Source organism: Molossus molossus, unplaced genomic scaffold, assembly GCF_014108415.1.
Source record: "Molossus molossus isolate mMolMol1 unplaced genomic scaffold, mMolMol1.p scaffold_m16_p_4, whole genome shotgun sequence".
Taxonomy (NCBI): domain Eukaryota; kingdom Metazoa; phylum Chordata; class Mammalia; order Chiroptera; family Molossidae; genus Molossus; species Molossus molossus.
Window position 1 is genome coordinate 86,097,020 of NW_023425377.1, and position 60,948 is coordinate 86,157,967.

The window sequence follows — 60,948 nt, forward strand, 5'->3', positions numbered from 1 at the left end:
GGCCCTTGGATGAGGAAGGGGAGAGGGAACCAGGCTGGGAGGAGTAAGAGGGGCATATGAGATGCAGTCAGTGAAGTCCATAGCAGGAGGGACACTCGGAACTCGCCAACCCGCTGGAGACAATGCATGGACTTTCAGGTGCCTGGACTCATTTTCAAGTCTGGCCTCCAGTGCTCAGGAACTTGAGGAACTCGCCCTCCTCATTTAGTTCATTCTTCCTGAACTAATGAAAATGTGGAGACTCCTTTTCACTTTTCTTTCCCACGAGCTCATAGATTGAGACACGAACTGTTTTATTTTAAATTGATTTTAATGTTTAAATGTCAGACATACTCAAAGAAAATTTAGGAATACTTGAAAGGCAAAACAGGGGTTAAGAAAGATTTCATTATATAAACTAGATATTAAATGGAATGGAAAAAAGAACTAAGACTCGGGAATCTAGATTCCAGACCTACTGTGGAGCATACCAGCTTTGCCACCTCAGACAAGTGTCTTAACCTCTCTGGGTCTCAGAGTTTCCGTTTGTATGAGGATGGTAACACTTCCTCTCTCTCCCTCTAGCGATGTTGTTTCTTTGAGAAAATGGGATGTGAGAGTGTTCTGTAATCTAGAAATGACTATAAAATATGAGGGGGTGTGCCAAAAACTCTGGTCCTCGGGGCCTGAAGCACCAGGAAGCGTTTGTGGTCTGTAAGAGCATAGCTTCACTTTGCAACACTGATTGGTTGTTTGTGTGGGGTTTTTTTGTCCTCAGGTGAGGACATTTTTCCATTTTTGTTCAGATAGAGTGGGAGGGAGAGATGGAGAGAGAGAGAGAGAGAGAGAGAGAGAGAGAGAGAGAGAGAGAGAGAGAGAGAGAGAGAGAAACATCGACGTGAAAGCGACACATCGAGTGGCTGCCTCCCAACGACCTGAACCAGGGTCGGGAGGAATCGCAACTGAAGTAGGTGCCCTTGACCGGAATCAAACCCGCGACTCATCATTGGTCCGCGGGGCCTATGCTCTAACCGCTGAGCAAAACCGCTAGGGCCGAATGGTGTTTTTTAAAGCAAGACAATTGAAAAACGTTGCTGTCTTCTCTCCTCAAGACTGCGGGCGGGTATCTGCTGAGCACTTCCAGTGATTCAGAGCTCCGTTCCTGATGCGAAGAGGCGAGGGTCCCTAAGCTCCCCGCCACCTCCCAAAGAATTCCCGGTGTGCAAGGCAAGCAGCTCAAGGAAGGGTAGATCTATGTAGCCTTGCAGCTTAATTCGTTCTCCATTTTTTCACCAACGGGGACCAGCCTCGCTCCGCACTTTGGCTCTTCGTACACCCCCGGCGGGGAGTTGAGCCCCGGGCTGGGTGGGCCAAGCAAGTGAGCACTAAGGGTCGCAGAGGGAGGAGGAATCGGGCCAATGGTGCCCAGGCGTGGCGCAGGGATTCGAAGTCCGTGGGGAAAGGGTCAGGAGCCGGGATACGTTCAGCGCGGGTCATTTAGCTTGTCTATCGAGCCCTTCCGCACAAGTACGCCGAGAAGCATCTGTGTCTCGGAAGGAATTAGTTACACAGGACGCAAGGAATTAGTTACACAGGTCGAGGGATGACTTCTGTAGTCCCTTCTGTGGGACTCTCTCCCGGGGGTTTCTTGTTCCTGATTGTAAGACTTTTGGGTTCACGTGTTTTTAAGGCGACTTTTGTTTTCGGGTAGGGTGGGAGCTGAGGCTGATTTTCGCAAGATACCCAACAACCTCCCCAACTGGAACTTGAGATTGTGGCACCTTCGTGGGTCTCACCAGGAAACCCGAGGGAGACCCTTACTGGTGTCATTGTAAATTCCAGCGTCCACTGTTTATTAACATTTTTCCCCCAGGAAACTGGAGTTCAGATTCTTCTGTACACCCTGTCCAGCCTACAGCTGCGTCTCTGCTAGGGTATGGACTGGCTCAAGTCCCAGGGGCCTTAATGGAGTAAGGAAACACAATTTATTCTTGTGTCCTGGAGAGAATTTTTTAAGCTTACAGTGCATCTAAGTGATTCTTATTTGTCTAAAAATTTCACGACTTGACTACTCTTCACTAGACTCGGGCCCTTATTAAAAAGAGGTCAAAGACTTTCACAGTATTAAATTTTCCTTGTGGAGTATGGGAAAGAAAAGCAGAAAGAGGACGTGAGTGGGATTGGGCCACATCCCAGACCAGCAGCCTAGGAACATCTCCTTAAAAATAGCCTCCTAAGACTTCGAACCTCAGAGCACCCCCTCCCGCCTCCCAGCGGCCTCCTGAACAAGGGAGAAGCCTGGGAACCTGCTGATAAACCTCCTCCAGGCCAGCGGGCCAGCGAGGCCTTGAAATGCTCCCCGCTCCTGGCAACGCGCGGCGGCCAAGGAGGCTCCCGCCTCCCCAAGGGAGGGAGGAGGCCAGCGAAGGAAGGAAGAAGAGAACGAGGGAAAATGAAACACCCCAAAAGAGTAGGCTGCTCGCCAAACACCCTCTGGGCTGTCCTTGAGCTGAGCCCTTTGGGGAGGAAATAGGGAAACTGGAACTGGAGAAAAAACTCACAGGAAAGACACACATTTCTCTGTCCCAGGTCGCCTTGGTAGAACCAACGAGTCTTTTAAGGCTCCCAGGCTTCAGCCCACCAGAAGAGCGCCAGCCGAAAGTGTGGGTAAAGCTCTGTCCAGTGCCTGGTCAGGATCGAGGTGGGGGCTGTGAATCCGGGGTTCCTCACAAGCAATAGCTTAGAAAAAGCAGGCTCTTTAATCAGGGGTTTCATAACCAGGCCACACAGAGAAGGGCCTGCTATTGCCCCCATCACTGTACAGTGGGGGAGACTAAAATTCCAAGAGACTGGGGGAGCGGGGAGGGGAAAGTGAAAGGAGGCTCGCTGAAGGTCATCCAGCTAAAGCGAACCTCAGCAACCGCGCTCTCGCTCCTTGGTCCACCCTGCCCGACTGCAAGATCTCGTGGGAGCGGCCTTTGTCCTTGGTTTGGGTGAGGACGCTCAGATGGCCGCTCCTCCAGATGCTCAGCCCCAAGCTCATGGCTTGTGGCTAAAAAAAAAAAAAAAAAAAAGTTCGCTGCCTAATTCCCAGGGTCTGCCCCTTTCGCCCTCTGAGGATGGTGTTCGGCAGGCATATCTGAGACTTTGGGCATCGCTGGAACCACAAATCCCCACGGAGGAGAGAAAGAGGCCGGGGCAGCTACCCGCTCGTCCAAGCCCAGAATTTCAACTCTCCAGAACGCTCTCGTAGGCCGCAGACGCAGAGATTTGGCTTCGAGCCTCTCTCGCTCACCCAATGGGGATGAGGGGACCCTTATCAAACAGCGCAGGGGGCGCGTATCCTTCTCCGCAGCATTTGAAAGTATGCAGGTCGGCATGTCCTCGTGAAACTGCCTTTCCCCAAATCCATCCTCTGGGATCCCTAGGATCTCCTCCCTCTTAAATTCTTAGGTTTGGGATCTGCAACGCCAGATTTTGCAGAGGCGCTGGCGAGGAGTTGAGGGAGCTGGAGAAAGGGTCCTAGGGCCGCCGCCCTCAGCTTCCGAGGCGCGAAGGGGCCCAGGTCCGCAGCGGCCTGGGGTGCGGCATCGGTGCGTCCGCCCGAGAGCAGATCTTCCGCCGCTCCGCCCGGGAGACCCAGCAGGAGAGATCCGGCTCCTCTGGACCTCCGCACCTTTAGCTCGGGGAAGAGAGTTCCCCGCGCAGCCGCGCTCAGTCCTTCCTCTGGGATTTTCCTAAGAATCCCCAAGAGTTGGCTACGATCCCTCTGGGGGTTTCCTTTCAATCAGCCCCCACGTCCTAGCTTCGTCCTCAGATCCGGGGTTACTCTCGCACAGGCCGGGAATCCACGACCATTACCAACTGCGGAAGCGGGTGTCACTCCTACCCTTCCTTCGGAGCTGCACAGGTTTCACAAAGGGTGGTATAATCTGGTATGAGAAGCCTGCGCTAGGGAGAGAAAAAAAAGTGTAACCGAAAGCGTGAGAGCCACCGGCCGGCTGTTATCTGAAGCTGAAGGCTGCGGTAATCGATGGGTTATTTTTACGCGGTAATAGGGCCCTGTGATTGCTCTATTAACCTTTAGACCTGTCTGAGGGACTCTCCGGCTCACAGCTCCGCTGTGCTGGGGCCTCTAGGCACTGACGCCTACTCCAAACCTGGGCTTGCCACCTTTCCTGCCCCGGCTTGAGGGAGGAGGCTGAGGCTGCACTCTGACACCTCTTGGCGATGTCCCGCTGGACTGCCGAGCTCCCCAGGCCCCCAAGTGCCTGGGATTAGTTGCACTGAAAACAGAAAGATCTGAAAGGAGAGGCCGCAGGAGATGGGAAGCGTCACCAGGCAGGGGTGCACATTTTGCATAAATACATAAAACTGAGGGCTGGAGCCAGCGCCCTGCAACCTGGGAAGCTGCTGAGAAGGCGAAAAGGAGGTTTCGGTCTCCGAGCTCTGATTTGAGGGGCTAGTCCCAGGTTTGGTGTTTCTTCCACCTATCCAGAGTCCCGGGCCAGGAGAATCCCCACAACCCACTACCCTCTGGAGACCTGTATCCGGCCGGGCACTCCTGGTGACCCAGGGCCCTACACCGGATAGGGGGTCACCTTCCCTTCTATCAGTTGTGCCTCTCCCCCACCGCGTCCAGGACTGCAGCAAACTCCCGACCACCAGGAGGCAGGGTGCAGGAGGGTGAGAGAGAGGGTGTCACTAATAAAGCTGCCTCTGGGCAAAACTGCAAACCGAATCGACCTCTGACAGGGCTGTGGGTGAAGCCCCGCGCCCTGGCGGCAGCACTTTCGCATTTTCCGAGGAGTTCTCTGCGCCTGGACTTTGCCTGCTGGGGTAGTTTTTAGAACTGCCCTGCAGCCTGACGCCCAGTGGAGGTGCTGCAGCCTGCCGCACCCCCGCCCCCGCCCTTGCACGTGACTCCCACGGGCCAGTCAGCGGCGACCAGCGGGAGTGCAGGGGCGAGGGGACCCAGGCGGCGAGCTAGGGGACTCGGAGGCGGCTGGCACAGTGGCTGCGAGAGGCTCCGCCGCCGCCAAAGCTCCTGGGCCCAGGAGATTGCTCGCCGGCCGTCCTGGAAGCTCCAGTCCCCGCAGGTAGGGCTTTTTTTCTTCTCAGACCTTGCCCTTTCCCGCCAACCGCGACACTCGGACTCCTTCGCGCTGGTTCGCCTGGGAATAGAGAGATAACTAGTAGGGGGAAAGGAGACGTTGGTCACTCCTCTTCCTCCAAATAAGCCAAAACCTGCTCCACCTTTGGCTTACCACCTTCTTTAAAACAAAGTAAGATTTGGGGAGGAAAGCGGAGAGGGATCTTCGAAGTTTCTTTTGAGTTGTTTTGGTGTGAACTTGAACGTTTTTAATTCCGCCCCGCGTGCAGATTCTCCAGCCGTTGTTTGCACCTCGCAGACTAGGGTCTGGGTGGTGCTGATGGCCGTATGGAGTCACCCTGACCGACAGACCCGGGGCAGGCCACACGGCAGCTCGAACGCAAAGGGTCTCAGACGGAAGAGTGTCGCCCATTGGCGATTCCGGGGACACAGAGTGGCGGGGGGGGGGGGGGGGGCAGAGGCCCTGGGGAGGCGCTCTGAAGTCCCAGCTATTGAGCTCCCAGATTTTCTATGCTCTTCTGACCAGCCTCCTCGCCTTACAGACTGGGGTGCTAGAAGCTAAATGCCCCCCCCCCCCCCCAGGCAACCGTACTCACCCACAGCGCTTCTAGGTGACACTAACTGAGGGCTGGAACCCGAGCGGAGAACAGTGATGTCCCTCTGCTGGCCAGTTTGCGGCCGGGATCCACGATTTTACGTCGCTTGGCTTTGGGCTGCGGGGTGGGAGCGGAGGTCATCCAAGGGAGAGAAGAATGTCCCAGGGGTGAGCTGCCACCACGTTGAGGTAACGAGGGACCTTTCGGTTGGGAGAAGAGAGTAGTGAGGGGCCCAAGCCCAGAGGGGAATCGGGCAGCAAGGCTGGCGCCTCGGGGGAGATTGGGGAAGAGCCTCAGGGAAGTCTTTCCTACGTTTCTCAGAAATGGAATGAGCAGCGGGGAGCAGGTTTCAGTCTGTTCAAGACAGGAAGGTTTTGTTGAGGGTGACGAGGGTTGCCCTCCACACTTCTGAGCGCGTTCGTGGGTGACAGTTTTCTGCGCAGCAGGCCCAAAGCGAAGGCGCGAGTTGAGTGACTTGCAAATGGACGCGAACCTTCTGGCACTCTGGATCCTCAGGCTCGCAGAAATAGATCGGAAAAGGGCTGTGGACTAAATCACGAAGATAGAAAGCATTTCCTGTCTGGCCTGTGAAATGGGGGTGAACTGGGATACGTGATCATAAGTAGAAGGAAAATTGGGGCGCAGGCCCGGGCCCCACAGAGAGGCCAGATCTCTGCCTTTCTCTGGAACTTGCCGGGCTCCCTCCGCGGTCGCCTGGATCAGGACTCAAAGGCAGGCAAGCAAGAGTAATTTTAAGGAAATAGTTAATGTCTTGTTTTTTGTTTGTTTGTTTGTTTTTTCAGGACGCTATAGAGGGGTATTTGCTCCACTTTTTATTGTCCAGTAATCCAACTCTGAGGTAATGCATCAGCCATTTTAAAAGGCAGAGAATGGAAGAAAGACAAATGTTAGATTTGTGACATTTTTAGCTTTGACATTTTAAAGCTTGTAAGTTAGCATCTATATGTATGTTTGAAGTTGGATTACAAAATTATAAACCTTCCATTCTTGCAGTTAGGTGAGAAAAAACTCACGACATTATGTTTCAGAACAGTCGAAGTTGAGTATTACAGAAAATATAATGAAATAGGTCAACTATTTGATTTAAAAGTTAAATAGTGAATATTTTATTAAGGTAAACCTGTGTATTTACTTATTGAAACCCAGAAATTCCTATGAGGTGTTAGTTTTTTGCCTTCAATTTCAAAGAGGAAAGTTGGTGATCTCAGGGCAAAGTTTCTGTATCCACCCTCTAACCAAACTTGTGACTGGAAGGAAATGTGCACCAAACTAATAATTTATTGTATAGTTTAGAAAGCAAATAATAAATATTTAGAAGTCAGCAAGTGACTCTATATTAATTCCATTATCATTATTAGCGATGTTGCAAAAATGGTTAAAAGCACTTAAAAATTGTCATTTCCACAATTTTTTTTTTTACAAATAATAAAGATAACCATTTATCTGTACTATTAACATTTGCAGCACTTTTTTATGGTACATTAGAAATCTGTGATAATAATAATAGACAACAATTATGTAGAACTTTTTTGTGTTTGTTATGTTTTATATAGACCCTGCTGTAAGAGGCTTTACATACATTGATTTAGAATTCTTACTATGACTCTGGAAGGTACATACTGTTAATATTTACATTTTTGCAGATGAAGAAACTGAGGCACTGAGAAGTTAAGTAATGCGTCTAAAGTCATTCATTCAGTAAATAGTAGAGCCTGGATTTAGTAGATAGTTCAGTTAATATCTTTGTAAGTTTAGTATTGCAATGGCAAAAAACAAACCAACCACTGTAAGGAGTAGCTGCCTCTTCTTAAGTAGAAAAGTGGGATTATAGTGGACGGCCTCAAACCCCTGCAGCCCTACAGATCCCCTACCCTCATCACCTTTAATTGCACTTTGATTTTCGACGTTTCAAAACTTTTTCCGATGCTTCATTTCCCTGTTTTGTAAAATGAGGAAAGACACTATTACTTAGTGGAGTTGTGAAGAAAAGAACCTGGAACAGATCAAGTGCTTCAGAATGTGGAACTCTTATTTTATCAGAAAAAGTACCTGGTAAAATCAAAACACAGGATGCGAGGATATAATCAAGTCCTACAAACTGTTTTTTGCTGGTCTCATTGGTGTTCTGATTCCAGACATGGGTGGACCAATGATTGTATGTGAAAAGCCCATTCAATGAATTGGGATGGTCCAGTGGTTAGTTCTGTAAAGTGACCTTGTACATTCCTCTCAATTTCCTGGTCTTAATATCCAAACTGCAAAGTCTCTAGAATATAACTATTTGCAAGAAACTTATATCCTGTTTGTCTTGATGTCCACATGGTATAGTGTGTGGATAAGAGGTTTCACAATTCTTTTCACTGAGATGTAGCAGACACTGCTCATTTATAGAATTTAGATTCTACTTCTAGTTGAAAAAGAAGATGACAAACAAAAATTTCTTAGGTCGCTGAGTTTTATAAAGTTTGTCTTTGTCTTCCATGGGCAATGTAAAGTTCCTTCATGGCCAGGTATGCTTAGGAATAGGTGGGGAAACCAAGAAGATAAGTGAAAATTGGGCGGGGCACGCCACAGAAACCCCAAACTCTTGGACTGTAAAAGACTGACAATAATATGCATTAAAAATAGGGTAAAATAAAGTCCTTGCTGACAAGCAATATGAAAATGTTGGCTTAAATCACAACCAATAATTTTATGTCCAATAATTGGGAAGTCCGCATCTCCAAGGGACCCCTCCCCGAAGGGTCAGCCAGACCTCACGGCCTCTGAAAAACAAAGACGGAAACTTCCCTTGGAACCGCGTGGCTTCCAAAGCTGGGCCTGAGAATGGCGATTGCGTTTGCAATGCGGGAGGAAGAGCCAAGCCTAGGGGAAGTGAGCTCTGAAAGCTCAGGATGAACTTACCTCCCTATTTTTCTTTCCTCCTTTAGGACGGTGGCTGCAGCGAGGAGGAAAGGAGCCAGCCCGGCCCTCGGCTTTGGAGCCAGCTTACTGCACCCTGCGCCCGAGGCCACGGTGTCCTGGAGACTGTGAGCAGCGACAGCTCCCGACGTGACCCGAAGGCCCGTTTTCCACACCGCGCCGGGCCCTACCCTGCATCTTCTGCCGCCCCTAGGCGCTCGGGATCTCCAGACCCTGGGGTGGATTTGGCCCCTCCTCCACCATCTCCGGGAACAACCAAAAATTTAATTTGGAATTTTCCTGAGTAAACAAGTCTTTTGCTCAATGATGGATTTAATACGTATATATTTTTGAAGGATTTAAAAAAAACTTTTGATTTTTGATCTTCGTTTTTGTGACAGTCCCTCACCTGTACATTTTTGTTTTTGTGATTATTATTTTTCTTTCCACTCATTGCTCCTTGACTCGCGAGTGAGAGGACTCAGGCTGAGAGCTCGCAGAGACAATGTACCAGAGTCTGGCCATGGCCGCCAACCACGGCCCCCCTCCGGGGGCCTACGAGGCGGGCGGCCCGGGTGCCTTCATGCACAGTGCGGGCGCTGCATCCTCGCCTGTCTACGTGCCCACGCCACGGGTGCCCTCCTCGGTGCTGGGCCTGTCCTACCTCCAGGGCGGAGGCGGGGGCGCTGCGTCCGGAGCCTCCTCCAGCGGCAGCTCAGGTGCGGCCCCGTCGGGTGCTGGACCAGGGACCCAGCAGGGCAGCCCGGTTTGGAGCCAGGCTGGAGCCGAGGGAGCCGCCTACACCCCGCCGCCCGTGTCGCCGCGCTTCTCCTTCCCGGGCACCACCGGGTCCCTGGCAGCTGCCGCCGCCGCCGCCGCGGCCCGGGAAGCCGCGGCCTACAGCAGTGGCGGCGGGGCGGCGGGCGCGGGCCTGCCGGGCCGCGAGCAGTACGGGCGTGCGGGCTTCGCAGGCTCCTACTCCAGCCCCTACCCGGCCTACATGGCCGACGTGGGCGCGTCTTGGGCCGCCGCTGCCGCCGCCTCCGCGGGTCCCTTCGACAGTCCAGTCCTGCACAGCCTGCCCGGCCGCGCCAATCCTGCCGCTCGACACCCCAATCTCGGTGAGTACTGAGCGCGAGTACCGGGGCCGGATGGGGACCGGAACAGAGGCTCCCCAGAGCCCTGTTTGGGGGCATTAATTTTCACGGGGGGTGGGGGGTGGCAGGGGCGGAGGGGGTTATGCGTGGCTTTCCAAGGAAAACATACCAACTAGGAAGGTAGAAGCTGGCGGCGCGGGAGATGGTGGTAGTGAAGGTCACAGCCCCAAAGAGCCCAAATTCTGTTAAGAGAGGGTCGGCCTGCCCTCTAGATCCCTTTCTGAAAGAAAAGATTGCAGGTGTCAGGTTCTGAATGAGTCCTGGGAGCAGCCCAGACGTCGGGGCTGGCCGGCCGCGCCGTGCGCCTGGGCAGCGCCCAGCAGTGTGCCTGCTGGAGGCCGACGGGCTCACCAGAGAGGAGCAATCCAGGGAGCCCTCGGTGCCCGGCTCTGGCGATCGCTGGGTTTCTGCCCCCATTTCCCCCCGGCCCTCCCTCAGCGTCCTCCACAGGGAACTGATTACATCAGCTTGGCAACCAAGATCTTCTGGGCCATTTGGCCGCCCAGTTGGAGGATCCCTCGGGGTGGCAGATGATTTTCCTGTCGGGGATTTCACACCGGGAACAAAGGAGGGACCGGAGCGGTGGAGATGGGTTGATCTGGGGCCGGCACCATGTGGGTGCCTCCGGGCCAGAGCGTATTGTCGCATTGTGCTCGTCTGCCAGGGGTGCATTAAATGTAGGCCTTGTCAGTGCCCAGGAATATGGGAAGCTCAAAGGGACTTCTTTATAATACCTGACTTGAACGAAGACTTTGCCGCAGCATCCACGTGTTTAACTTCCTCTTGTCCCAAGGGCTGGGGTTAGAAAACATAATCTAACCCCGATTTAATATTTCATTTGAATGTCACACCTGGGAAAGACGCCAGACGTGTGCCCCCTGCTCTGATTTACCGATGAACAAATTGAAGTCTGAGAAAGGGCCTAGGCGCTTTGGGTTGGGAGGGAAAAGGAAGTGGCAACTTCTAGTTAAAAATGCAAACGACCTCTGGTCCCGGATCGGGAGTGGATGGCGTTGGCTTTTGTGGGGGGAGGGGAAGCCCAGACTGAAGAAACAAAGTTAACATTTATTGACTACCTACTAAGTGCTAAATCCTTTCACATTTGTTCTCACTTTGAAGAGTAAAGCCTGTCCCTCCCAAGTTTCCAGTCTTGGGCTGGCTCAGAGTAGGATCCGGGCTTTGAAGAACTTTTAAATTATTCTCTGACCCTGGGTGGCCAAGGAAGGTCCCCAGGGGGATCCAGCCAAATACACATCACGGGTAAACTGATTAACCATGGAAGTGGCGCCGGGGCTGGGTTTGTGGCTCCTAGTTTCACCCTCCCCCTCCAGCGGGAGCCAGACGGCGCACCCCAGGGGAGGAGGGGGACCTCTGGTGCCTTTGGGGGGGACCTGAGATAGCGCGTGCGGCATCTCCATACAATGGAGGCTCGCGATGGATGTGTGGGTGGGGTGGGGTGCCCTGCATTCTTAGAACTCTTGAACTCTCTCAAGAACTTCTAGAACTTCTGTTTTAAAAGAGGTCTCCATAGCCTTGGCCGGGTAGTTCAGTTGGTTAGAGCCTCATCCTGATATGCTAAGGTTGTGGGTTCCATCCCTAGTCAGGGCACATACAAGAATCAACCAATGAAAGCATGAATAAGTGGAACAACAAATGGATGGAATGTTTCTCTCTCTCTCTCTTAAATCAATAAATAAAAAATAAAAATAAATAAAAGAGGTCCCCATAGTTCCACTTCTTTTAACTTGGAGATGAGGGTGGGGAGGTTGCTTCCTAACCCCTATAATCCTGGAGTGAGAATTTGGTGTTTGGTTAGAGAAAAAAAGAGAAGGTCAAAAGCCAAAGATGGACGATACTTCCTGGTCATCAAAGTTACAACTGCAACCATGTAGGAAAAAAAAATACTGTGTGAGTGCAGGCAGTGAGTATTTAAATTCTAAAATGTAACCCATACCACACAGGAGGAAATTGAATAAGTAATGTTTCCCAAATTCCTGTGTCAACAGATGGCAAGGAGTGCTGTCTTGCTAAGACCTGTGGCCTGTCTTCCCAGCCCTCTGCTCTGTCCCACCACCTCCGGAAGTCCCACCTGAAGACAACCCTTAGGTCTGGCCTAACAGCTGGATTTTCTCTTCTGCATGTAGCCAAGAGTTTTAAATGGGCCAGTCATGAAAGGTCCCATGTTATCTTTGTGAGGCAAGTTGAATTTGTTGGCATTTACAACTTCAGGTGGCACTTACATAAAAGCAAGTTAGGCTAAAAGCAGTGCATGTGAATGGGGTTTTATATGTTCCTCCTGTCATGTGGGCTGTCCTGAAAATGCCTGGTAGCTTTCTCAAGGACCAATCCTGGCATATTAGCTGGCAGTGAGTGGTAGAAGGAAGATAATATAGAATTATCAATTTCATGATATTTTTTGAGAGCTTGCTGTGTAGAGTTGCCACCAGGCCCTAAGATGGCAATACAGTGTGGTGGTGTGACTCAGGCAAACGTAGATTCAATTGCAGGTGCCCCTGTGATCTCGGTTGGGCAAGTTACTTACCTCTCTTGGACTCCTCTCTCTCTCTCTCTCTCTCTCTCTCTCTCTCTCTCTCTCTCTCTCTCTTTTTATCCTTACCCGAGGACATTTTTCCATTTTTTGTTCAGGTAGAGTGGGGGGAGGGGAGAGAGAGAGAGAGAAACATTGACGTGAAAGGGATATATCAAGTGGCTGCCACGCACATGACCCAAATAGGGCCAGGGACAAACTGCAACCGAGGTACATGCCCTTAGCGGGAACCAAACCTGGGTCTCTGTGGACTGCAGGCCGACACTCTAACCGCTAAGCCAAACCGGCCAGGGCTCTCTTTTTAAAAAATTTTTTTTTCCTTTACTGATTTTAGAGAGAAAGGAATGGAGAGGGAGAAAGTGATAGAAACATCAATGAGAGAGAACATTGATTGGCCACCTCCTGCATGCCCCCCACTGGGGATTGGGCCCACAACCTGGGCATGTGCCCTGACCAGGAATTGAACCTGCAACCTCTTGGTGCATGGATTGATGCTCAACCACTGAGCCACAGCCGTGGGGCTCTTGTATTCCTCTCTTTTTCTTTAGAAAAGGGTAATGATAACTACCTTTAGTGTTGTCTTAAATTAGAAAACTAAGATAATGTTTATGAAGTACTTGGCTTTGGCCCCTCCTAAATGATGGCTATTTTATTAAATGGTCACACACTGTATGTAAAGTGACCAATTTTTCTGATTTGCTAAGGACTGAAGGATTTTCCAGGACTCGGGAATTTTAGTGCTAAACCTAGGACAGTTTCTAACAAATGAGGATGGTTGGTCACCCTAAACAGACATGAAAAATGGGTAAGTGACCCAGCAGCAGGCTATAGTAATGAGCTCAGAGCAAAGGGAGAAGAGAGAGGTTGTTCTTCTCTTTAGAAATCTGGAAGTCTTCACCTAAGTGATGCCATCTGCATTTGGCCTTAAAAGATGAATAGGAGTTTGCCAAGAAAAGCATTTGCAATTTAAAAAGAAAAGAAAAGTTATGCCCTCATTTACCATCACACGGTGTGCTACCATGAAATGATACAACACAGCTTGGCTTTTACTTAAACAATATATTTATCACCATAGGTTAAACCACACAGACTAACTCACCCTTCACTCAAAAACTGTTTGTAATTTTAATGAGAAATAAGAGAACGCCTTTGTTTTTCTACGAAGTATTATTAATCACCTTGGTATTAACAACAGTTAATATCTTGCCAGAGTTCTTATGTTCATTTTTTGTAATAAGGCAAAAATCAAAGTAATAAAAGCTAACAGGGACCTCGTAAAGCCCTGCACTTAGGTTGGAAGGAATTATCCTAAGTTGACTGAAATATATACGAACTTTATTAATTCATTCCAAGTTCAGTATGAGCCGTGACCCTAAAACAATAGTTAAAATCGTTAATTAGGCTGCACTAATGGAATTATGTGACCTTACTGAGGGCAGGTACAGAGTCTTACTCATATATAAGTGCCTGGCACATGCTGGGCACTTAGCAAATATTTGAGTAGAGATCTAGGAGGCGATTGTCTCAGCGCTCTGCCCAGGTCAAACTGCACACAATGGCCACTCAGGAGGCCAGCGGGCGAGCCTCAGGGAAGAGTGAGCAGGTGGGAGAGGGTTCTGGAAACTTTGGGAAACCACTGGAACTGTTTAGATTGGAGAAGTTACAGGGTGGATAAGAGAGGGTGAGAGTGACTATGTACGGTTATCTGAAAGGCAAAGTCTGTGGCCTTCTAACCTTGTGCTGCTCCAGGTGAGCAGGTATTAGGTTTGAGAGAACACTTTCTCACACTTGATTGTGGTTGTTGACGTGGAATGTGGGATATGGCTTGTCTTAATAATACATGCTTGGGCACTGAAAGTGCTTCAGGAGAGACTGCAATGCCAGCTGCCAGGGGAGCTGTGCGAGGAATTCTTGCGTTTCAAGGGCGCAGGTCTGTGTTTGTGTTCATGCGAAATGGCTCTAGCAGGATAATGTTGGTGTCTTCTTTTAAAAGATCCAATCATGCCCTGGCTGGTTTGGCTCAGCGGTTAGAGCATTGGCCTGTGGTCCGGAGAGACCCAGGTTCGGTTCCCGCTAAGGGCACGTACTTCGGTTGCAGTTTGTCCCCGGCCCTGGTTGGTCGTGCGGGTGGCAGCCACTCGATGTGTCCCTTTCACGTCGATGTTTCTCTCTCTCTCTCCCTCCCTCTCTATCTGTACAAAAAATGGAAAAATGCCCTCGGGTGAGGATAAAAAAAAAAAAAATAAATAAATAAATAAATAAAAAAAAAGATCCAATCACAGTGGTTACACAGCAGAGCAATTTGTCAAAACTGATGGAAATGTACTATTAAAATGGGAGTATTTTATTGCATGTACATTGCACCACAGTAAAGTTGATTTTTGTACCAATTAATGCTTGTAAATAGTTAAGGCTGGAGAGGAGACAATGGAAATCATATGTGAATATGCTTGAAGGAAATGGTGTTGTGGTAGATGTTGCTGGCAAAACCATGAAAATATATTTTGTTACAGAATAGCAGTTCTTTTGTGTAATGGAGAAACAAGCAGTTATAATATTTTCAAAGAATCTCAAAATTTTTGAACATTTTAAGGGTTGGTTAAAAAAATAGCAACACAGTGAAATACATGTATATCATTCAGTATTACCCAGATGGCATCTTTTTTGGGGGGGGTATGTGCCTCTAGCAGGAACCAAACCTGGGACTCTCTGGTCCACAGACCGATGCTCCAACCGCTAAGCCAAACCGGCCAGGGCTAGATGGTATCTTTATTTTTTATTTTATTTTTTTTATCCTCACCCGAGGACACTTTTCCATTTTTTGTACAGATAGAATGGGAGGGAGAGAGAGGAAGGGAGAGAGAGAGAGAGAAACATCGACGTGAAGGGACACATCGAGTGGCTGCCACCCGCATGACCAACCAGGGCCGGGGACAAACTGCAACCGAGGTACGTGCCCTTAGCGGGAACCGAACCCGGGTCTCTCCGGACCGCAGGCCGACGCTCTAACCACTGAGCCAAACTGGCCAGGGCTAGATGGTATCTTTAAAAGCTTTGCCTCATTCAAGGTATTCTAAGGGTTTATTTATCATGTGAGTCAGAGAAAAATTCTGAAGTGTTTTCTTGATCTTTTGAGGACTGCTTATCAATGAGGCCAGTTGCTTTCAGAGCCAATTCATTAGTATAGAGAACTCTCTGCGATCAACTCTTTTTTTAAGATCAACTCTTAAGTAGCATGTTTGGCTAGAGAATGATTTGTCAGTCTTTGAGAAAACCAAAGTTGTTTACCTTTCCGGTAACAGCCCTGAGCAGGTCAGTCAGAGTTGGGCTGGTCTGTGGTGCTCAGCTGAGAACCAATTAAACGGGGAAAGGTGTGTGGGGGTGGCCAGGGGTGTGTCACCACTTCTAGTGAGACTTGTCACCTGCCCAATTGTGTCCCATCAAAAGGTCAGGCCACGTTTGCTAGGCACTTTCTAAGCACTCAGGTGGAATGATGCATGCACAGGAGACAGTTCTAGATAACACTTTCTTCAGTATCCCTCCCCATTTTTTTTTTTAAACTTAAATTAGCTAAGAAAACAAACATACTCTGAGGTGTGGGGAAACAGGAACTCTGATACCTGTGGGTGGGAGTGTAAATTGGTACAACCAATTGGAGAGCCCTTGGTGATAGCCAACAAATTATAAAGTAGATAATATTGACCCAGAAATTTAACTTCTAGGAATTTATTTTATAAATAAAACTGGCACATATTAGTTGCAGTACTCTTTGTAATAACAAAATTGGAAATAACCTATATGTGTGTTATTCAGGGCTGATTGTATACATATGGCGCATGCAAACAACAGGATATCATGGAAGCATAAAAAACTAGGAAATTTGCTATGTAATGGTATGGAGTCCTCTCTAAGACATTGTAAGTGTGGAATGTGTGTGTGGCATGATATATGTGTAAAAAAATGTTATATGCCTTTGAAAAGACTTGATTTATCTCTGGAAATAGTTTTCACAAGGAATTTGTAACATTGATTGCCCATAGGAGGATAACAGTCCATGAGGGATAAGGATGGAAATGAATTTTCACCATCTATACCTTGGAAACTTTTGAATTTTTAAAACATCTTAACCATATTTAATAGTCATTTTTGTGTTTCTTTATTAATTTCTTAAATAACAAGAAAATATTTAAAATATAGGGAGGTTCAAGTTAAGTTTTATTTTATTTTACCCTCCATTAAAGTTTTTAAAGAGACCTACAGTATTCATGAATTGACTTCCTGAAAGTCTCTCCCCCACTGCTTTTAAATGGGATTCTATATCTAGTTTATGGATGCACAGGAAAAGTACTTTAAAGTGTATATAGTTCAGTAGTGTTCACTATATTCACATTGTTGTGAAACAGACTTTCAGAACTTCTTCCTCTTGCAAACTGAAACTGTGTCCAGGAAACATCTTCTCATTTCCTAGTCTCCTTAGGTCTTGGCAGCCACCATTGTGCTTTCTGTCTCTAAGAATTTGACTACTCTGGGTATCTCATATAAGTGGAATCGCACAGTATTTGTCCTTTTGTGACTGATTTATTTCACGAGCATAATGTCTTCAAAGTTCATCTCTATTGTAGTAGGTGACAGAATGTCCTTCCTTTTTAACGCTGAATAACAGCCCATTGTATGTATATGTCACACTTTGTGTATTCATTCATTCATTCTGAACACTTGAGTTGTTTCCACCTCTTGACTTGTGAATAATGTTGCTGTGAACATGGGTGTGCAAGTACAACCTTTTGAATTTGAACTATGTAAATATAATACCAGTTTAAAAAGTTAAACCGATAAAGTTTTTAAAGAGACCTACAGTATTCATGAATTGACTTCCTGAAAGTCTCTCCTCCACTGCTTTTAAATGGGATTCTATATCTAGTTTATGGATGCACAGGAAAAGTACTTTAAAACAGATGTTTATTGAATTTGGCTTTTGATTTGTGTTTATCCAACAAATTGCTTTACTTGGGGGACAAAAACCCTTATTCTCAGTCAGCAATTCTCAAATGCATCTGCACACTGACTTGGCTGTCTTCATGGACCCGTTCACAGGTGTGAGCTGTTCTCCCTCAGGTTATACTGGGGCTAGATCCCCCAAACCACTAACCTAGGGCAGTGGTGGCATTGTGTTAGAAAATAAATTACATTTTTCCAGGGCAACATAAGTCTTTTAGCCAATTCTTTTTCAGCCTGTTCTTTTAAGACAATTGAGTTGTATGCAATTTAGATGTGGAGTGAGTTACAAACGTCGCTGCTTCTGTCACAATAACAGGCAGGGTCGCTGGTTTTATCATTGCCTTGCTCCAGGAGAGGGCCACTTGTGAAAGGTGCTGCTGCTGCTTTAAGAACTTGAAGGGCCCTGGCCGGTTTGGCTCAGCGGTTACTAAGGGCGCGTACCTCCGTTGCAGTTTGTCCCCGGCCCTGGTCGGTTGTGCGGGTGGCAGCTACTCGATGTGTTCCTTTCACATCGATGTTTCTCTCTCTCTCTCTGTTCCTCTCTCTCCCTCCCACTCTACCTGAACAAAAAATGGAAAAATGTCCTCGGGTGAGGATTAAAAAAAAATAAAAAATAAACAAATGCAGTCCTGAGAACTTGAAGGGGCCCTGGCCAGTTTTGCTCAGCGGTTACAGTGTCCGGCTCATGGTCCCCCTAAGGGAACGTACCTCGATTGCAGTTTGTCCCTGGCCCTGGTTGGGTCGTGCAGGAGGCAGCTGCTCCATGTGTCCCTTTCACGTCCATGTTTCTCTCTCTCTTCCTCTCTATCTGAACAAAAATGGAAAAATCTCCTTGGGTGAGGATTAAAAAAAAGATCTTGAAGAGGCCTTTTTGACATCTAAAAGTGTTTGTCTGCTGGAGCCTTTTTGGCCTGCACATTCTGAAGAGGGTGCAGGTGATAAGGCTCTCTCATGGTTTGGGAATGAATGTCTCTGTTATATTGACCTTGGTCTCATATAACATACTCCATGAAGAATTACTTATACATTTTATTGCCTATCTATAGAGCTACTCATTTGTCTCCTTCTAAAGAAAGAAGGTAGGAGAGATAATATTAGTATGGTTATTAACAGGAATAACATCTAATCTGTTTTAAGTTGTACAAAATAAATGTACAAGTTTGGGTACATTAATGTTTGGAAACTAGGTAACAACTTTTTAGGGATAGTAGCTTATATCCTGTGCTACATATATGCCCATATCTTGCATTATATGTGTGCAATTTATATATAGGTAGTTCGATTCTTTATTAAAGGTCAGTGAGGCCCTGGCCGGTTTTGCTCAGTGGTTAGAGCATCAGCCCGCAGACCAATGAGTCGAGGGTTTGATTCCAGTCAAGGGCACATACCTTGGTTGTGGTTTGTCCCCGGCCCTGGTTGGGTCGTGCGGGACGCAACCAGTCGATGTGGCTCTATCACATCGATGTTTATCTCTGTCTCTCTCTCTCTCCCTCCCTCCCACTCTATCTGATGATAAGTAGAAAAATATCCTCAGGTGAGGAATAAAAAATAATAATAATAAATAAAGGTCAATGAGGAAGTTGTCAGGGACTTTCAAGTCCTTGCTGAGAGGTAGATATTATCTCCATTTTGTAGAAGAAGAAACTGATGCTCAGAAAGATTAAGTGATCTGCCCCAGTTCCCACTGGTAGGACATAGCAGCTTTGGTTTAGAACCCACAAAAATCCAACTTCCCTATTAACCATACTTTCCCTTGCACTTATCCCTGCAGAAACAGAAGTTGCATGGTGGTGGAAGGACTCAACTAAACTTTAGGATTTTCTGTTATTTGGCTCTCCACCTGCTCCTTCTCCCCAATGTAGTTTCTCTTCCATGTTTTCCCGTTTCCCTCAATGTCTCTCCAGGTGCAGTGTTTTCCTGAGTGATCTTCTATCTCATTCCGATGTTGCAGAATTTGCAGTCTTAGGAATCCCTGCCTTGCACACACTTCCTTTACAGCCTCTTGATTCTGGTGTGCAGGAATTACAGAGAGATTTCCCAGAATGGGACCCTCCGCACTAGAAATGAGACCCTCCACACTAGAGGAGTCTCACTGGGGAGTGGGTGGGAAGGGGCTGTTGGCTGCACAAAAGCGAAGCCATATGGCTCTCTCTCTCAAATCTCTTACCTAAAAGAAAATGAAAATCATCTCCGTGTTCCCCTTTCTCTGAAGATGCAAATGTGTTAGTGGGAGGAGCAGAGAAATAAGGTGGGGAAAGCAAAGTAATCGCGTTTTTAGTTAAGATGAGAGGAGGTGCATGGATCAAGAAAGTGAATGAAACCCCAGGCCAGCAGAGCCCGTGTGGTATTGTTCTGAGCTGAACACAGAAGTCATCAGTGGAAGCTTTCTTGTTTCTGGCAGGGGGCCTATGGTTTTATCTATTACTGCTCTGTAATCAGAATTGAACCAGGATATTCAAGCCTCTTATCTGAATGAAGGGAATTTGCTTTTCTGGCCTTCAGCATTTTGCAGAATCCCCAAAATTGACTTTATGTCTTTAAATATCTTATTTTTCCCCAAAGGAGGAGTATAATCCAGGCAGGTAAGCCATTCCATATGTTTAAAGTCATTGAGCAGCCTCTGCCAGTGTGGAATATGAGGCTGTCTTTCTCTCTGCGTTGAATAATCAATCAGATTGGCGGGTGAGAAATCAAGAAGTCACTACCAGAATTTGGTGGGAAGTTTTTGAGGATTATTAACCCAATCACAGATCCAGCTTGGCTTCTTAAAATTCAGTTTGGTCCTTAAATTATTTTTTTAATCTTCCTTTTTCCTTTCCATTTTAAATCTTCATTGTTACTTCTAGCAATCCAGTCAAACTTTATCACCTCCATTCAGAATTGATCGATAGCAACTGGTGAGCAGGTTAATTATAATCGCAGAATAAACGCTGAAGTCTCAAAGTTCACCACTTTTGCTATGTTTCCAAACCCCTCGGGGACCATGCCAAGAGACGCTCATTGACCCATTCAAGCAGGTGTGGGAGTTTGAACCAGGGGCAGACAATCGGATCTGATTTAAGACAACTCAATTTGGTTTCTTATCTGCAGCTTTTCCTATCTTATGATGTCTGTCATTTTAGATAAAAAGTTCAGTCAATCGAGCTGGGAAATGGCAAGTTACATTTTCTTCTGATAAAAGTTTTCTAGTTGCTGTTTTATCAGATTGGGTTGAAATTGTATGTGTTTCTGTCAAGGTCTGCAATGACCTTTTCAGATATTTTATCAGGTATTAGGTGGGGGAACCTTTCTTTTTTTTCTTTTTTCTTCGACCTAGCAAAGAATGACCTGACTTCCAAGACCATAAATCAAACCAGGTAAAGAGAGGCAATAATACAGGTTACCCCTCAAAATTGAGTAGGCGGGGAAAACAAATAACAAATAAAACCTTCCCTGGCATAGGGAGAGAACTTAACTTGACCCTAAAGAAGGAATGCAGTTCTCACGGAGTGCACTCTTAATAGGAAAATACTGCTTATTTGAAAAAAGAAAATGTTTTCCAGGTCAAAGATGGTGTCAGAAAAACACATTTCCCCCCACCCCGTGGTATCAGGAAAACTTAATTCTTCTTCTTTTATTAAACTCAATGTATGTTTAATCTGGAAAAATGAAAAACTCATATTAAACCAATCACAAATATTTGGTAAACTCACCATCCAAAGATAACCACTGTTAGGCATTAATCTTTGACTTTTTAGTTACATATACAGGGGTGTGTGTGTGTGTGTGTGTATTTTTTTTTTTTTTTTCTTTTTGATACTTGCCCCTAGCAGGAACCAAACCCAGGACTCTCTGGTCTGCAGGCCAACACTCCAACCGCTGAGCCAGACCAGCCAGGGCTATATATTTAAACAACCATAAAAGTTACTGTTTAGTTATTTTATCATTGAAAAGAGTTTCTTGTTTTTAATATGTTTTTATTGATTTTTTTTTAGAGAGAGACGAAGGGAGAAAGAGATAGAAACAGCGATTGGCTGCCTCCTGCACACCCCCTACTGGGGATTGAGCCCAAAATGCAGGCATGTGCCCTGACCAGGAATCAAACCTGGACCGTGGGACAATGCTGAATCCACTGAGCCACTCCGGCCCAGGCTATTTTTATATATATATAAAATAAAATACTTAACTGCTGAAATGTAAAAATAACTTTGGGAAACTATAGGTCTAAGTGACCTCAGAGTTGGTCTTGGTTTATCGTTCCTTTGCTTTTTGGTTATTACTAAATCCATTCGGTGTCTGAGGTCCTGGGAGGCAGTAGAGATCGTAGAGGGGAGAGCTCTGTTACACACACCGGTATCAGACACATTGGCTTCTTCATCAGTCAACCAGCCAGCAAATATTTTGCCTGCATCCTGTGAGCGGGGCACTTGTTAGACTTTGGAGGTAAAAAATGAACGAGCTGGTCTCTGCATGCAAGCAGGTTGCAGCCTGGGTGGGGAGATAAACAGTGAATGTGCAGCCCTTGCCAGTGTTGCTCAATAGTTAGAGCAATGGTTCGTAAACTGAAGGGTTGTGGGTTTGATTTCTGGTCAAGGGCATGTACCTGGGTTGCAGGTTCAGTCCCTGGTTGAGTGTGTGTGGGAGGCAACCAATCAATGTGTCTCTCTCACATTAATGCCTCTCTCTCTCTCCTCCCCGCCCCCTCCTGTCTCTCTGAAAATCAATGGAAAGAATATCCTCAGGTGAGGATTAACAACAAAAAAAGTGAATGTACATCCTGGTGGTCTTACGGGACATCGTGCCAGCCCCAAGCTATTTGAACAGTTTAACCCAAAAGATGACTATCAGACCAAACCATACAATTTATATCAACAATATGAATGATGAAATTTTAAAAAGAAGAGTTAAAGAGATCCCTATATGCCCTGTTTTCTGGGTTTGGCCATGTGGTAGATGCTGTGGCTTTAAAGACCATGAAGATGAGGGACAGCCTTTGTTATGTTATGTTTAGGGAACTGGGCTCATCCACCTCTGCCTCGAGACAGTTACAAGGATTTCCACTGGATGGTAAACCGATGCAAATCCAGTGTGCAAAAACAGATTCAGATAGATTATCTAAAATGCGAGGCACCTCTGCTGACAAGGGAGGAAAAGGCCCGCTGGAGCAGACAGTACTGACTGCTGGTGGGAGCCTGGTCAGGGAACACCCATTCAGCCCGCACCCCACCCCAGGAGGTGCAGCACCCCACCCTCAGGTCCCTGATCGCCCTCCAAACTCTCTTTATCCTTGATAATTTGCCAGGAGAGACTAATGATATGATGTTATCCATGCTGTTCAATCAGTTCCCTGGTTTCAAGGAAGTACGCTTGGGACCTGGTGGGCATGACACTGCCTTTGGTGAATTTGAAAATGATAGACAGGCTGGAGCTGCCAGGGATACTTTACAAGGACTTAAGATCACACCATCCCATGCCAAGAAGATCACCTATGCCAAGAAATAACATTTGGGATAGTTGTCTTTAAAGGACTTGGTGTTATTTATAGTGTTTGTTTTCATAACAATTGGTCAGACCATTTTAATAGTTGGAGATCCCTATAGTTGGGGGTAAAAATAAAGATTTTGTGTAGGTTTTTAAACATTACCTGCTAGTGAAGTATGAAATGTGAAGGCCTTAATTTTGTACAATAAACTTACTTGTATTAAAAAAAAAAAAAGTGAATGCAGTCTCAGACAGAGTATGGAGGAGCTATATTGGGATCAACCTGGGTTCCACGGGAGCCCCTAGGATTCTTAAACTGACCTTGTAACCAGAAGTTCAGACCAGGCTTCCTGGAGGAGGGGACTCCTGTGTTGAGTCCTAAATAATGATTGGGAGTTTGCCGCATGGAAGGAAGGTCGTTCCAAGGTGAGGACATCTCAAGTCTGGCTAGTCCACCGTGTAGGGTGGGAAGACGTCAGGATGGAAAACAAGTAGAGGCATCTAAAGACTTTGGACTTGGCCTCCGAGAGAAGACTTGAAAGGAGAGCAGTGGAGTGGCAGGACTGGAGTAACATTTTGGATATACCTGTGGTTATAGTGTAGACAGGCTAAAAATAGTGGCTCTCAGTTTTGTTGTTTTGTTGTTTGCCTCACTCTTGCAAGGTGATCACTGCTTTCCCTGTGCATTTCTGCACCTGTCTCCAATTCGAGAAAGAACTGTGATGGAGAGAAAGTGGCATGCACAAGGATGCGTTGGAGGAGTTAATGTGTATGTGCTTTAGCACAGGACACAGCACAGTGGTGGTGTTTCCACGCTGAGATGGAAAGAAGGGGCAGATATCTAGGCCGATTCTCGTTCTCAAACCAGATCCTACCCTTTCTACCCTGGGAAGGAAGAAGGGATGGCTAATCTGATCTCAGAGGCCAGATCCTACCCTCTTTTAATCCCACCTTCTTTTGTGATAATAGAGAGGTAGGTGATGGGAGTGGCTTTGATTTAGGAATATAGATAAATTACTGTGGCAAGTACTGTTTATGCAGGTAAGCATCACTAGACCCCATAGATAGTTAGCCAGGGCACCAGCAGGTATAGGGGTGAAGATGAAGATGTTAAGTTCAATTCTTGCCTTTTGAAGAGTTTTTAAATATGTTTAATTCCAAACATATGCAGGTGTAACTCTTCATCCCCCAGCTTCAACAAATGTCAACTTATTACCAGTTGTATTTTATCTACATATTCTCCTGTCTCCATACAATGTGATTTTGAAGGACATTCCAGACAATTTACAATTTTATCTATAAATACTTATATAAGTATATAGCCCTCGTGCGAGTATCACTCTGGTACAAATTAGCTATCGCTTCTTAATATCATTAAATATACAATCAGTGTTCAAATTTCCCCTTTGTCTAATTTTCTTTAACAGTTGTTCTAATCAGGATCTAAATAAGTTCCATACATTGCCTCTTGTTTCTTTTAATCTATAGGTTCTCCTTTCACCCTTTTTTCTTTTTCTTTTAATACGTTTGCTGAAGATACCAGGCTTTTCCTGCCATCTGGATTTCCTTGATTGTGTTCCTTGTATAACATTTAACAAGTTTCCCCGTCCCCTAATTTCATGTAAATCTGTGACTGGAAAAATAAGTTTGATCACATTCAGCAGCCTTTGATGTCATTGCCCAGATCTGTTATTTCATTAGGAATTGCAGGTGGTGACATTCTGATGCTTACATCCCTTCCCTATTTGTTAGCTGGAGTACATCTACAACAATTAAAAAAATAGTTTATCAAATATTTGGTGACTCAGATACAGTTTGTATTTGAAAAGCTGGAAAAATGCTTGCTTCTTTTGCCTTATTTTTCAGCATTCAAAATAATAAATTACTTCCCTTAGCATCCTTCAAAAATTACCAATGAAACAAATATTTTTAGCATTATTAGGAATTCATGGATTTAAACATCTGATGTGTTTTAATCCATGTAGTTATTATCCTAATTGATGCTCAGATTGTTTCACCTTTGCCAGTGGGAACTTGTTCAAATTCCTTCCTGATTTTTATTTTTATTTTTGTTTTGTTTTTAGTTTGATCTTTTCCTGCTTTCCATACTACAAAATGTTCCAGGCTCTTCTTATGCATTTTCTCCTCCCAGGCCTGGATTTGGCCATTTTTCCAAGAAGCCCTGATTCCTTTTAATGAGGAATAGTATTTGGACACCACTCTTAGAGCTAGCTCTGCTAGCTGAGCTTTCGGATATTGGGTTAGTTATTCAATAGAGAGAGTTAGAAAATACTTCCCCCACCCCACCCAAAGATCAGATAAAATATATCATGTGTTGATACCAATACTTTCAATTCAAATTTTGATCTAAAAGGCTTTTACTTCCCATTATGAATCTTTTAACCAGTGACCTCTTGGTGCATGGGTTGATGCTCAACCACTGACCTACACTGGCCGGGCACTATTTTAACCATTTTTAAGTGTACAGTTCAGTGGTACTAAGTGTCCACATTATTGTGCAACCACCACCACAGAACTTTTCCATCTTCCCAACTGAAATTCTGTATCTATACCCCCTCCCCTGAGCCTCTGAAAAACACTATTCTCCCTTCTGTCTCTATAAATTTGACTACTCTAAAGACCCAATATAAGTGGAATCATCTAAGATTTTTCCTTTTGTGTCTAGATTATTTCTCTTAGCATAATATTCTCCAGATTGATCCATGTTGAATTTTTTCCCTTTTAAAGGCTGAATAATATTCCACTGTATGTATCTACCAAATTTTGTTTGCCCATTCATCCGGGTTGCTTCTGTCTTTTAGCTATTGTGAATATTGCTTCTTGAGATAAGAACATTCAAAACCATAGACAATTTTTATGAAAATTTGAGTCAAACAGAATATACCTGGAAGCAAGATTCTTCCAGAATATACCTGAAAGCAAGTCTGAGAGAAAAAAAATGCTCCCCAAAATGACAGTTGGCAGCTTCTTTTATGCATTTGGAATTGGGGAGGGAACGTAAGGAAGATTATGAGAAAGTGGGAAGAAGCAAAGGAATTGAATTACAGGATAGTTAACAAGATTGTGTGCTTTCTGTCTTTATGGTGGTTTCCCTTTGGAGGGATCCAAAAAGAGGCCTTTCAAAGGTGTGTTAACCTAGCCACACAGAAACAATGGACAGGGCTTGTCAGAGGCAAAGATAAACCTTTTACTAAAGAAGTTATATGCCTGGAGCATGACTACCCACCAAAACCAGTTAGGCATTTATGATCAGATCACCCTGTGTGGTCACTTCCTGTAGAACTCCTGTTTCCAACCATGTGCTGTTGTTTGACACAGGTGTACAGATATCTGTTGAGTCCCTGCTTTCAATTCTTTTGGTTATTTACCCAGAAGTGAAATTGCTAGATTATATGGTGATTATGTGTGGTTTTGAGGAACCACCATATGCTCTCCATGGCAGCTTCACCATTTCACATCTTCCATGCCTCTTGACATCTATCAGTCTTTGCATCCATCCAAAAATCCATTCTCAACAACATCAACATAACCTCTCATTTGCTTTATGCTGTAGTATCCAGAGTCTCAAAAAACAGTATCACCACTTTCATTAACAGTTGATTATTGGAACTAGTTTTGTCTGTTTTAGTCATTCCTTTGTCTTTGACTTTGGGTTTACTGCCAGTGTTTCTAGCTCTTGGCTTTGGGCTTCTCTTCAGCTGCATGCTCTGGGTTACTCACAGTGGACTCCCTCTGCTCCTCACCTCCCAATGCAGTGCTCCACCCCAGATGGCCACCCCTATCTCGGACCTTTTCCCAGCACCCCAGCAGCTGTGTGTGTGTGTGTGTGTGTGTGTGTGTGTGTGAGAGAGAGAGAGAGAGAGAGAGAGAGAGCTGGCTTGGAGACAAGGCAGGTGGCTCAGTGAGAGGCTGTCAGTGGCATTCTTTAGCCTAGGGAAGGAGTGAGTGATGGCAGATGACATGAAAGAAAAGTCAAAGGGAAATCACCAGGCCAAACTGGTCAAGGGAGGGCGTGGGTTAAGACAGTGGTCATTATCTTTCTCTTCAGCCCCTATAGCCATAGTAGGAGGAGAAAGAGCTGTGGGAGGAATGTGTAAGACAACTTCCATGCACCTCTCACCCCCCTGTTTACATGGCCTGGGGAGTGGCTCCTTCTGAAGTTGCCCGTCCAGAGATGGCATTTGAATTTCCTTCATTTCTTTTGGGTTCTAAGCTGTTCTTCCATGTTGTCATGGAGAACCTCTCCTTAGACTGTGTTGCCCTCCTGCTTAGCTGATAATCTCTTTGTGGGGTTGAGGGTGAAGAAGAGGGGACACTTGGTAGCAAATGGAAACTGGATGAAGGCAGGGATCCTAGATTTAAGGCCTCACATCATATGGACCAGGCCAATATCATCTCTTCACTTCTGTGAGATTCCCCTTCCCCATCAGGAATTTATACCCTTTCACCCCCTCCCCAGTACCTTAATTTTCTGGATTGAAAAAGTCTGGAGGAACTTTTGAATAGAGAGTTAAGTCAATTGTTGGGTAGAGTTTCTCACCCTACATTTCCTTTTAAGCCTCCTCCATTGTCCGAGGGCTGGGGAATCTGATTAATCACTTCCCTCTTCTGCCTGGCAGCCACTGATTGCTGGGACAGCCTGGGAAATAAGTGGCACATCCAGGCAGGGAACCGAGCAGGAACTGGGAGGCTATTTGACTTCTTTTCTGTGGAGAGAAGAACAAATTCCACTGTATTTCTGGAGAGTCCCTTGTGTTTTACCACTGAGGCTCAGCGAGTCTTGGTCTTTGATTGGAAAGCCGGGTTGTTGGAGCTGCTGAGTGTTAGAGAGGGAGACTTGACATTGTCCATCATCATGGAGATGAACAGCATGGATGCTGGAGCCCTGGCACATAGAAAGTGCTGCACACCCTTTGGCGGTTTGAGCCTTGGCTCGTGGAACAGGGTCTCAGGTTTGATTCTGGGTTAAGGACATATACCTGGGTTGCAGGTTTGATTCCTGGACCCAGTCGGGGTCGTGTGGGAGTCAACAATCCATGTGTCTCTTGCATCGATGTTTCTCTATCTCTTCCTCCCTCCCTCCTTTCCACTCTATCTAAAACTCAATGGAAAAATATCTTCCGGTGAGGATCAACAAAAACAAGAAAGTGCTGCATGATGTTAGCCATTATGACTCAGCACCTTGGCAATCTAATTGGTATCTGATGGTCTCATTTTTTTCTTTCTACCCTAATATTTCCTTAATGCTTTATATCCAGACAACTTTTGTCTCTTGTTCTCACTCATCTGACTTTGGAAAAACTAGAAGCAAACAAGGAAGAATCGAAGAAAACAGATCACACTGCCTCTTGGTAGCACAGAAAGAGCAGAGTTGGATCTTGTGAATCACATAAAAGCTGGGGTGAGATCTCTCCTGAGGATCTCTCTGTGGGCACCTGCAGCCTCTGACAAGACTCTAGGCAGAATCCCCGAGAATCGGACATGGCCAGCTTTTCCACTGTATGTTATGGCGTTATCCTTTTATCTGGATTATAGTTCCACTAGACTGAAGGTGTTTTCAGGGTAAGAATTGTACCTCATTCATTTTGGGGTCTGTAATACAATTGCATGGCAAATAGGAAATAAATGTTCATTTTCTGAAAAGGATTAAGTCTGGAATTCATCGTAATGTATACCACCCCTCTGGCTCCATATTCATACTGCAGTCTGGCAGTGCTGAGACAGTGACCAGAGAGGCAAAGGCCAGGGACGGGCATGTCCCCATCCATGATCCGTTTTAAAGGCAGAGGGCCTTGTAGGGCTCCGATGCAGGGCTGGGTAGTGAGGAGATTGAAGAGCTGCAAGAATCATGCAAAGGCAGCCAAAGCCTAGAAGGCCAGGAGGAGAGAGAAGAGCATAGGAAACATGGTATCCTCAAAGGTAACAACAAGGAAACGAGGCACTTAGGGGTGGGACCAACATTTTGGATATGGTGGGTCTGAGGCACGGGGAGAGGGACGTGCAGGTGTGAGATGTCTGGGGGTTCATCACTCTGTTTGAAGCCATCATTTGAAAATGGGACAGAGTCCCCAGGGCAGAGAGTGACATGGGGCAGAGGAGCTCTGCAGAGCTGCCTTTGATGAAGGTGGGAGGGGAGAGTGGGCAGGGCGGGGCGATAGAGATGCTGGGCGAGAGGGTCAAGCAAGGAAACTGAGAAAATGGGTAATTGGGTGCCCTCTTGTTTTGCCTTGTAAAAGCCACCTGAGCTTACTCTTTGATCCTGTGCTATTCTGCTGGGCCCTGATAGTGTGTGCCCCTTGGGCTTCCTAAGGCCCCCAAAGTCTTTACATCCTATCAGTGTTTCGAACCTGGAGCCAACTCCATTGCAGCCATCCCCTTCCAGTTTATAGAGACTTGCAGAATTTCACTCATCGGGTTTGTCCTTTCCCACCCTTGGCGTGCCTAAATCCACTGTTTTCCCTCCTCCCCACTTTGCAGATTCCCTGAGATGGTCCTTTAGTGAGCCTCTTGAGGCACCAGAGAGAGTTTGGATATGCACCACCGCAACCACCTCTCAACTCATCATAACAAACGGGCTGGGGAACTCAAAGATTCTCTGTAGAAACAAACTCTCCCATCAGACTCTGTTTAAAGGGCGTAAGTGCCTGTTGATTTGGGAGGCTGGTCTCTGCCGGCCTGAAGTGCTTCATAGAAGTGACAGGACACTCTCCTGCGGGGAATGTTGATATTAAGTTTCCTGCACTGTGTAAACACATCTCCAGGAATGGCATTAATAAAGGGGACCGTTTTCCCAGGACAAAGCAGAAGGGGCAGTGGGGGGGAGAAGGATGAAGAGGCTGGATGCTGGGGAGGGGAGAGCTGGCCAAATGGACCATCTAACCGGTTGACATGGTAGAGGCAGAGCCCATTAGCTGGACTTTTTTCTATCATTTCCAGAACTTTTGCTTATATTCCTTGTTGGGACCTCCAACATTTTACTATTTGGCAACTGATAAAAGAGAAGCAGAAGAGTCTTGTAATTAAGGGAGCGAGTCTGAAGTCAGACACCTGATTTGAAATTCCAGCTCTTCCCTTGACAGTGCTCCCCGGTTTTCACATTCATAAAATTGAAGAGCAGCTACTTCATAAGGTTATTTTGAGTAATAGGAAATGATGTTCATAAAGCATAGTTCTTGACATGCAGTAAACACCTTTAAATGTTAGCCATTAGACACCCATTAATAAATGTTCACCTTCACCATTATCATTAAAGAAGATATTATTTCAAATGGAATCTTTTTGGTTCTACTAATAAAGGGTTAGGTTTCCTAGGAGGCCGCCAAGGTGAGTTAAAGGAGGGGTTTTGTATTAGTTAGAAGTCAACTTTCTCAGTATTAACCTACAGTTAGAAACATGGACCAAATTAATGTTTATAATTCCCTTTACTTAGCGGGGCACATTTACATAAGCAGAGGCGAATTGGGGTTGTAGATGCCTGAAGAATGACATTTGTCGCAGCTTTAGAATATTTTAAAAATCCTTCTAAGGGAGTTGTCTGCCTCCAGCAAGATCTGAACAAAAGGAAGAAAACGAAGAATCCACTTGGGTCGCATTCAGAAAGGAAAGATTGTGCGGGGCAGCTGTGGAGGGGGCCCCTGCAGGGTCTGGCTCTGGGACTGTGAGAACAAGTGAGACCCTTTTCCCCTTGAATTGCTTCAGTAGAGTTGAATCTTTCCTAGAGTCTGAATCACACATCACTGTGGTTAGCATTATTACAGTGCTAAACTCTGTTTGCTGAAAAGTGGAGGGTGTGCATGTGTGTGCACAAATCAACTGCCTTGTGGGTTTCTGCCAGGAAATGCATGTAACCCATGGTGGCTGCTGGATTCTCAGTGGACTGGGAGAAGAAGGATATGAGGAAAAGGACTTGTTTATGAGTTAGTTTTTTGTTTTGTTTTTTAAATAACACAATATATACACCTTCCAGGGCACTCAAGTCTCTGACTAGTTTTATGGAAGGCAATCGGGATCCAGGTTTCTTTGTGCCTCTGTCGCTACTGCAGGAGTGATGTGCACTTGGTGTCCTGGAGGAAGCGATCGGGCGTCTTTTAAGGAATAATGGGAACTGCATGGTCCACACAGGCTTTTCCAGGCTTCCGATTCCTTTGTAAAAATGTGTGAACTGGCACCAGATGCCTCTGGTATCTACGGGCCCTTCCAGCTCTGACCATCTGAAAAATAGGAACAAGTGCAAGATAAGTATTGGTGCTATTTCCACCAGGAGCAGGGGCCTTTGTCTGGCCCTTCCATTAGATTCTGAGGGCAGCGACCGGGCAGAGGTACAGGCAACAAAGAGGATGAAGCCCAGGACCCCATCCACAGCTGCCTCCAGCCTGCCCAGCTGATGAGCAGTTTGGAAGAAAGCTGCAACATTTGGTGATGGCATTGAGACCCAGCAAACACTCTTGAGAGCTTAGAATGTGTGTTGCTCTCCTCTGACATTGTTTTATTTATTCCCAACAACTGTCCTACAGGCAGGAGTTGCAATATCCATTGGAAGATGAAGAAACCAAGGTTACAGGGTGCTCAAGGCCACACGGGGCTGAGGCTGGCGGGACTCGGTCAGCCTGACTTCCTGGGCCAGTGCCCATCCTGTCCCCTAGTGTCAGCTGCATTGCTGGTGCACACCTTCCCATTTCAGGGAGCTACGCAGGCTGAGGCGGCCACGCATACGCTTTAACAGTTCTGTCAGAGCTAGGCTATTGGGACTTCTTCCTTCCCTCAGAATCTTGCTGCTGCAAGATTTCCCCCTCGTCCTGGCTTTTCTGCAGCTACTGCTGCCTCTGAACTTCTTTTTAGAAGACCGAGTCTAATGAAGACCCTGCCATGCGCAATATCCTGAGCTGGGTCAGCACCTGGGAGCCGTAGTGGTCAAGGTCTGATTGATTTATTTTGCTGTTCAATGCACAGCCCTGCATTTGTTTCTGATATTTGACTTTTTGTAAAGATAGATACATTATGGATGAAAAAGGGAGCACTACAATAGCCAAAAGACTTTGTGTTAATTAGAATTCACCTTCTTTCTCAGTATTAATCTACATTTAGGAACATAGATCCCATATCTTAGTTAATGTCTATAATTCCTTCTGTAAAGTGGGGCACATTTACATAAGCAACCCAAGTGTCCATAGAAAGATGAATGGATAAACAGAATGTGGTTTAATATATACAATGGAATATTTATTCAGCCTTAAAAAGGAGGGAAATTCTGACACATGTACAACATGGATGAACCCTGAGAACATCATGGCAAGTGAAATAAGCCAGGCACAAAAAGACAAACTCTGTGTAATTCCACTTCCATGAGGTACCTAGAGCAGTGAAATTCATAGATACAGGAAGTAGAATGGTGGTTGCCAGGGACTGCGGAGAGGAGGGTACAATTTCAGCTCTACGAGTTGAAGAGAATTCTGGGGATGAATTGTACAACAATATGAATATACTTAACACCACTGAATTGTATACTAAAAAATTGCTAAATGGTAATTTTATGTTATGTATATTTTACCACAATTAACAATAAAAAATAGAGAGAGAGAGACAATGCAAAAGCTTAGCAAGTAGAGAGTTTTTTGGTTTTGTTTTTTAATCCTCACCTGAGGACATTTTTCCATTTATCATTAGATAGAGTAGAAGGGAGGGAGAAGGAGGGAGAGGAGGAAGAGAGAGAGAGAGAGAGAGAGAGAGAAACATCAATGTACATCGACTGGTTGCCCCCTGCGTGACCCCAACCAGGGCCAGGGACGAACTGCAGCCAAGGCACCAGGGCACCGAGGCACATGCCCTTAGCCAGAACCGAACCAGCATCTCATTGGTCCATGGGCCATTGCTCTAACTGCTGAGCCAAACTGGCCAGGGCAACAAGTAGAGAGTATAAACAGCAAGACTCCTCCATCCTGACACTGCATTCTGTTTTCCTCCCCAAAGGTGTGAGCCCTATTAATGTGAGTGTTGGAAGTACTGTTACTCCTGAAATTTGTTCTATCAGATTCCTTTTCTCTAACAGCTTCAAAACATCTCCCAAGACATGAAAGGATGTACTGTATGTAAAAGGATGGATGGAACTATGAGACCTTTCTAATCAAACATGCTCCAGAGGCCCTGGGATTCCACTGTGGTGCTTCAGATAGGAGGAAGGGAGGCTGAGAGCGGGGCTCTGCGTGGCCCTCAGTGCCCAGACGCTCCATTTCTTTATGTATAACTTGTAAATGTCTGCTTGTCTGAAGAATTCTGAGGCTAGAATGAAAAAAGGAGAAAGTAAAACTAACCCAATAAACAAGGTATAAAATATACCCTGATCTCATTTGTGCTTATAATTTGGCTTAGGAACAAAATATAGTTTGGAAGAAAAGGGTGAAATAACACCCAAAGATCTAAAAAATACTCGTAGACAGGTATGAAATAGGTAATTCAAGATTGATTGATGTTGTTAATTGCCAAGTAAACCTGTGGAAACCTTAGGGCAGCCTGGGCAAGCTAGTGATAAAATGAGGAAGAACAGGTGGTAGGTTTTGAGAAGGATGTATGTGTTGTGAAGGAGTAGAGAGACCGCCTATGAAACATAGCAGAGCAAAGTTATGCTTTCTCCCCTTCCTCCCTGAACACCAACAAGTCATATGAAAAGAACCCCCAAAATAAGGTAAAATTTTCATCTCCAGTGAAACTGGGAAACAAATACCCCCCCCCCCCCCCAACTACAAAAATATTGTGAAATACAATGGAAATTCAGACCACATTGAGGGAAAACTTTGAAAGCTAATCTATACCTGTCCAATTTCCAGCCAGGTATAAATTTCCCTGGTAGTAAAATAAATGAGATTGGAAAGGAAGAAGCAACGTTTCATTATTTGCGGGTGAAAGAATGGTTAATTTTGGTAAACAAATATGTATGATCTCTAGGGAGAAAGCTATAAAACTTTAATGAAGGACATAAAAGAAGACATGAATAAATGGGAAAAGACATTGTGTTCTTGGATTGGAAAAATTTGAGGTATTTTTTTCTTCCAAACGCCCCCAAACAAATCTATAAATTTAGTGCAGTCCCAGCAGGATTTCTTAAATACAACTTGTCAAGCCGATTATAAAATGTATATGGAAGAGTTACTGTACATGAATAGCCAAGATAATTTCTAGGAAGAAGACTTAAACAGTGGATCCTTCCAAATATCAAAATGGGGATAAACAACCATGGGAATCATAGAATAGAATGTAAATGTTATGTACCTTTACAATGTAAAACTAATAAATCTTAAAAGAGTGAGATAGATCTGCATTGATACTGGAAAATGCCCAAATAAATGTGCTTCCACGAAGAAACTAAACTATAAAGAGTTTGTATGTTCTGATTCCATTTGTGTTCAAGGCAGACGGCACTGTTCTTCCCAGCTGCCCCTTCTGGGGGAGGATTATATCCCCCCCCCCCCTAACATAGGCTTGCCTGTAAGACTAGCTTTGACCAATGACATGTGAGTAGAAGTCATTTGTGCAACTGCCAGGCACAGGCATTAAGAGCCATTATGTGGTTCTGACATCACTTTCTGACCTCTGCCACGAGGCTGGTTTGACCCAGATAGATTGAGGTTGTGCCTTCCACCTGGATTCCAGAGTGAAGCACACACATATAACAAAACTTCAGCCAACTTGCAACTGACGTATATGAAGAGGAGAAAATAAATCTTTAATGTAGCAAGGCACTGAGATTTGGGGAGTGTTTGTTACAGCATAACCTAGCAAAAACGGACTGATACATTGCTAAGAAGCACAAAAATCAAACATTTGTTTTGTGAATATATTTTTAACATGTGTATAATATGCATAATATAACCTAGAGAAACTTTTCTCCTGTGTATAAACAGACATGTACAAGGATGCCTGTTGCAGCATTTATAACAGCGAAAATTAAAAACAACCTGAATATACATCAATAAGGAAATGAACAAATTAAATATGCTCTGTGAATATAATAGAGAACAATAAAGCAACTCAAAGTAGCTCCACATGTATTAACATAATTAAAACTAAAAAAAAAATAATAGGCAAAATTTAGAACTTGAAGAAGGCTACATATAGCATGTTACTTCTATGAAGTTTAAAACATGCAAAAATATTATGAATTGTTTTTGAAAAATATACACATATATTGCAAGAGTAGAAACATTTATATGAATCAAACATCACGTTCAGGACAGAGGTTATTTCCACGGAGGGAAGGAGGAGACTGGGATTCCAGGATCAACTGTTTGTGCAATTTTTCATTCCTTTAGAAATATCTGAAGCAAATAGGGTAAAACGTTAAGATCCTACAAAACTAGGTGGTGGGTACAAGAGTGTTTATATTTTATCAGTTAATGAACCATTTTATATTTTAAAAGTAAATTTATCAATGTGATGTACAGTGTGAGGGCATTAAATTTAGAATAGTGGTTGAGTAAGAGATGGTGACAGGGAATAAAAGGGATTGTTATATTATTCTTGGTACTTTTTTCTAATTTCTAAAACTAAAAATAAAACAGAAAATGTTTAGAAAAACAGAAAAATTGCCAGTCACTGTTGCCTCAGGGGCATGGGATAATGGTGATGGTAGAGCCTTTTATTTTTTATCTGATATCCTTCTGTGCTGTTTGAACATTTATAGAAATTATGAATTACACAATTTAAACATAGGAGAAAAATTTAAAATATGTAAATGAGAATAGTTACTATATAGTGCCAAGTTGAATGATTCCAAAATCATCTTTTTCAAATATTTTACTTTTGAATTGCGGAGACCAGAGCAAGAGAGGATTACTGTTAGTGAACATTTCCACTTTATTAATTCTGGAATTAGGTTTTATTAATCCCTGCCTTTGATCTGGTAAATGTAGTTTGTGATATTGAAACAGTGGATGAACCCCATCCACATCATTGGCAGAGGATCCAAAGTAACACTCTGCAACTGTGCTTCTCCGCCCTCTAGTGATTGGAGGACCTTCCTCAAGGCCAGTGTGTGGACATCATATGTCCAGGAACTTGGGAAGGGTCTCAGTTATCTTTTCATCCAATCAGCAGCATTGTCTTCTTATGTTGGGCTTCCTCAAATAAGATTTTCTGCCCAGCTGGTGTGGTTTAGTAAATTGAGTGTTGTCCCATGGACTGAGAGGTCCCATTTCCATTCCCAGTCAGGGCACATGCCTGGGTTTCGGCTCCTTCCCCAGTAGGGGCTGTGCAGGAGGCAGCTGATCCATGTTTCTCTCTCATTAGGATGTTTCTATCTCTCTGTCCCTTTCTGTCTCACTAAAAAATCAATAAAAACATTAAAAAAAATTTTTTTCTTTGAAGAAAGTGTGCTGCAGCTTTAAAAACAAAAACTGGTGCAGAGTTATTTATACATTTGATCTTAATATTAATATGGATCATTTTCAAACTAGGAAGGACGTAGATCATCTGGTCCAACACCCTCATTTTACAAAGAAGATCCTAAGCATCGGCAGGTCCATTGCTAGGAAGGGCACAGCCTCCTGCCTCTCCTGTAGATGGTCTTCATCTTTCTGTTTTGTTCTGTGTTCACTGAACTAGACCAGCACTGAACTGAAAACTAAACAGAGCCTCCTAGCTCTTCTTAGACTCCACATTTGGTGCAAAAAGCCTGCTGGGTAACTAGGTGGATTAGTAGGAGGAGATGTAAAGTGCTGGCGATCAGGCTTAACCTTGGTTTGATTAAGTAATCCCCAAGAAACCCCCAGAGGGGAAAACAGTCTCAGTGCTTAGTGCTCACGTTTCCACACCCGTGCTCCCCTCCCCTTCTAGAAGGCGTAAATCTCCCCTGAAATGCCTCCTTAGCATTCAGGGCAATAAAGAGGTCACATTATATCTCCATAAATCTCCCCTGCTGGCTGGCTGGCTGCTGCCATTCCAGGAGGTGAAAGGGAAGTTGTTTCCTCTTGACGGCTGCTGGCCTGGAAGGAAAGGCCCTTTCCCTCCAGACCCATTGTCTTGGTCCCTGAGGGAGCTGGTCTGGCAATTTGTTCAGTATTTCCTTTCCACCCTGCCAGCTTGTAACAAGCTCTGGAGAGGGGGTGCAGAGTCGAAGGGGCCCTGGTTTAAGTCTCCTTGACTGGCGCTGATAGAGGGCCTGTCCAAAGCTCCCTCTCAGTCTTCCTAATTAATAAAAGGAACAAGGTGTAAATAGCCAGTGTGCATGTGCATAACTGAGCATTAGAAGCCAAGCCGGTCCACTGGGGGCTGAGCCTGCCTGTGGAGGTTGGGCTGGGGGCCCCTGCAGACAGGACAGGCACTAGGGCGCTGTGAGAGATGACAGTGGGTCATCTCTAAGAACCTGCTTAGGAAAGGTTGGGAGATAAGATGCTCTTATGGGAAATCAGAAAATGGAACTTGTCCTGATGGAGTCTGCTGTAAATAAAAAAAAATACTATCAGAAACAGTGGTCATGATAGTTGGTATGTATTTATTTAGTTTAGTTAACATATAAAAGATTATTTCTCAGAAACAGGCAATAAATTAACATAGCTGAGCATCTCTGAGCCACCAGATGTCTCCTTGGAAGCAATCAATATTATCAGTTTCTTGTCTGTCCTCCCAGAGATATTTATCTCATATACAAATGATTCTGTGTATAGACTCTTCTCCCCTTCTTTTTGTCAGAGAGTATTAGATACACTGTTCCAGGTATTTTGCTCCTAATGTCACAGCATATTTTGGAAAGAATTTCATATCAGTATATAGAAGGGCTTCATTCTTTACAGCTACATAACCAATTCCATATTGATAAACATGTAAATTGTTTCTCCAATCTTCTTCTGTTGCACACACACACACACACACACACACACACACACTGAATGTCCTTGTACACAGAATAGTCATTTTACACAAGTGCCAGTGCATCGTAGGATAAATTCCTGGAAGTGGAATTTCTAGATCAAATGGCACATGCATTTATTTATACTTTTGTTAAGACATTGCCACATTGCCCTTGGAGCTGTACCATGCCACGCTCTCCATGAATGCCCAGAACATTTGTTTCCCCACGTTTTCACTCCGAGGGCACATGTAGATGACTGAGGCAAGCTGGCAGGATGCCTGGGGAGGGACATTGACTCACCCCAGTGACTTGGAGGAGCCAGGACCAGCACTGGACTTAGTGATTGACAGGCAGCTTTTTGTTGTTGTTGTTAGTCCTCACTCGAGGATATTTTTTCATTGATTTTTAGAGTAGAAGGGTGGCAGGGGAAGAGAGAGAGAGAAACATCGATGTGAGGGAGAGACAGCAATTGATTGCCTCGTGAAAGATCCTAACCAGGGCAAGGGATCAAACCTACAACCCAGATGCGTGCCCTTGACTAGGAATCGAATCCATGACCCTTCGGGCTAATGCTCTAACAGCTGAGCCATCATGCACTTGTTGGTCTTGCACCTGTGGAGAGGGCCTTTTTCTTTCTGTGGGATGGGAAGAATAGTCAGTGCTGTGGAGGGTAACTCAGCCCAGAGAGGGCTACCCCTATGAAAGGGGAGGTACTTGGGCCCCAGGTGGAGAAAGCACTTTGTTTTGGAATGAAGGGATTCCCAGGAAGTTGAAGAAATAAAGTAGACACTTCCAATCCTCCAACTGCTAGGTAGAAATGCTTTTTAAAATTAAATTTAAGCCCTAGCCAGTTTGGCTCAGCCGTTAGAGTATCAGCCTGTGGACCAAAGGGTTGCGGGTTTGATTCTGGTCAAGGGCACATATCTCGGTTGCAGTTTGATCCCCAGCCCTGGATGGGGTTGTGTAGGAGGCAACCAATTGGTGTGTTTCTCTCACATCAATGTTTCTCTCTCTCTCCCTCCCTCCCACTCTATCTGAAATCAGTGGGAAAGTATCCTCAGGTGAGGATTTAAAATAAAATTTAAATAAAATTTTTAAAAATTTTAATTTAGTTCGGCTGGTGTGGCTCAGTGGTTGAGCATTGACCCATGCAGAGGTCGCTGGTTCGATTCCCATTCAGGACACATGCCCAGGTTGTGGGCCAAATCCCCAGTGGGGAGCATGCAGGAGGCGGCCAATCGATGTTCTCCCTCATCAAAGTTTCTCTCTCTCTCTCTCTCTCTCCCCCCCTCCTTCTCTCCATCCCTCCCTCCTTCTCACTTCCTCTCTCTCTCCTCACTTCCTCTTTCTCTAAAATCAATAAAGGAAAAAAAAATTATTTTTTAATTTGTTTTTTCTTAGTTGTTTTATAACAACATCATTAATATGTTATTTACATTATGTAAAGTTCACTCATTTAAAGTGTACAATTGGTGACCCTGGCCGGTTTGGCTCAACGGTTGAAGTGTTGGCCTGTGGACCAGAGAGTCCCGGGTTCGGTTCCCGCTAGGGGCACGTACAAAAAAAAAAAAAGTGTACAATTGGTGGATTTTACTATATTAACAGAGTTGTGCATTCATCTGACAATTTTAGAACACTTTTATCACTCCCAAAACAACCTTGTACCCATTTATAATCACTCCAGTTTCCCTCTCCCCCGGCCCCTGGCAACTACAAATCAGCTTTCTGTGCCTGGATTTGCCCATTTTGGACAAAAGACACCCAGTGGGCTTTGGTGACTGGCTTCTTCCATGTTGCATGATGATATTTCTAGCTGTCTATTTCCCCAAAGCGCTGAGCCTTTGCAGTGCTTTTCCCTCTGCCTCCAGCGATATAAAAATGCTTGTTTAATTAACTACTTATTCAATGAGTTTAAACTATGTTACAAGAAGAGAAAATCTTAACATAATCTATAGAGTTGTCATTTTCAAAAGCAACTCATTTTTTTTTTTTTACTACAATTTCGTTTTCTTATTTTCTATCAGTGGATAGTTGGGTTATTTCCAGTATTTTGCCATGAGTATCTTAAAAATAAACATTCCTATCTTTCTCTCTTTTTTTTTGAGTAGTGTCCTTTGGATGTATTCCCATGAATAATTAGGGCAGTTTTATCACCGGCAAAAGTGGGCTGGTGTTTAATGCGTCATGGAGTACTTTTCCTTATCCACCCATCCATCTGTTACATATAATTATGTGTATACACATTATGTATATATGAAAACGGCTGGCCCTGCATAAATAGTTCTCTCAGAAGAATTATTATGTGAGTCCAGGAACATGGCATCTCAGTGTCCATGCAGTCAGTGGGCCAGGAGCAGAGTCCTCAGATTGACATCATCCTACGGGCATTACTTCATTAGATACTTTAGGGCTCTGGCTTCTGTTGAAATCTGATTGGTCAGCATGCATGGAGTTTCTGTCCTGTGATGTAGATGGAGTGATCCAGCCAGAGAGCAGTGTAGTGCAGGGGACGGTGAGGATCAGGTTACGGAATGCTTTCAATCACGTGCCAAGAATTTTTAAAACATTCAATACCTGACTATTTAGTTAGGGGCATTGACCTCTTTTCCCTTAGATTGTCAAATTAAAATATGACAACACAACAGTAGCCGTCCAGTGTGAACCAATAAAAATTACACCTTTTTTTGTCAGACCAGCAAAAAATATTTTTTGGTGTGCTGCAGAATTTTAGTAACTAGTTCATGCATGCTGTGAGATGAAAAAGGTTAAACATTGCTGTTCTAGAAGCTTAAGTGAATCATTCACCTTCTCTGGACATTGGTTTCTTCCACCGACTGTTCAAGGAATCACCCAAGCATCACTTCCAGTTTTTAAGGCTATGCCTCCTGTCCTCCAGGAGCCTTAGAGCCTTAATTGAGACAAGCCAGCACAGGGGGGCAGTGATTAGGGGGTAGCCCATGGTCGTAGTCACTGAACAAGGCACAGTCCTGTGGAGGGATGGCGCAATTTGGGCACGGTACCCAGAGTCCAGGAAGTAGCAAACATTGTCAATTGCTGATGCCCGGTCAGGGATCCCATGGCTGTAGTGGAGGCTAAGGCTGAACCCAGCCTGAACCCAGTGGGTTGTGAGATGTCAATGGCCAACTAGGCAGCGGTATTTTGAGTTATTTTATGCACCTCTTTTTCTAGCATTCTGCATGCACCTGGTCTGGGAGGTGCTGAATCAGCCCACTTCTAAGTCAGATGCTGATGTTGGGGAGAAACTAGAGTGCAGGAAAACCTGAAGGGAGTAGACATGTCAGGGACCTGGGCCTCACCCCTGGAGTTCTGCTGAGAGTGGCCACTTATCCTGATTTTAAGCCTAGTGTCCCAGAATAATTAGTAATAAACCCCTTTTCCTCAGAACTGTCCCATTCTGGATGATGAGTTATGTGGCATCTCTCTCAGCACCAAGGGGTGGCAGAAAAGTGGAGAGCTGGTGGCACCAGGTTTGGGAGGGTGGGGGCTGCAGGACAGGTGTCTTCTGGACATAGCAGCCTGTCAAGCTCTTCCCAAGGTCCTGCAGGGAAGGCTTCAGACAGCTCTTTCACTGAATTGTGGGAGTGGGAGTCGGGGGAGGAAGCCCAGAGAAGACTAGGAGAAAACTGGACAAAACAGTGCTAGTAAAAACATTTTGATATGTAAGGGAAAGTTTTAAATATAGAAATTATAACACAAACACAATCATTGAGCAGTCCCTTTTTTCCTTGGTTCATTTGCTTACTTTAAAGACAGTGTCCCAGACTGGCCAGTGTGGCTCAGTGGATTGAGTGTCGTCCCAAGGACTGAGAGGTCCCAATTCAATTCCCTATCAGGGCACATGCCCCAGTTTTGGGCTCGGTTCCCCAGTAGGGGGCATGCAGGAGGCAGCTGATCGATGGGTCTCTCTCACATTGATGTTTCTCTCTCTCCCTTCTTCTCTCTCTAAAAAATCAATAAAAGCATATTTAAAAAAATAAAATAAAATAAAGATGGTGTCCCAGCCCATGGATCACAGGCAGGAAGGGGTCATGGTGACCCTCTCTTGGGAGTCTACATGTGTTTAATTTCCAGATCTTGCAAAGTCATATTCTCAGCACCTAACATGATAGAATATTCTATAACAATGCAGTGGTTCGTATCATTGATGGACTTTACTTTGCACAACCCAGAAGGCCCAGCACATAATCCTCACTGAGGATCAACTTTGAATTGTAAAGCACCAGGAAATTTCTCCCAGAGCTAGTGAGTGACCCTACATTTCACAGGGAAATCTTTATGTTGTAATTATATCCACACATGAGAGTATTCTTGAAGGTCTCAAAATCCAATCTTCGCAAAGAAGAATGCTAGAAAGCACTTCTCAACCTGGTGTGTAGGAGAGCATTGAAACCAATATACCTTGAGATCCTTCTGTGATCAGATGAGCTGGGAGAACAGCACCTTAGGTCCTGAACTTCTTAGAGCCCTTGCTGCTACTAACATGTCATATCATAACCCGAAGCTATCTTTTATGTTTTGATTTTTGAACCGATTGTGTTGATGCTGTCTCCTGCTGGGGGAAGGATTAGGTAGGTCCCCAACAGGATGGTCAAGTCATCTATTTGCAGGCAGGTGGAGGTGGGACTCCGGGCCCAAATCAATCTGGGTTCAAATCCCAGGTCTGCTATTTACTCAGCAAGACCTAACTTTTCTGAGCCATGTTAACCCTGCTCTGTTGCCTCCCCTCCTGGGCCAGCCTCTCACTCTGCCTGATTTTAAACACAAACCCTATAGGAATGGAGGTATAGGTATTTGGGGAGGGGAGAGAGAGAGAGAGAGAGATGAAAATTTATTTCCAGGACAATTACATCATTTACCTGGAGAAAAGTTTAAGATCTGTCATATTATCCAGTGGCTATTTAAAAATGTAGTGTGCTCAATATTTCAGATAGGCTATTCTGTGTCCTTGTTTGCAAAATTCTAAAAATTTCTGCATCTCATGAAACCACAGTAAGAATGGTACTGAATAATCTATACAAACCGCTGGTGTTTTGTTATTTAGCGTTTAGATGCAGAGGCCCCAAACTCCCCACGGCAACCCTGGCCCAGGCTGGCAAGAACCACTTCTGTTCAGCAGCTGTGGGAGCTTCCAAAATAGGCGCTCTGATCCGCACCAGCCTGGACGCTGCTTGAGCAGTGGCCGCCCTCCCCTCGGCAGCCTCCTGTCACGGGCCAAGCCTGACAAAGCCCAGAAGACCAAAGGCTTGGGAGCTGCCAGAAAAAGCGCAGGGTTTGTTTGCTCCTCGTGCCCCAGACCCAGGCGCCAGCCCCGGGGACAGATCTGAGCCTGTCAGGAAATCCATGCACAATCTTTGGTGAACTTTGGATGGGACTCAGCGCTGGGGTTCAGCAAGGGACATATGGGTGGGGCTAGAGACTTTGTTCCTGAAGCCCCTTTGGTTCCTGGGGGGGTCTCTGGGCAGGTCCCTCCCTCCCTTCTCATTGCCCAGGCCTTGGATCCTCTCTGGCCTCTATCGTGTAACATTAAATAGCTAGCTGCCCTGGGCATGGGTAATTTCCATTGTGTTTATGTGTCTTGCCTCCCCAAATAGATTGGGTAGTGATCCAGGACAGCTGGGGTGGGGGCTAGTGATACAGCCCAGGCACCATTGCAGTTTGTCACATTGAATGTAATTATTTGTTTTGAGGTGTGTATCCCCAGCTACACCACAAGAACTCTGGGCAGGGATTTTGCCCCAACTTTGTCTAATATATATCTATGTCCAGTATTTTCACAGGGGCAAGTAGAGCAGACACAACCAATCTTTGGGCTTCAGTGCCCCACCTCCCCGAAATGGTAGATGGCCTAAGACCAGCTACCCTCAGCATCTGGGGATGAAGGAGAGGAGGGTCATTCCACCATGGGCCCTGGCTCAAGACTCAGCATTTCCTAGACAGAGGAAGCCCCTCAAAAGAGGGGAGGCTTGAGGGGTGTTTCTGCAGCTGAGCAGACCCGGGCTGTGTAGCACTGACCCATCGGGCAGGTACTTTTGCGGCTGCGTCTCAGCCTGAGCTTTCTCTCCAGCAGTCCGGAGACAATCTAGCCTTTGGGCAGTGCCCAGTGGGTGTTGCCAACCATGACCCTGGCTTCTGATTTCTCTCCCTTCTTTCTCCTCCTTCCTCCCTCTTCTTCTTAGCTTTTCCTTCTTCCAGCCCTGACTGGCTTACCCCTGCCTGTGGGTGGTTCCCCAAGATGGATGGAGCAGGTCAGGGGAGAGGTCGGAGTCCTTGCCTTGATTGCGTCAGTCCTCTGTAGGGAAGTCAGGGGTGGGGTCCTGCAACCTCCAGGCCCACATTTTTCTTTCAGGCTCTTGGGTGGGAGTCATCTGCCTTAATTCCTAGAGGGATCCATTCTAAATTGGATGCCTAAGAAATCAGGCTGAGATTGTTTCCCTCTTTGAAAAGAAATCTGTTTTGGTGGGGCATGGATGGAAGCGAGGAGTTAGAGTCCTATTCTTGGGGTTAGGGCTCAATTCATTTAGTGCCTTTGATTGCTAAAAATTATCATTAATTCATATTTTCCATGAGCGACAGGTTTGAGACTTCTTAAGTATATAGTCAGCCTTGCTCCCAGTTCATTCCCTGCCTGCATGTTCGAACTTGGCTATAGATTTTTATAATTCTGAGCATGGCCCCAGTGGTTTGAGAAAAGGTCAGACCCCCAAATCTCTTACCTCTTTTGTCTAGCCCCTCTCTCCCCCCATAACCCAGCACATCAAAGCTTGTCCCTGGTCTTCCCCACTCCCTCCCAACCCCTCCAACCCTAACAATAATCCATCATTGTTATCTCATTTGGTGTTTGCAAAGCACTTTACAGCCATTGTTGTGAGTTTTTCCTCATATTTGCAAAGTACTTCACAACTATTATTACAAGTCTTTCCTCTGGATGTAGGGTAATGCTGACCCACTTCCTAGAGCTGCCTTCCCACTGCCTTCTAAGTGGCTGAGCCAGTTCCCATGGTGCCCAGCACCAGGTGGGTGTGGCTTTCATAAGTCAAGGCCATAGCTGTGCCCTTCTGCCTTAGAAATTGGCTTCAGGCTACTGCTCACTGCCCTCAGGAAGTTCCACCTACGCATTTCTAATGATGAGTAAGAGATGGTTGTTACCAAGGCACACACCTCCAGATATTAGTGCTGGTTTGAGGCCCACAGCCTGTCATCTCCCACTTTCCCCAGAGTGGGTGCTAAGCAGCAGGATTTGCACTCTTTCTCTCCTTTCTTTAGTTGGGGGTGGTGGTGGGGTATGTGTCAAATGTAAGAGAGTAAAATAGTCCCTTCTCCCATAGTGGACTGGGAGTTGCTTGATGTGATCTGATCAACATATTTTTTGTTTCATTTTTATCAGATTTTTAAAAATAGGCAATTATGACATTACAGTTGTTGTTTTTATTCTCACCCGAGGACATTTTTTCATTTTTTGTTCAGATAGAGCGGGAGGGAGAGAGAGGAAGAGAGAGAGAGAGAGAGAGAGAGAGAAACATCGATGTGAAAGGGACACATTGAGTGGCTGTCTCCCGCATGACCCAACCAGGGCCGGGGACAAACTGCAACCGAGGTACATGCCCTGAGTGGGAACCGAACCCGGGTCTCTCTGGACTGCAGGCCGACGCTAACCGCTGAGCCAAACTGGCCAGGGCCAGTTTTGTTGTTTTTTTTAAAAAGATGAATCCATACCATTTAACCAGCCTAACAAAAGTTTCTTACACGGCATTTTGTGTGCTGCCTTTTTTATTTAACATGTTGGGTAAGCATTTTCCTCTATTGTTACATCATCTTTATAATGACCATTTAAAATTATGTAACTTCATTGGGTAGGTTGGATGGCAAGTTTCCGGTAGAGAAGACGGAAACTTGTGCAGATTTGAAGGTGTGGGGTTGTGGGGAAGACACACTTGGGAAGCATGGCCTTGACCTCCCGTTCAGTTCTTTCCTGTGGCCGCTACTGTGACACAGACCTTTTCGTCTAAGCCGGAATTCTGTGCTTTCTACCCTAGACGAGAAGTTTCTGCCACTCAAACCCCCAACTTGGTGAAGGTATGTTCTGAAATTGAACTGAGTAACATTGTTACTCATTATTGATATTCTGGCTCAATTTGCCCAAGTGGGTCATTAGCATTCTGAGAATAAGTCTCCCTCTTAGCTCCTGTGACATCTGTCAGAGTGCTTAAATAACAGATACTCAGTAAATGTTTATCAGTGACAAATACGTACTTGCCTTTCCCTGGCCAGAAAAATCCTTGCTTGACTGTGTAACCCATTCTGTGAGGCAAGGAGTTTTTAAGGCAAACCTTTGTGTTGGCTTCGCAAAGCAGCCTAAGGCCAGTCACCAGCAGAGACCTAGGATTGCTAGGGTGGCTTCTTCTATGAAATTTTGTCCCCACATAGAAAGCAGTAAGTGTGAAGAGAGCAAAAGAGGAACGGACTATGAGGCTTTTGTCTCTGGAACCTTCTTTGGATAAACCAGAACATAGGAAAGAAGCCAGATTGCTTTTCTTTAAAAGGAGAGGATGATCTTTGCCCGTGATAACTACACACTGAAGTATTTGTGAATGAAATGATAGACTGTGTGGGATTTTCTCGTTACACAGGACTGGGGAAAGTAGTTGGAGGCACACACGAGGCAAGATTGGGCACACATTGTTGGAAGCTGAATGACAATTAAATAAGAGTTCTGTCCACTTCTGAATATGTTGAAATTTTTTATAATAAAAAAGTAGAGTAAGAGGGTTGCCCTAGTTTGGGACTGGTGAGATGATTCCCAAGCATTTTATACCAGAACACAGTGCCTTCATTCAATTTTGAGGCTGTGGTGCCATCTAGCGTTTATTGCAAACACTCAGCAAAATGATGGCTTTGCAAGGACCCCACCTTGGTCTATGGTCCTCTGTGAACTCTCCTGGCCTTTCCAGTTCCCTCAGGGAAGGCCTGGGTTGAGGAAGCAGGGTTTACCAGCCCTGGGCAAGGGAAGGTACACGCCCACCTGAGGGTGGTGTGCAGGTTGTTGCTCACACCATGCCTCCCCCAGGCTTGGGGGAGCAAGCTGTGCGCCTGACTTGCTTTTTCATGTGCGGCTGTGTAGGCAAGTGACCTTGCTGCAGGGTTCTCAGTGTGACCCAGGTACAAAAATAGCCTCTCTTGTGACCAGTGTGTGCTCAGCTCCCTGGCCTGAGCAAACAGCCCCTCACACCTGCACATTATTGACTCCTGTAGACATACAGCTACTTGTTTGCAGGTGCAAATGACTGTTTGTGTACCCAGAGCTGAGGGGAGGGCCATCCTCTTCTTCAGCTCACTGTTTCCTTAGAGCAGGTATCCAAGTCACACAAGTAGCAGAATGTACATCTTTAAACCCCAGGGCTGGGTCCTGCTGAAGAGAGAGCTCTTAAAAACCCTCCCCTCCAAATATCTACCTCTTTTGCAAGAGAAGAATTCATTTTTGCCTCTGGTAGTGGGACAAGAACAATTTGGACACCAGGGTAGCTATATTTAGGGGCAGAAAACTTGGAAAAGATATAAACATTTTAAAAATAAGAAGCAGTGTACATGGAGTCAGAGAGACTTCTGGAAAGTCTGAGCCGGGTTTTATATAGACTGTAGGAGATAACCAAGTGGCCCAGCCGATTTCACCAGGGCCGCTGAAATGGACACGAGTGGAATGTAGCAACTGTGACGTTCTGTAGACTCGGAAGAGAAAGGTTATGGGGCGGGGGGAGGGCAGGTGAGAGAGTGACAATTGATGGCAACTTTCCTGTGGAAGTGTGATCAGCTCTGTCGCCATTGCTATAATGTGTACTTTTATTCTTTGTACCAGTGAGCAAGAAAATATGTCAAACTGTGACACAGAATACCAGATGGATATATTGAAATGAGAAAATAAATTACAGCCTTTTGTTTTTTACAAGGCAGTTTGAAAATTTCAAAAACTTTCCAAAAATTGTAGTCCCTTTTGGTTAACTAGTTCTACTTCTACGGGGGAGCATCCTAAGAAGTAACCAGAAATGCTAAAATTTGTGTACAAAATGAGCAATGTTTACAAAATAAAAATCAGAAACTGGGTAAATATTAAATAAAGGTCCATGACAGTAGTTAAAGGATGGCACGTTTATATAATGGGATCTTATATTGCATTTAAAATTAATTACAAAGAATTCTAATATGGGAAAAGGCTTTGGTATTAAGTGAAAAAAACAGGCTCAAAATTATATAGCTTGACCTCAGCCAGTCAAAAATATATGTCTATAGCCCGGCCAGTGTGGCTCAGTGGTTGTGCGTCGACCCCATGCACCAAGAGATCATCAGTTTGATTCCCAGTTAGGGCACATGCCCAGGTTGTGGGCCCAATCCCCAGTGGGGGACGTGCAGGAAGCGGCCAATTGATGTTCTCTCATTGATGTTTCTGTCTCTCTCTCCCTCTCCCATATTCTCTCTCTAAAAATCAATAAAGAAAAAAATTTTTTAATATGTGTATATACACAATATTGCAAAGGATATAATAGAACAAGATGCTAAGAACACTGGTGATCTTTGAGTTATAGGATTATATATGATTTATATTTTTTTTACATATTTCAGTGTTTTTTAATTTTCCTGAAGTTAATATTTATTATTTTTATTCAAAGGGTAAAAGAACCTTAATTTTGAAAGGAAAAAGAGAGAGACAGAAGGTCAGAGTGGAACTGACTGTTAGGTGAGAACTTCAGAGTTACAGGATCTGAAGGAGAGATGAGGGGCTAAAATCAGGCCACTTGTCGTTGCCGCCAGACTCTGTTCCTTTCTCCTAAGGAGAGCCCTGCTGTGTCTGGGATGTCCGAGAGTAAAAATGTCCACTTCCCAAGATAGGCCTCTGAGCAGATAGATCCCCCAGGGGTTGAGGTCAGAGTGAGGCCCCAAGGCGATCCATTCTTCTTGCAAGGAGAGGGCATTCTTTCTTTGGTCTCTAGATTTTCTGACATGAGGTTAATGGGAATAAACAAAGAATTAATCCTCTGTGTTATTTCTTACCCAGTAGATATGTTTGATGACTTCTCGGAAGGCAGAGAGTGTGTCAACTGTGGGGCCATGTCTACCCCACTCTGGAGGCGGGATGGGACAGGGCACTACCTATGCAACGCCTGTGGCCTTTACCACAAGATGAACGGCATCAACCGGCCCCTCATCAAGCCCCAGCGCCGGCTGGTAAGCAAGTACCCAGACCACAGAGGTCCAACAGCCTTGAAGGGGGGGGGGGGGCACATTTCTCTCCTCTCAGCACCTGGCTTCAAGGCTCCTACTGTGGTGGGAATTTCCTGATTTTGAATTTTGGATTTTGAGTCATCTTTAAAAGAAGATGTGGTTAGAGGGGTTGGGTGGGTAAGTAGAGGCTACATAGTAATTTCTCACACCTTACGGGTTAGCTTGAGCTACATGTTTGTTCCAGACTGTTGACCTTGAACAAGTAGCCAGATATGTCTCCGGCAAAATGGGTTGATTCTGGAACAACAAAGATTTGTAATTCAGGATGTGTGGTCTAATGGTAAACCATGCCAAGTCCAGATGACAGAGGAGGGGAACATTCTTTTACAGAGGAAAGGGGGAGTTCAGAGGGGCTGTTGAGAACTAGGAGTCTGTAGGAAGTAACTGGGAGTTGGAAGTGTAGCAGCTTTTCATTGGCTGAGTGGTAATAGTCTTGTGGGGGGAGGAGAAGACTCTCCATCTACCTGCTGGAGTAGGAGAGTAGAAAAACATCTTCCTGTCTCTTCTTGTTTGGGGGAATTGATGATGAGTAGTGCCCCATGAGAGCTCCCCCTACAGGCCCTCCCAACTTCAATTTAAATGAGGTTTCTGTCTATTAATCGTCACAAGAACATCTGATTCAAGCCCTTCATTATGCACAACTGAAAAGTGAGGCTCTGATAAGCTAATGGCCTTGCTTGTGGTCACACAGGTGAGTCCAGACTTCCTGATTCCTAGTCCAGCGTTGTCTTGTGGTCTCCTGTGCTCCCATCAACCCCATGAGGAAGGTCAACTTTTTCTTAATACATTGTTACTTACCCTGTTTTCAGTTGATCAACCCAAAGCCCAGGGCGGTTAAACAGAGTGGACTGGGCCCTGTGGCTGAGGAAGATTTTGGAACTGAGTTTTTGGTTCTTGGTTCTTGGTTCTGTGGTCTTTTCTTACTACAGTTTGATTTTGACCAATACGTACTGGTTGTGTGTATATCAGGGAGGGAAGAACAGAGGAGATAAACCCTGATGTTTCCCTTTCTTGGGGTTCCACGGACCATCCAATCTCTAATGACAGTTAGAAACAATAAATCCTCACCTGCCACCTGAGCCTGGCACCTGAAAACCATGTTAAATCTACGTTAGAGAGAAGCTTTTCTGCCTCCAGTGCCAAGTGCCCGTTGGGCTGTCCATCTGATGCTGAATGACTACTAATGTCACTAAAGCCCCGGTTAGGACTAGGATTCTCCCACAGCAGAAGTTTCTCCCACCCAGGAGTGGCTCAGGCAGAGGAAGACCCTGGCCCCATGGCTGGGCTGAGATGTCCACACAGGATTATTAGAGCCTGCCCCCACCGCCCATTTAGGGAGGGCCCAGCCCTGCAGCACTCCCTGCGAGGTAGAAACAGCAACACCTGCCTTTTACTTGGACTTGAAGGGTTTGTCTCCTGTGTTGCAGTCCGCTTCCCGCCGGGTGGGCCTCTCCTGTGCCAACTGCCAGACCACTACCACCACGCTGTGGCGCCGCAATGCAGAAGGGGAGCCCGTGTGCAACGCCTGTGGCCTGTACATGAAGCTCCATGGCGTAAGTAGTCCATCCCCAGTGCAGGACGGCCACCTTGACCAGCACTCATGATCTTTCATCACTCTGTTCTCACTTGTCTTCCTCCCTTCAGACTATACTTTATTAACAAGGATACTTAGATGTGGAAGGAAATTGTATAGACTGCATTAGTCCATTCAGGTGCTCCAACAGAATACCACAGACCCGGCAACTTCTAAATAGAAATGTATCTCTCACAGTCTGGAGGCTGGAAGTGGGAGACCAGGGCACCAGCACAGTGGAGTGAGGGCCCTCTTCCAGGTCAGACTTTTCCATGTATGCTCACATGGTATGAGGGAGCTCTCTGGAGCCTCTTTTATGAGGGCACTAATCCAATTATTGGGGCTCCACCCCTGTGGCCTAATAACCTCCCCAAAGCCCCACCTCCTGATAACATTATCTTGAAGGATAGGTTTCTAACATGAATTTTGGGGGGACACAGACTTTCATACCATAGCAGAAAACACTGTCAGTCACTTCATCTTTAACATTATATAAGGCTAATTCCCATTTGACAGATGAGGAGATTCTGAAGTAGTCTGTACATATGGTAGAATGATATAAAACGAAGGTGACAATTCAGTTGATAAAAGATAGCTTAAGAATAGTTGTATTGACAAAATCTGGAAAACAAAAGCAAAGCTTGACCTCCACCTCCTACCAAAACCAAAAATAAACTTAGATGAATTAAAGATATGAAATGTAAAACATCTTTAAATAGAGACAATAAAACTACTAGAAGAGAATCTAGGGGACAGTATTTATATGACCTTCTGGGTGAGAGCAGAACTTGTTAGGCAAGTTTTCAAAACTCTTAAGCCACAAGATAAAGGCCAGATATATTTGACTGAGCATTTAATATTAGTGTATGGAAAAAAGATACCTGAGGAAAGTAAAAACCAATACACATATCAGAAAAAGGGTTAACATTTCCAGAATACAGAGAGCTTTTACAAAGCTCTTTGTGTTCTGATTTGCAACAATCTCCATTATATAGTGCTATAAAATGTCGATGTAAAATACTGTACACCGTATGGCACCATTTTTATGAAGAAAGAGAAGGAAGGTAATTTACATGCAGTAGTTTATATGCATAAACACCTGGAAGGATACATAGGAAACTGGTAGCCTGCAGCATGGGTTGCCTCTAGGAAAAGCAACAGGAAGTTTGAGGGACACTCTTTTTTCACTGTGTACCCCCTTTCCCTTTTAGATGGTGCATGTGCATGTCTTACTTGTTCAAATATAAGTTAAAATAAAACAACACAAGGGGGGAAAAAGAGACCCCATAGAATAATATGAAAATGACAATCCATCTTCCCCCATTTCCCAAAATGGGCAAAAGATATAAATAGACAATTCATAGGAGAAGCTCAGATAGCCACTGAACATGTGCAGAGATGCTGGACCTCACTACAAATCAGGGAAATGTAAATTAAAACAACCTTGAGATTCCCTGTCTTGCCCATGTGTTTGGCAAAAATTAAAATGGGTGATACTATGTAGCTGTGGTATGGATTTGGGAAAACAGATACTCTCATACTTTATATTGTTGATTTGTATGTGAATTAATTGCACATTTTCTTTCAGGAAATTAACCTAGCAGTACTTACTAAGGTTAAAAAAACATGCCTTTTGATGTAGCAGCTCTACTTTTGAGAAACTAGCCTATAAAACAATAAAAGAATCAGTACCTAATGATGTTTGAACTATTTATTGCTGCAGTGTTTATACTGGCAAAAACTAAAAACAATCCTCAAGCCTCATAAAGGAATGGTTGAATAAATTATGTCACATCCTATAATGTAGACTGCTGTACAGAAATGAAAAAGGAATGTATCTTAACCTGGAGTAATGAAAAACCACATTGCAAAGAAATATATATATATTATGACCCCATACTATGGCGTGAGGGTACAGCAGACATACACACAGATGGGAGAATGGATGGATGATGAGTACACACATACATACATGTATAGCTATGTACATGTACACACATGTTTGAGAATTTTTTTAAATGTCAGGAACACAGGTTGTTACTCCAATTGCCTCATGGTAGTGGGGTGGGAGGGGGTGTTATTAACTTAATCTCATGCATGTTTTTATGTTATAATGAGCAAAACATGGCCAAAATATGGCTAAGAACATTCATAAGAAAATATACTTGTTTCTTTAAGAAATGTATACAAAGATGTTTGTTGAGTCACTGTGATAGTAAAAATGGAAAAAAAAAAAACTTCCAGGAGGAAAATGATTAAAGAAATTATTGTGGGAAGGGGTGAGGGGACTAATAGAGGAATATTACGTGGGTATTTAAAAGATTGTGATTGTGTTCTGAAAAAATTCAAAGTAGAATTACCGTATGGCCCAGCAGTCCCTCTTCTGGGTACATATCCAAAAAAGAACTGACTGTCAAACAAAATAGATCCAGAGACATGGAACAGACTGACAAACTTCAGAGGGAAGGGGTATGGGGAGGGGGGGCAGGAAGAGATAAATCAAAGAATTTATATGCATATATGCATAATCATTGGATGCAGACAACACTGTGATGAGAGGAGGGGATGTCAATGGGAGAAAAAAGGAGAGACATCTGTAATACTTTCAACAATAAAGATAATAAATAAAAACCTAAAAAAGAGAAAGAATTGAAAGCAGGGTCTTGGAAAGATGTCTGTACACTCATGTTCATAGCAGTATTATTCACAATAGCCCAAACAACCCTTATATCTTTGGATGGATGGATGGATGGATGGATGGATGGATGGATGGATAAATAAAATGTGGTATGTACATACAATAGAATATTATTCAGCCTTTTAAAGGAAAGAAATTCTGCTCTGCCTAGTGTGGTTCAGTTGGTTGGCGTATCATGCCCTACACTAAAGGGAGGCAGATTCAATTCCCAGACAGAGCACATTTCCCAAACCCAGGTTGTGGGTTTGGGGCCCCGGTCAGGGCATACGCGGGAGGCAGTCAATCGATGTTTCTCTCTCACATCTGTGTTCCTCTCTCTCTCTCTACCTCGCCTTTCCTCACTCTAAAATCAATAAAATAAAAAAAATTTTAATTAATTTTAGAAAGGAATGAAATTCTGACCCATGCCACAACATGGATGAACCTTGAAGTCGTTATGCTCAGAGAAATAAGTTAGTCACAAAACGACAAACACTACATGATTCCACTTACATGAGGCGCCAAGAGTGGTCATACCAGAGATAGAAAGTAGAATGGTGGCTGCCAGGGGCTGTGGGGAAGGGGGTGGGGGAAAGGGGAGTTATGTAATGGGTACAGAGTTTCAATATTGCAAGATGAACAGTGTGACTGTACTGAATACTACTGAACCGTGCACTTAAAAATGGTTAAAATGGTAAATTTCATGTTATATGTATTTTACCACAATTTTAAAAACTTAAGTTCTGAGGTGGGTGGGGATAAGTTTCTTCTGAAGTCAGGACGGGCTTTAAGAGGACCTGTGTGCAGGACTTTCCCTCAAAGGTGGCAGTGCTGTCTCCTTTGACATTCAGTTGACTAGAAGGCAAGTTCAAGTCCATGTACAGGCACAAGTCTCTTAACCATTCGTGCTGACATCTCTGAAGTGGTGATTGCTTTTCTTTCAGTATTTGCAGGTGTGGCCTTTATTAGTCCCATATGGGAGACAAGCACAGACCAGGGCCTAAAAGCTATTGTTGGCCAGGCCTAAAAGAAACCAGATGTGGGGAAAGCACAGTATTTTAAAATACCAGAAGGAGGCAGGCTTGCCCCCCAGACACTTGTTTATGCCTCTGTGAGTGACACCTGACAGTCATTGCTTGTTTATAAGAAGTCAGATCGGATAAAAGTATTGGCTGCAGACAGTTGTCTCAGCACCTGGCTACAGGTCAGTCTCTCCAGCATAATGTCTGGCTGCTCCCATGGAAACACCACCGTTGGCTCAGTCAGATTCAGAGCAGTGCAGAGCTGCTCTGAGTAGTGTCTTTACATCTTGACTCACAGGGACTGGCCCAGTTTATGCCCGTTTCCTTGGCATAATCTAAGAAGAGCATGCATTTTCCCTCTGACAGTGTCTTGATGTGGCGGTTAAATGAAAGGTTTTGGCACACAGTGTTCCTGCTGCCTGACATCCCTGCCCCTGTCTACTCCACAACCTCCTACAGCTCAGAGGGCACCTCTTCAGTGAAGCCTTCCTCGATGTGCTCATGGGCCACTTCCCCCTCCCCAGCCCCGGACGGAGGTCTCCCACATCACCTATGAATCTGGTTATTTTCCAGTTGTCTGTCCTTCTCACTAAACCTGGACCTCTGTCCTTCAGTCTCTGATTCTTTGGGGTCTAGTATAATACCCAGCATGTAATAAAGGTGCTCAATACATTTAAAAATAAATAAAATTAATGTTTTTCTCAGCAGGAGTTCCAGGGGCTGATTACTTAGTCTCAGCTCCAAGGCTTAAAGAGGAATTGCGTAGATGTTGTCTTACTATTTGTGTGTGTGTGTGTTTAAATACTATAGCTGATCATGTACAAATGGAAAACTGTGTCTATTGACTTGTAATCCCCTAGGTTCCCAGGCCTCTTGCGATGCGGAAAGAGGGGATTCAGACCAGAAAACGGAAGCCCAAGAACCTTAATAAATCTAAGACATCAGCAGGTGAGGAAAAGAGCTGTGTCTAATTATATGAATACATCTGTAGCCCTTGGAGTGTGTGTGAATGTGTTCTTAGGTGAGCAGACCCAGGTAGTCAAGGTACAAAGTTAGCAACATCCATCCCCAGCTTTTCAGGACAGAAAAGGATAACCCAGTATAGAAGAAATATCACCGTGGGACATATTCGGAGCTTTTGAAGTAGGCTCAAGTCAAGTTGTAGCCTGATCATTGCCAGTCACAAAGGCTACAGTGGGCCAGCTGGCCTGGTCGAGGGCCTGAAAGAAAAAGGAACATTACTTGGTCCCTTCATCTTTGGTGTCTGGGAGGATAGGGCCCCATTAATCATGTTCACAACAGACAGGTTTGAAAGCCAGTGTATAATTAACATCAGTAGTACTCTGTACTTTTAGTTTCTTCACAAATATTGATCTTTAAAGACCCCCATGAGATCCCATTTTTTCCTCCATTTTACAAACAAGCAAATTTAGGCTCAGAGAGGACAGTGACTTAACCAGAATCATACAGCTGTGGATGGGTTATAGGTAGATCTAGAATGAAAACCCAAGTTTTCACACTTCAGGGTCCATTTGCTGTTTAAGATACTAACCCCTGCCTGGCTGGGTGGCTCAGTTGGTTGGAGTGTCATCCCAAACACTGAAAGGTTGCAGGTTCAATTTCCGGTTAGGGAACATACCTAGGTTGCGGGTTCGATCCCCAGTTCGGGCGCCTGCGGAGGCAACCGATCAATGTTTCTCTCTCACATCGATGTTTCTCTCCCTTCCCCTCTCTCTAAAATCAAAAAACAAAAAACATGTCCTCTGGTAAGAAATTGGAATGGGGGGGGGGGAGATACCACCCTGCCTTCTCAATTTCTAGATTAAGACTGAGGACTGTCTATGTTCCCTCCAAGAGCACTTCCTCCTTCGTCCTGCTACCAAATGAAAGATTTCACTGTGAAATGCCATCATCGCAGAAAAAAATCAGTGGGCTGATCTGATGGAAACATTGTCACGCAGAGTCAGCTACATTTCCCCTTTCCACTAACGTGTCCTTTTCCAGATTCAACAGTGGCTCACTCCTCTGGCGGTTGTGCCTTATTAGACCCCAGTGCCCTCTTCTTTCCTCCTGTTTCCGCACTGTTTATAAATACCCCCCACCACCCCGGTAACTTCATCTGCTGACGAGTCAAGCGCAGGCACAGGAAGAACAGGCACCTGGTTCAGGTGCACATTCCCCTCCAAAATCCAAAACCCAGGGTGCTGGATTTGACAGCAAAACCTAAAGTGAACAGACACAGGCTAGTGATCGTCTTTTATTTGCCCCACTTGTGAATATCCACATATTTTGCTGTAGAACTATTCATGTATTTCAATGTGGGTGTTGTCCCAGACCTCGCTGGAGGTGTTGTATAATGAATGGTATATGCCCTTTTCAAAAATCAAAAAAATTTTTGAACACTGAAACGCCTGTGGCCTCAGAGGGTTGGGATAAGGGGTGAATATACCTGTCATTTCAAAAAAAGTTCCCTTGAAAATCTTATCTTGGGAACCGCTACCCTCCAGAGGAAGGACCCCTGCTTTTCTCCCCAGCAAATGTAAATAAGCCATTAGCTCAGACCCAGCGTGGTGGTCTCAAAAGATGGCCATCCATCTGTCCCTGCCCCTGCTCTGGGTGTCCTGACTCTGCCTTGTTCCAGGTCCCTCCGGCAGTGAGAGCCTTCCTCCCACCAGCAGCGTTTCCAGCAACTCCAGCACCGTGACCACCAGCAGCAGTGAAGAGATGCGCCCCATCAAGACTGAGCCTGGGCTGGCATCCCATTATGGCCACAGCAGCTCCATGTCTCAGGTGCGCCCCTGGGCCAGGGAACAGGCCCGCCTGTGGGGAAGTAGGTTCCAGAGCACCGGTGGCCAGGCCAGCACTGAGGTCCGGAGCGCATGGCCGAGGTAGCTGCCCGCTGCCCACCTGAGGCTAGGGGCTGTCTGCACAAAGATTTGTTTCAGCACATCCGATCAAGCCACAATGATTTGGACACAAAACGGCGAGACAAATGTTTGGCAGCTCCTTTGCCTCCTCAGTGAGGGGTGGTTTGACTTTGGCCTTGAAGGATGGGTAGATTTTAATAGGAGGAAGGGGAGAAAGAGGACCTTCCTGGCATGGGCAAAGTGGAAACTGTAGAGGGCACAGTGGATGTGTTGGGGTTGGTGAAGAGGTCACAGACTGGATGTCATTTTAATGAGGACCAGCTGCAGGTCCAACTTTCTCGTGCGCCCAGAAGATGGACCAGCAGTCCCCTCATTCTCTTCTCTTGGATATGATAGCATCTCTACCCTCCACCCCCTTCCCTCTGTGGCTCCCCTCATTTGGGATCAGGATGTTCCTGGTCACAGTCTCCCATTAGCTCTGACTTCTTCCCTGTTCACATGTGTGGGAGGCCATGTCCTAACCAGCTTTTTACTGTCAGGGTGAAGAGCAGCTGGTTCTGTAGAACCAGAAGATCCAGGAGCCTCTTCCGGGTGGGGAGGACAGCTACTGCTTAAAAGTGGAGATCTGGCCCTGGCTGGTTTGGCTCAGCGGTTTGAGCATCGGCCTGCGGACCAATGAGTCTCGGGTTCGATTCCGGTCAAGGGCATGTATATCTGTTGCGGTTCATCCCCGGCCCTGGTCAGGTCGTGTGGGAGGCAACCAGTTGATGTGTCTCTATCACATTGATGTTTCTCCCTGTCTCTCTCTCTCTCTCCCACTCTAATGATAAATAGAAAAACATCCTTGGTGAGGAATAAAAAATTTTTTAAAAAAAGAGAAAGGAAGTGGAGATCTGATGGTGATGAGATTGTAGCAAATGTCTCATGTAACTATTAGAGCTTCCGAGACACCAGAATAGTCACAAGCTACTGGGGCATGTTGCTCAGTGGCAGCTGATGGATCACACAGACCCTTGGTACCCACAGCACAGGGTAGAAAAAACAGAAGTGTTGCTGGGTCCCTTGTCCTGCCCTTGTCCTTTGGCCTGCTCCTCTGATCCCTCGCCTTGGGTGGGGGCCAGCCTGGGGACATCTACATAATGTGGCTTCATCTCCTGAGCCCTCAGGAGTGATTCCGTTGACCTCATCTTGCACTTTTTGTTTTAGACGTTCTCTGTCAGTGCGATGTCTGGCCACGGGCCCTCCATCCACCCAGTCCTCTCGGCCCTGAAGCTCTCCCCACAAGGCTATGCATCTTCCATCAGCCAGTCACCGCAGGCCAGCTCCAAGCAGGACCCTTGGAACAGCCTGGCCTTGGCCGACAGTCACGGGGACATAATCACTGCGTAATGTCACCTCCCTCCCTCCTCAGATTCCTGCATGGTTGTGGGACTTCGAGAACAGCAGAGGGGAGGCGCTGGGCTCCCAGTGGCCGGCCTGCTCTGCTGGGAATGACTCCAGAACAACTGGGAAGAAACTTGAAATCGATGATTTGGTTACGGGAAGTGGGCGTAGGATTTTATCAGATACCTTTTCAAGATGGGGGACAGGGGAGAGCCCCGACTGGAAGCATCCATCCTTCACCAGGAGCACCCTCAAGTCCCTTTCATGGAGTTAGAGATATCTTTCTCGTTTCCTGCCCCACTCCACCCCGACAAGAGATGAGATGTCCTCTCTTTCCATCACCATGGCCTACAGTGGTGGTTCTTCCATGGTGTTCCTAGCACTGGGATTTGAGGGTAGAGGGGCAGGGTCCTGGGACCCCTGCTCCAGCCTGAGCCAGGGCATCCGTGTGCCTTCGGATGTGACAGGCCCCTCCGGGTAGCTCCTGCCCTTGCCCAACACTCCCCTTCAGGCTCAGCACACCCCTGCATCCCTCATGCTGAATCTTGACTCCAGAAACGCTGGGTGTCCCGCCCATGTTCCTGGGTGCTTCGTGGGGAGATGGAGGAGAGGCTGCCGCACCCACGATGCAGTATGGCTTGGCGACTTTGCCTCCCCCACGCTCCTTTCCCAGGCTCACGGCCTCATTCCTTCGCTCCTTCTCTTCACCCCAAGACCTCTGAAAATGAAAATCCCTTCCACTGTTCCGGGTGATTCAACTCTGCCTTCAGCATGAACGTGTCTCTCCCTCAGCGAAACAAGCGCTTGGCAGTTTAGCCGAACAGCAGCTCCCCACCCCCCTCCGCAAGCCTGCCCCCCAAAATCCTTCCTCCACCCAACACGCACGAGGTTCTGAGTGAGAACAAAAAAGGTTCTGCTGCTAAAGTGAGTTTGACCAACGCTCATCTAAGATGAGATCCCTCTGGAGAGACCTTCCGTCGGGTGGACACCGCCGCGCCGGGTCGGCACTAGATGGGGAGCAGCGTTTTCCATGAATTCTGACTCGCTTGCGCTTGGATCTTGCTGACGCCACTTCTGTTCTGCGCAGATGTGCCTCTGGGCCAGACAGCGGGTCTGTCCAAGGGGTGCAGAGTGCCCGCACCCGCCTCCTTTCTCCGGCAGAAATCTCATGTCCAGGAGGTGAAAAGCTAGGGGTTTTACAACATAAATTCAAAGCAAAAACAAAAAACTCATGGCAAGAAAGACGACGACCGCTATGAGAAGACACTGGGGTGTGGCATTGGCCTTTGTTGTCTCCACGTTGCTGTTTCTGCCCTGCACTGGGGCTCAGACTCCTCCTAGCATGTCCTTATCAACAGAGCTGTCGCAGACTGTGGCCTTATTACGTCCTACCCCAAAGCACCCGGCCCCCCACCCCAAAATCCTACAGGCTGTAGCAGAGAATATCTCTAAACCAAGATTCTGTTTTAATCATCATTTACATTGTTTTCTTTCATGAAGGCCACCCTCATATACCTTCCCTAACCCACAAACCTGTTAACATTGTCTTAAGGTGAAATGGCTGTAAAATCAGTATTTAACTAATAAATTTATCTGTACTCCTCTTTCCCACCTCCTCCCTCAGACATCTTTCCTGGGAGGTTCTCTGCTGCCGTGGCAAGGCAGTCTTGAGGCCCTTCCCCAGTCCGCTCGTGTCTTCATCTAAGATCATTTCCTTCCTTCATTTTTGGCAGTTGGCCAGGTCTTCCTCTGTGTGTGACAGTGACTTCAGACAGGAACACTCCTGGCCCTGCCACTGACCAGTTTGCGACCTTGACAGGTAACCTCTAGGCTTTGCTTTCCTAAGAGAGGGTTGGATCAACTGTTAACTAAAGTTCCTGTGGTCCAACAGTTGTTACTCAATGAAGGGGCCATTTTTAGAGCTCCCCTCAGGGACGGCAGGGCCAGAGCATGTGGCAAAGCTCAGAGGCAGTGATCTCTCCGGCGCACCCGCGTTAAGAGGTGTGCTGGGGGGTCACACTGAGGTGTTCTTCCACCTTCCACTTCTCTCTCTGTTTTTTAATCCTCACGTGAGGATATGTTTCACTGATTTTAGAGAGAGGGAAGGGAGAGAGAGAGAGAGAGAGAGAGAAACATCGATGTATGAGAGAAACATCAATCAGTTGCCTCCTGTATGCACCCCCACTGGGGATCAAACTTGCAACCTAGGTACATGACCTGACCAGGAATCAAACCAGCAACCATTTGGTGCATGGGACGATGCTCCAACCAACTGAGCCACACCAGCCAGGGCCCCACTTCTCCCTTATGGTTTGATTCAAATAAGCTCGAGGGGCAAGTGATGCCCCATACCAATGGGAGAGGAGAGAAACGTCTCCTTTACCCATTTGTCTTCACATTCTTCGGCTCCAGTATTGCTCAATCGCATCATCTTTTTTTTTTTTTTTTAATCCTCACCTGAGGGTTGCATTTATCTTCAGATAGAGCAGGAGGGAAAGAGG

General features: G+C 45.5%; 1 protein-coding gene and 1 pseudogene across 3 annotated transcripts; both read left to right on the forward strand.

Moving 5' to 3' along the window:
* Positions 1-8,831: 8,831 nt before the first annotated feature.
* GATA4 (GATA binding protein 4) lies at positions 8,832-58,663 on the forward strand. Of its 3 annotated transcripts, none has more exons than XM_036240844.1 (6): positions 8,832-9,731; positions 48,702-48,868; positions 50,353-50,478; positions 55,058-55,145; positions 56,839-56,987; positions 58,271-58,663. In XM_036240844.1, the coding sequence occupies exons 1-6, from the start codon at positions 9,116-9,118 to the stop codon at positions 58,451-58,453; spliced, it is 1,329 nt and encodes a 442-aa protein (XP_036096737.1). In that variant the 5' UTR covers positions 8,832-9,115; the 3' UTR covers positions 58,454-58,663. The 3 variants fall into 3 exon arrangements, with proteins under 3 accessions (XP_036096737.1, XP_036096736.1, XP_036096739.1); XM_036240843.1 differs by having other exon boundaries at positions 9,049-9,731; positions 48,699-48,868; positions 58,271-58,501; XM_036240846.1 differs by lacking the exons at positions 8,832-9,731; positions 50,353-50,478 and having other exon boundaries at positions 48,704-48,868; positions 58,271-58,453.
* LOC118615703 lies at positions 22,130-22,794 on the forward strand (annotated as a pseudogene).
* Positions 58,664-60,948: the final 2,285 nt, after the last annotated feature.

Excerpts from the sequence above, each read along its gene's own strand:
- GATA4 (XM_036240843.1), top strand. The coding sequence starts at position 9,116 with ATGTACCAGAGTCTGGCCATGGCCGCCAACCACGGCCCCCCTCCGGGG. Across the intron at positions 9,732-48,698 it reads CGCTCGACACCCCAATCTCG|TAGATATGTTTGATGACTTC; the intron begins GTGAGTACTGAG and ends TTTCTTACCCAG. Across the intron at positions 55,146-56,838 it reads TAAATCTAAGACATCAGCAG|GTCCCTCCGGCAGTGAGAGC; the intron begins GTGAGGAAAAGA and ends GCCTTGTTCCAG.